The sequence below is a fragment of the Ostrea edulis genome, chromosome 5 (genome assembly GCF_947568905.1).
Source record: "Ostrea edulis chromosome 5, xbOstEdul1.1, whole genome shotgun sequence".
Classification (NCBI taxonomy): domain Eukaryota; kingdom Metazoa; phylum Mollusca; class Bivalvia; order Ostreida; family Ostreidae; genus Ostrea; species Ostrea edulis.
This window is the reverse complement of record NC_079168.1, coordinates 5,167,090-5,239,178: the sequence shown is the minus strand read 5'-3', so window position 1 is coordinate 5,239,178 and position 72,089 is coordinate 5,167,090. Positions and strand designations below refer to the sequence as shown.

Here is a 72,089-nt window from a genome sequence, read left to right as displayed (position 1 = left end):
GCCCAACTATCTATTTTGTGTTGCTTATAGGAGTTATGAGATTGATCACTGTTCGTTATCTTCACCTTGCATAATAGTTTATGTTTGTCATCGTTTTAAGACAGAATATATTTATTTTAAAACGGATGTTCATATTCCTTTATTGAATTGAAGTCAGAAACTACTATGCGGTCCTATCAATAATGGAAATAATTATCTTAACTTTGTCCAATGGCACTTTCATTTCTGTATGTTAATAATCCTCACCAACAGCTAAAAACTCGCATTTTTCAACTTTTGTCATTATGTTTGGACTTTGCCTCGCCAAGAAAAAATATTTACCAAAACCTGATTCTGTAATTTTAAGATTTTTAAGCACGTTCCATAATATAATATGGAGACAACTTTTGGAAATAAGAACAAAAAAGTTCAAGATTCTTTAATGCATGCACACAAAATATTAATCTAAAATATTGGGGTTACACCTGGTGAACTTATATTAAAGCCCTTGCATTGTAATTTGTAAAGCGGGGTTAAAAGCAATAGATTTTAAAACGGAGAAAAAGCATAGAAAATCGGTTACTATCTACAAACAAGAGCAGAAAAGCACACACCACATATAAATATGTCTTATAATTCATCGGAGGTCGATTAATACATGTATATAACGAAACAAACTAGAGTTTAAGTTTTGATTATTTTTATTTGGGTTAGTAAATTCATAGCCTAAATAGGCTTTTGATCAGTGGATATTGAGAAAATTATAATTCGTGGTAAAGAAATTAATTTCGTGGAAACGAATTTAATTAGAGAATTCCTTCCACCTGTCTCCGTAACTTGTCCACTAGTATAAGTATATATTGTCTGGTTCGCAAAATAACCATGTAGTTTTACACACAGGTCTGTGTAATGCTCTCAGGTCCCTACACTTCATACCAACAGTCTGAGTAAGCACATTTTGCTGATTGGATAGCTATATAATTAGTAGACCTCTTCACCAAGTTAATGTCGAGAGCTGCCTGTTCCTAATAATGTTTTGTTAATTGTTTTCCATTTGTATATATATTATTATTAGATATGTCATTACACTTACTAAAAGAGTAAAAAAAATTCCTCCAGTACATTCTTAGATGAATGGCGTACAAACGAACAAAGTGTCCAAGTTATTTTTGAATATCAATATGCTACTGTGGCGTAGGATTGAATAAAATGGAAATGACAGATTCTCCAGAAAACATAGGTTAGTCTTTACATGTAGTAAAAGTCATATTTTTATAATGATCTATCTGTGTGCATGTCGACAATGCAGACAAAACTTTGAATAGCGAATACGGATCCCACCTCTTCAGAATTGCTTCATCCTAAGTCTGAAGTTACGATGACCAGTCGAAGTAAAATTAAAAAACGTGACATTTCCTCTAACAAATCATAAGAAAAACACATGGGAGACCAAACAAAGAATTTAAAACACCACTCCTCGTAGTGTTATATTTCGATGCTCGTTTTAGGTTTATATAACCAATAAAACATTCATAGTCGTTCTCAGTTAATGGCCTGTTCGATGATAAAACAAAAAGCACAATTCGGCTAAATTGGACGTTTTATTGAAATTTAAGTGGAGTGCCTCATTTCGTTTCAACGAGGATTTACCATGAACGCAACATTAATTATAGATGAGTAATTTTCATTTACTTTTTCCTATCCTGCCAACATATTTTCAATAATATAAATAAAACAGAAATAATTAGTGGTAACTTTGTACATCATCATGTGACCTTGTACCTTGTACCCATTCTCAGCGATCATGGTGTCTAGTTTAGAAGACCAGTAGATGCAATTTCATATTCTGAAAATAATGGCTGTTCAGAGTATTTAGTAAACCAATCACAGAAAATGTAAAACAATCGTAGATGTTTCGATATAGAACCAAAACTAGGCTTTGAATGACGAAGACTGTAAAAACGACAGTTTGCCTTAGATCTAGACCGACCTGTGATGATTAATCAGCGTTTTTCTAAGATATGCATTTGATGCAAGATTTGATGTGATGGAAGATTAGCTTTTGTTTAAAACTTGATTCTGAAGTCATGTTTACTCTAATTCTTATTAAATCCAAAGTACTTTAATAGAACATCTGAATGCAAATGTTAACACTTTGACTAAAAACTTACTACTAAACTTCAAACATGAACACGTGAATATAACAGTGATTAATCTCATAACTCCTATAAAGAATACAGACTTAAGTGAAAGGCAAACACAATTCCCTGGATACACCAGAGGTGGGATCAGGTAACAAGGGGGAGAAAACATCTCCAAATCACCGGTCACACCGCAGTAATATCTTGGTCAGTTAAACAGAAAATCGAAATGTCAAAGGTATATGAAACTCGTCAGACAACATTCTACTATGTGTTGGCTTCCATTTGCACATTAGATAATTGTAACTACCACAAAATTTTAAATACTTACATTGAAAGGTGAAGATAACGAACAGTGATCAATCTTATAACTCCTATCAAGAATACAAATTAACAGTTGGGCAAGTACGGAACCCTGGACATATCAGAGGTGGGATCAGGTGCCTAGGAGGATTAAGCATTCCCTGTTGACTGGTCACATATCAATGTGCAAAGAACGGTCTAACAATCGGTATAAAACACTTCAGAATTTGGCCCAATGGTAGGTTGTATTGTCAGACCAGAGCATAAAGATCATAGAATTTGCGAAATGCTGCCTTTAAACAAGACTGTTAAAACTTCTGTAATATCAACTTATTTGCAAGTAGCCTGAATCGATTTGAAAATTAATCATAATCATACACGGAACAGGCTCTCAAATATCATATCTGTTGAGGAAAATGCACACCAACATCAATTTCTAAAACGCCACTGTCTTGTATGATCTTAGTAGGAGTAGAAGTAATACCTTGTGTGTGGTGCTCTTACAGTCATATACTAAGTATGAGTGTTCAGAACAGAATTAAACACAGAGACCAGAATTACAGTAATTTATGGTGAAAATGTTAGAAAGGTTGTCATAATTTGACATAAGATCATGTGATAAAGAAACACGAAGAAACGTGGTTGGTTTCAATGAATCATATCATGAAAAAACGGAAGTGGACTGACTAATAACGCTCCGTAAAACGTCAACTGGTGGAGTTAGTAAGGTTGCCATCCTTCCAATGGGTAGACTGAAGTCAGCTTATCAGTTACTCCATTTTTGATGTTCAAATTACTGGTGGTGCATCCTCCCGTGGCGATCCGGGTTAGAATAGGTCCTCAATACCCCTTACTTATCGTAAGAGGCGACTAAATGGGGCGATCCTTCGGATGAGAACGTCAAAACCAAGGTCTCGTATCACAGAAGGTGTCGCACAAAGTATGTAAGCGCAGGGCACAGAGCTAAATGTCGCAGCTCTATACCGGCAATGGTGACGTCTCCATGTGAGTGAAATATTCACGAGAGGAATGCAATCAACCCAACCGACCAATGGTGCATATTAATTGTCACTGAAATAATTACATAATTTAAAAAGTGAAACGCTAGTCAGAAAAAAGTTTGTAAGCAAATGTACGCTGAATTCTGTAAGACGGACAACTACATACAGCACTTTGCTCTAACGACCTAATATTATAATCGTGACACAAAGATTCTATACTCGTCATAGAAATTATCTTAATTAATATCATTGCGTCGCAAAGATTCTATACTCTCATCGACATTATCTTCTATAATATCATGGTGACACAAGGATTCTATACTCGTCATGAAAATGATCTTATATGATATCATTACCTCCCAAGGATTACTCTTATGAATTATCTTATATAATATCATGGCGACACAGGGATTCCTTACTCGCCATGGAAATCATCATCACTCTGCTATGATGCCTGAGTTTTAACAATACATTTTCTCTCTGTAAGTATCAACTTTGTTTCATAAATGCTTTTCAAAAATTGATAACGATATTTACTTTATGAAATCGAAGTGCAAAGGTACTCGAATCAGAAAATCATTATTCTATTACCGTTCCTGTTTCCCAGAATTTTTGAGGTCATAAAATACCACAATCACATTAAAACAAGCCATAATCGATTTATTTCGCTGTTCACAGAATCTTACAAGTCTTCCTACGGTGTCTCCTGCAAATGAAATAACATATTCTGTTGTTACAGATAACTAACCAATCGCTGATCACCATCATGAGTTTGAATTAAAATCTTAGCTGAATTTATTTTACACGATAAGAAATGTTTTACCAAAAACACGTGTGAAATACTACAAAGTTGTTGACAGTTTATGTTTTGTTTGACTTTAGGATGGATCTGTTGCCCGAAGCCGTAGGCAACAGATCCCTTCAAAGGTCAAACAAAACAGCTGTTATCCGCGGACACAGTCTATAATGTTCTTGTATTACACCTTAACTGTAGCTTGTTTTAACTAGATGCACATGGTTTGTTGACTCTGAACTATAACAAGGCATTACGATTGCGTACATTTATCAACATACATATATGCATCACTAGTTTAAGGGAAAACATATCCAATATCCTAATTAATAATCAATATTTACATTTTTTAGTGTTTCTGCTCTGCATTTTATTCAATAATTCTGTATTTCATCATCAGTCAAATCAGAGAAACATCGTCATAACGTAAACAAAGCAGCAGACAGAGAATCACGTGATTTAATTTCGCAAACTGTTGACCGGTCAATAGACCACGAGTGTGAGAGGTGGTTTAACAGTTAAAATGTTGGTTCTAAGTCGTATTAGTTTTAAATACCAAAATCTAGGTATGTATACAAAACCATAACATAACACTCTAATATTGATATTTATATACAACACCATATATACCACACGTATGAGATGGGCATCTGGTGCATCAAAATTGGTACCGTATAAGTTTTACATTATGACCCCTGGGTCGAGGCCTCTGCTGGTGGACTGTTAGTCCCCGAGGGTCTCTACAGCCCAGTTGCTAAGTACTTCGTTACTAGCTTGAAAATACGGATGTATATTTAATTGCTGTTATAAAATTTAGAAATTCATTTCAAAATTAAGGATTATCTCCCTCATGCATAGCTCTTATCCTTGGAGGAATTTGGCTCCACTTGTTTGGCACGCTGTTTTTGGCTATATTTAGCTCTAAAACTTCATAGTTATTTCGGATTTCAAACATTTCGGTTGAGCATCACTGAAGAAACATTATTTGTCGAAATGCGCATCTGGTGCATTAAAATTGGTACCGTATAAGTTTTACAATATAACACTGTAATATTTATATGTATATACAACACCATATATACCACACATATGAGATATAACACTCTAATATTGATATTTAATATACAACACTATATATACCACACGTATGAGATGCAAGGTGAAGATAACGAACAGTGATTAATCTCATAACTCCTACAAGCAATACAAAATAGATAGATAAAACACAATATATGCAACATATCTTAATCGTATTGTATTTATGTAGCAATATTCCATTAACACCTGTATATGGTGTTTATATCTCTCAATGGATTCAATACGCAAGACCTTATTCTGTGTATGTTCAGCTTTTAAATTGAGACAGGCTACTTAAAAACAAGTTGATGTTACAGGGGTTTCAATAGTCTCGTCTAACGTCAGCATTTCGCAAATTCTATGGCCCTTATAATGATCTAGTTTGTCAATACAACCTACCATTGGGTCAGATGTTGTCTGACATGTTTCACATCAATTGTTAGGCTGTTATTTACATACTGATGACTACGGATAACTCCGTTTACCTGATCAAGATATAGGGCTCACGGCGAATGTGACAGGGAATGCATACTTCTCCTAAGCACCTGATCCCGCGTCTAGTATATCCAGGGGTCCTTATTTGCCCAACACTCTATTTTGTATTCCTTTTAGGAGTTGTGAGATTGCTCACTGTTCGTTATCTTATCTCAACCTTTTCATAGTGTACATTGTCCAATGAACTCAAAACAAAAGACACCACAAAGTCTTCCACATCTGCTTAATCTTTGGATATTTTATTGAACATAGATGTTAACGGCAAACTGTCAACTAAACTTTATGACAAACGGAATTACATCAGCTTCTAAACTGCAAACTTCCCATATCTATCTAGCAATATTCTTTTATCACCCAATTTTTAAATCTCCTCAAGCTACTGGCGAATAAGTTTATCCAATAAGGGTTTAAACATTCTATTTTGAAGTCAGCATCTCGCAAATTCTGTGATCGTTATCATGATCGTATTTGCAAACACAACCTGTCGTTAGGTTAAATACTGTCTTACGTTTTTCATTCCCATTGTTGGACCGTTTTTATAACCGATTTCGACTACCAATTACTCCGTTTACCTGATAAAGGGAGAAGGCTCACAGCGTGTGTGACCGGTCAATAGGAGACGCTCACTCCTCATTTGCATCTGGTCCCACCTCTGCTGCGTCCAGTGATCACTGTTTGCCTTATCCTTCCTTTTGTATTCTTTAAAGGAAATACGAGATTTATTAATATTCGTTATTTTCACTTTTTCTACTTAAACAAAGACCACGAACTGTTATCAACAAAACGTCCATAGGCTATTCTGACAACAGGATATCATTACAATCGAAGGATGTTCAAGTCTTCTGATTCTGGTTGAAATTTGCTTGTTTACTTAACGTCCCTCATGTTGAGATTTCAAATAGATATGAAGGAAGTGCCACTAATTGTGTGGACCCTAAGGTTCACACAGAAAACATACATAAGTGACGTAAAACCAGACGCTATGAGGAAAAGTCAGACTTGGCGGAAAAGAACTAGCAATGTTACAATTGGACGAGAGTTTTCAACCGTAATGACACGGTCATTTATCGTTCGCGGATATGGCCGAGTAGCTACAATTGCGTAGTTTGATGACGTGACCTTTATTCATAGATTCGAATGTAACAGGGTACTAGCACATGGCCGTACAAAATGAGGGTAGATTGCATTTCTAACAGAATCAGCCATACTTCATAAACACATGTCCCGATCCCGAGAACTTACAAAAACTATTCTGTATGGTTTGTGAAAAGTAGATTTTTTCTGTTATTAATAAAAAATCTATTATTATTATTATATGTGGTCTAATTTATTCACTTATACATATTAGATGTCAACATACTCCGCCAAATGAAACACAATGTTTTGTTGTTCATATCTTAAAATGCACATTATTTGTGAAGTTGCATTGAAATATTGAAACGAAAAACGGCATTCCAACTTTTGTTGTCAGATTTCTATCATTAGATTACCTGATAGGAGTTATGAGATTGGTCACTGTTCGTTATCTTCACCTTTATAGGAGTTATGAGATTGGTCACTGTTCGTTATCTTCATCTTTATAGGAGTTATGAGATTGGTCACTGTTCGTTATCGTCACCTTTATAGGAGTTATGAGATCGGTCACTGTTCGTTATCGTCACCTTTATAGGAGTTATGAGATTGGTCACTGTTCGTTATCTTCACCTTTATAGGAGTTATGAGATTGGTCACTGTTCGTTATCTTCACCTTTATAGGAGTTATGAGGTTGGTCACTGTTCGTTATCTTCACCTTTATAGGAGTTATGAGATTGGTCACTGTTCGTTATTGTCACCTTTCATTAAGGTATTTTGTTATCAGATTTATATCATTGACTTAAAGTATGAGACTCGAACGTTATTATCTAGACCAGATTATGTTCCCTGTTAAATTTGAATTCTAGGGTCCAGATCAAATGCAAGGACGACTCTTTAATTCTGATTTTAAGGTAGAAGCTACAATAATTTCATTGATATCCATTAGGCCTATGTATCATCACAGCTCCAGTGATAAGACTTATAATGAAATATTTGCATGTTTCAAGATTTGAGAAAAACTGTTTTAAAACAAAAATTGATTTCAGTCTAAAATGTTCAGTTTCTGTTAGAGACATGTCCAAGTACCACCACATATTGCAGTCCTTTTTGAAGTACAGTGTTCAGGTTATCAAATACATATTTGCCCATATTTTAGCTTGTCTGTAAGTATGTGTCTTTATCTAAGCATTATTTACGATAGTATACGGATAAACGGATTGTTTACAATATATTATAATAATATTACGCCCATCTCTGTTCCATCACAGGCAGCAATCTGGAATTACGCATCGCCATTCCTTTTTTTTCCATTCAGCATACAAAGAGGAAGGTTGGTCAAAGTTTGGGCAGAAAAAAAATTAAATACTCACCCCCATTTTGCAATAAGTTTGTGTTGTTCAGTTTTTCTGCCGCTAGCCTTTTATTTTTTTTCAGGCACAGCATATTTTGATAACATCCATGCATTCCCATACTCACAGTGGTATAAATTTAGTGATCATCAATGAGCGGTGTGAGGGCAAATCGTCACCTTCAACTTGGTTGTGAAAATATCCGTTGAGTTTTCATTATGGTTGAATGTTGATTTGATAGTTTAATTTCATTTTATGTAAATAATTAAGAGTTAAATACATGTGTGTTGTATGTGTCGGTAGCATGATTGAGAGTATCCCAGCATGTTACTTGCCCTTTCGAATGACGCATAAAATGTTGTTGTTGGGGGTAAGCCCTGTTGTTCGGCTACCCCACAGTTGTTTGTTTGTTGTAAGTGTTGGTTGTGACCACTGTGGTCAATATCTTCCAAACAATAAACTCATACATTTACATGTTGTGTTTCTATTCCGAAAAAAGGCAAAGGTGCTGAGACAGACAGTCTTTGATAATTGACGTATTTGAAGGTGTCATCCGACAGACTCTTAATGATTTCGTTAGTCGGAGAAGCAGTCACGAAGTGTTGTTACATTTCAAGTATGATGGAGTCAAGATTCAATCTCACCATGCATGTAACGGTTCAAACCACTGATCGACTGCTGTTCCGATCATTCCTTCTCAAATACTCAGCTGAAGTGCAGGCAAATGTTTCTATTTCAGCTTTTTATTAAAATGATGACCTTGACCTTAGTCAACTATATATTTGTTCGATGTCAATTCGTAAAGTCTTTCATAAGTAAACTATGAGCCAACAGTTCAGGAGTGGAGAATATTTTTGAAACATTGGAGTGAAAATATCTCAGTAAAAGGAACAAACAACATAAATATCGATAGGTCAGGTTTTATTAGCGTCTGTCTGCGTATGAAGTTCGTTGGTTGGTTATATATTGTTTAATATCCCGCTGGGGAATTCATCACTATTATCGATTAAGGGCTGCAAAATTTTGGCCTTTGCTCAGTGGTTACGGCCTTAGAGCAGGGAGGAATCTTTATCGTCCCACACCTGCTGTGAGACAGGGCCTCTGTTTTTTGGGGTCTCATCCGAAGGGCTGTCCCATTTAGTCGCATTTTACTGAGGACCTGTTCTAACACGGATCCCCACTGGATCAAACATGCCGTCAAACGTTCATTAAAGTTTCATGCGACCCAGTAATTCACACGCACACGCGTGCGCGTGTGAATTTTGTCCATTGTGGACCCAATCGCATCGCCATTACCAACGATGGAGACAAGTCAATAACAAGTGATTTTCAGCCATTTTAGAACTTGCAGATCAATAATAACTTGTATGAAAGGTGAAGATAAGGAACAGTGATCAATCTCATAATTCCTTTAAGCAATACATAATAGAAAGTTAGTCAAACACAGACCCCGGGTATACCAGGTGCCAAGGAGGAGTAAGCATACCTTGTCGAATTGTCACACCCGCCGTGGGCCCTACTTCTTGATCAAGTAAACGGAGTTATCCGTAGTCAAAATCAGTGTGCCAAGGATGGTCTAACAACGTCCGACAGTATTTGACCCAGTGAATGTATTTATGTTTTATTAAAAAGTACTAGAAAACAAATAAAATATCTTTATTTTGTTTGTTTGATCTAAAAGTGATAACAATGACGCAAATATTGCAGGAAAAATTGCACAACCCGCGATGCATTTTTTTCTCTGCAACCTTCAATTCCCGTTCAATACATTAAAGATAGCATTTCATCATTTCAATGTTTAGTTAAAGACAATAAATGCAATTAAAAGATGGTTGTGACCAAACGAAATGTATTGCTTTACGTCAAGGTCATTCGGTCTAGGCAACATCTCCATATGAGTGCCTAATTCACGATGGGACGTAAAACAATCAATCAATCGGTCAAGGCGAATAATTTTATCATTTCCACAAATACTTAACGAAAAAAAGGTTAAGCCATATTTATCCTAGTCCACAACTTTATAACGTTAAAACACTAGAAGATAGAATTTGACTTGGAGATTGCTTTTGGCCATGTAGAGTTTAAAAACTTCTATCTGGACAGGTAATTGTGTAATTGGAAATAGAAGGAGAGATAGGTTGCCTATGACGTCGACCATTCCTTCAATTAAAGCTCTACTGACATCGTTTGTCCTATTGTACCTACATGTATGTCAGTGCTGTTATAAATGTACCTCTGTGCACTTCGCACCATATGACGTCACATTGAAAAAATACGTCACAGCGTACATGTTCTGATAGTTGTATCGCGGGGAAATTGTCATAATATTTTGTCGTTATTTACTACTGTTATCAAGTGATAAGCTGTATACGTGAAAATATATCTCGTCAAATGAATATATATATTATTCCTTTATGACATCAAATCATTCTCCATTTTTAAGATATAGTTTGCACGAAGGTGATATTCATATTATATTGTGACTTTGAAATCGCCCCTAATCTGAATGACTGATGCGTTTAAAAAATCCCTCACGTACATAAATTATCTCATACTACAGAAACTGTGGCAAAGTTCAGGTTCATCTGCTATAAAAAAAAAAAAAAAATATGAATTTTTTTTTTCTGTATAATCTAGATATATTAACTTCCCACATTTATGTAACAATATTCCATTATCACCTGCATATGGTGTTTATATGTCTCAACTGATTCGATATACAAGAGCTTGTTCTGGGTATAGTCAGTTTTTAAATCGAGGTAAGCTACTGACAAACAAGTTGATGGTACAGGGATTTCAACAGTCTCGATTGAAGTCAGCATTTCGCAAATTCTATTGTCGTTATAACGATCTACTTCGTCAATACAACCTCGCATTGGGTCAAATGCTGTCTAACGTGTTTCATACCGATTGTTAAGCCGTTCTTGGCACACTGATTTTGACTGCGAATAACTCCGTTTACCTGATCAGGATATGGGGCTCACGGCGGGTGTGACCGGTCAACAGGGGATGCTTACTCCTCCTAGGCACCTAATCCCACCTCTGGTGTGTCCAGGGGTCCGTGAGATTGATCACTGTTCGTTATCTTCACCTTGCATTTATGCGTTTGAAAGTGCGGGGGAAAATTTATGTCTTGTATATTAATGGTATGACATATATATAAGAATGTGGACAACCCCGGTAATTCGCTGATGACTGTTGGTATCGTTCTTAAATTACAGCATGGTTAGTTTGAGTATGCATTTGCTCCCAACACTTTTCATGTTAAGGATTTTTATTTTTTTCTGAGTATATCAATAAAAATTCAGCTGGTTACCCGCATGAATCTGAACTTTTGTTCACAAGTAGGGCCTCTTGCTGTTTTCCAAAAATAAAGTGTTACGTTTATCTAAGTGACGACACGGGAAATTACCATGAGGGGAATTTACGGTAGCTCAGTCACAGTCAACATATGGGTAGTATCGTTTCTGTGTTTAACCGTAACAAGTGTAATGATACCTGTGAATTTGAGGTGCAATTTCATCCCATGCTTATTGTGCATTTGACTATGGAAGCCCTTAACCTAGCTGCTCAGGTAATTGTGTAATTGGAAATAGAAGGAGAGATAGGGTGCCCATGACGTCGGCCATTCCTTCAATTAAAACTCTACTGACACCCTTTGTCCTCTTGCACCCACATGTATGTCAGTAGAGCCTTGATGCTAACTCCACAACAACAAAAATTATTTACCACAGATTGTAACAGGTAATGGAGAGCCCAATATTAAAAACCAATTAGATATAATTTGGGCACCATAAAGCCGGAACCTGTACTTGTAAGCATTAATTTTTCATGGGAATCCTGGAAATGTTTATCGACTCTTTAATGACTGCGAACATCAGAAAATGTGGAAAAAATAACAATACAACGAGCAATTAAAAATTAACTTTGAAAATTGATTACATTAATTGAATTCTGCAAATGATGTTCAATATCAACACATCATGCGCTGTACATGTCAGAACACCAATCAATCAATGTTCTATATTCTTATAAATGCAGCCATACATTTCGAAGAGGAGGTTGGAAAATACAAAATACTGCATAGACGTACAACATGTACTTTGAATGACCGACGGTGAAATCAATCAATCAATGTTTTATTCTCATAAATGCACAGTCATATACAGTTGTATTACAAATAGCAGATTGGAAGATACAAAATACTGCATTTTCTATCTCCTTTATATACTACTATGTATAAAGTGAAGAAAGATTAATTCAACAAATTAACATTACCACGAGACCAGCCTTTCACCTAATGGAATTTATTAAAGCTATACGTAAGGTCCACATTTTCTTTACAACAAATAGAAATCTGCATAAACTTTTAAGCAGTGCAAGATTTGTTGATGTAAATAGTTTGTGGAATTTTATAGTATTTGAATTCTTTGTTAAATTTTCAGACAATAAAGATTTTCTGACAATTCTTATATAATGATGCGTACACTAAACACTGTACCGATACTCGTCTCCTACTTTGTTTTGATTCTATTCGTTGTCTTACTACTCAAACTCCTTATATATTTACAGAATTTCATTTGCTATTTTTTCAATGAATATGTTTTCATGAAACCCCATATCTCGCATCGTTTAGTGATATTGGATGTATTATTTTGTCGCATTAGTGTAACTGACAATCAATGATTTGTGTTCTTTACATCTTGCGATAACGTTAAGCTTTATCAAATCTTTCTCTTATAGTACGTCTATAACTTCCTGAATTTATAAATGTCACACCAATTGAAACTTACGAAACATAATTTTCGGGGGGGGGGGGGGTTGGTGAGGGTTTTTTTGTTTTTGTTTTTTGGGTTTTTTTTTTTTTTTTATCTGTATTGACTTTTAATTTCCAGAGCTCATGATAATATTCAAAGCATTCTGCAACTTTTCAGGTGATTCAGCAAATATTGTATTGTCATCAGCATATGAAAGAACTATTTGTTTTTCTTATGGTGTGCAATCCTTTCAAGAACAAGAAGAAGAATGATTCTGAAATTTGATATATGTGGATGCTATTGAAATAAAAACGCTTAATCTGTCAATATAAAGCAGCTGTATTTAGTTTACCTGATAATGAGATATGTGATACATTTCTGTATAGATTATTCGGGAAAATATTACAGGAGCGGATCAAAGATCTGAATTTAATCAGATTTGATCATTCGGAAGATTCAGCCCTCTGTAAATTACTATACAATTGTCTGAGGTTCGTTTTGAAGCGTCCTTCACATTTACAAGAACGCTGACGTTTATTAAACGCAAGTTGTTTATAATACGGGACTTTCGAGATACGGATCCACTCGACTTTTATCGCGCATTGAACGTCATTTGTAGGGCATGTCACTCCGGATTACAATAACAATTAACTAAACAAGCATGGAACTCTTCAATTGCTATCAAATTCCTGCATTTAAATGCTATCTTTGAAAGAAAGGAATTACTACAACCATTTTATAGGAAAATGCATTTGATTAGAATATGAGAGTTGGTGAGGTAAATAAATCTAGGGAATATCTTGAGGATATCGGTAAAACCTCACGCCTTGTATCCAATGATACGCGTCTAAATGCACCTTTTCCCCTCCATCTAATTTACAGCCAGGTACTAAGTACCAACAGTGACTCGGATCGTCACCGTGGGACTGTGCATAGCGAATCACCATTTGTATCGTTGTCAACTTTGCCCTACAATAGCACATTTTCGAGTTACTGCCGGAACACCGTTTTTACCCGAATTTTACACGCGCCCTCGGATTTGGTTAGCCCTAGGCATTTCCGGTTTTAAAACGTCAAGTTCCAAAATGATAGAGATAACTTTTTAAATCCATTTTTTAATGGAAAGTGACAGATCTTAGGTTCTTTTTTTCGGATCGAGGGGTATCTTGTTTCTTTTGTAGAAAAATTAGTTTAGTTAGTTCAGAGTTGTGCGAGATTGCAGTGGAACTGAGAGGTAATAACACTTGAACATTGTGGTGAATAAAATTATATTAAACAAAGTGTTTTAATTTGTCTATAGAATTTCGGTCTGGTAAAATGTGATTCGGTCGAGTAATATTGAACAGTTAGGAAATATACAGAGTATTGACTGACAGTACACATCCTTCAAACTATATGGACAGCTGATGAGCAAGAAGGGAGTGCATACATCGGATCATGTAGAAAATCAATGTCTGTCTAATTAATTATGAACATCGTAATCTATCATACAAACCACGTGCACAATAAATGGCAAATGACAGGGTAAACCATCGAATTCATTCCATGACACGACTTACCTATTATTCATCAATTGAGAATCGATCATTGTACGAATTAATTTACACTCACATCGACGTAATTGCTCAGAAATATTTGCTTTCTCATAGTCTATAAAGGGACCGACCATCCCTTCCTTATTAAATGTTTCAAGTGTTTATGCATTCAAAACCAAATACAATAAGGTGCATACTCGTATATAAAATTATTGAAAACCAAATACACATACAGCTAGGTGACTGTATATTAGTTCAGGAAGAGGAAACAACACTAAAAATTCATTCAATAAATTTTGTCAAACTACCACATTGTTTGCATTGATTAGTTCATTAAATTTAAATTCTGTAATTGATATTTGTAGATTAGCTATACACGTGTTGCAGGGATGGTGGTTTGTAAATGTAGAAATAACCAACTCCTGGCTCAGGGTTCACAATGCAGTCATTTATTGCATGATAAAACGAATGATGATGATAACGATGATTACAATGTCGATTACAAAATGTCCATTACAAAAAATGGCCCTAAAAGACAAAATAGTAACAATGAATATCACAGCGATTTACAATCAATAGAAAGTACATTTCAACCTTAAGAGTTATCTCCCTTAATTCAAATATAGTAAAATATACTTTACTCAAATATTTACAGTTGCATTACAAATCATGTAACACTATGAAATTACATGATTTAAATATAATAAAAGGTAATATCTTTTAATTACCTATCTATGGGACAAGTCCCAATGCATGCAAACATCAAAATGCTGCCTGGATGCTTCTAATCTATTTATAACAAATATATCATTACAGTACTATATACACTATAATAACTATAGATATAATATAAGCATATACAGAGGTGAAATAACTTTATTTACTGTTCTTCATAATATTTAAACTTTCACTCTTCTCTCAAACAGTGATATTAGTTATATATATACATATTATGGAGATAAATGTTAAAAAATTAGCACTTACTGTCAGGTCTGGATTTGAAGGTCTAATAATGTCTTTGTCAAATTCAAAATGCCAAATCAGCACAAAGATACCAAAACTGCTTAAAAGCAAGCCACAACCAACCTGACCAAAAACTCTCTAGATTTTAACTGAATAAAACTCAGTTCTACAGCCAATGAAATAGCAAGACCTGTGAACCTTTTCACTCACCTATTACACTAAGTAAATAAAGGGGTGGATCTGGGAATTTGACTTAAATCATAAAATGTGCTTTTAATTCCATATGCACTATTCATGTTTATTAAAATATGGTATCATATAATATATACAAGTTAAAACACACTGCTACACACGTATTAACACTTCGCCGAGAGTCACGTCCCTTTGCGGGGTCATCCAAAGGTCAATCGGTGAAAAAACCAAATTTTCCTTCTTTACCTTACCAAATGTAAGACGTTATGACTTTGAATTTTAGCTAATTATGAAGTTTTCATACAAGTTAATGGGTTGTCCCAATCTGGGGCATTATTGTAGTTGACTGCAATTGATGAAAAAATAACAACTGTCAAAGCTACAGATAGGAAAATTACAAAGGCCAACGTAGGGAAATACGATTTTTAACCGGGAGATAGAGGACAAGGGAGGTAACTGTGAAAGTGTTGATACGTGTATTGATAACACTACTCCATTCTTGAACAAATTGGTTTTTAACGCTTCTCTAACACAAAACTTTAGCCAGTTACATGTAAGGCTATGGAATATATGACTTATCCATATATACATTTAAGATAATCCACAAGAATTAAATAGGTCTTGTATGCGTTTTATAGATGGGTGTATAAATGACTCACCCATATAACACCTGTAAAAGTAGTTATAGATTACATTTGTAATTTTGTTCCTTGAACGTGATACTTTGTTGCTAAGTATTTTCATGTCAGTGTATGGTTTTAACGAAAAATGACTCAGCAGTTCATCAGCCCTAGCAAAATGACACTGGAGTGTTGCTAGAATGTACTTTGCTGGAAAAGATATAACCCCTTAAAAACGTAAACTTGAATGCTGCTGGACAGTATTTTTGTGTGTAAAATACCAAACAAACGACATCTTATAAAAAGAACAACCAATGCGTTAATGTTTACGAAACTTATCAATCCAGAAATAATTTTGACATTTTTGGTGAACTTGTAATAATGAAATACATGTATGATGTCACTGATATGCGTTTTCATTTCAATATTTTATATAACTACTGCATATGCTGATGTACACAAGTTTACGCACTGACATGTTTCGCGCCATTGATGAAATGACGCAGAGTTTCGAAATAAGGTACATTGACGGATGGAAACCAACTTTCATTTCTAGGAGTGACCACTTTAAATGACAGTAATAAAACTAACAATGAATACTATTTCCCCGAGTGATATCGTGTGTGTATTTTATGTATATATTTTATATTATGTTATCTATTTTTCTATTCTCTCATTTATCTGTCTGTGAATATGTTTTATACAGGACCACAATGTAAACTAGTCATTCGTACTAATTGTGCTATCCTGTCTAAATAAAAGAATTATTATTATTATACCCTCCTTCGGACCTTGCAGAGAGATTTATCACCAGAGCGTTATCTGTAAATGATATTGTAACGTCTTATATTATGTGCTTTCCATGAGATTTTGTATGAATGATTGATAGAGTTAAATTCCTTCGTTGCAAAAGTGCCACGGCTCTATGCCTACAAGTTTTGATGATTTTAGTTGTTGCAGAATAGTACTTAATACTACCACTGAAATTAATCAGGATGTTTCAGGGAATGACATGAGATTACAGGCCAGCACATACAATTTTTACAAACATTCCCATATTGTGAAAATTGTTACAGGTGTTGCAGGTAACCAACTGCTCTATTTATGATCTGATTCCCCACAGACCACTTCATCTTGTCCATGAGGGTGAGGATTTTAGGGGGGGGGGGTACCATCATACAAACAATCTAACATTAAGTAACCCTTTCCGAAGCGAAGACAACGAGAAGATCACTGGATCATGGCTCTAGGTACTGCATTTCCATATGGATGCAATGATAATGTATATTATGTAGGAAAGTTGACTAGTCCACAAGGTTCTTTTGAATTTCGGAAAAGGTATGGGTGGGTTTGTTAAGTTCCACGATTGTTTGTATTGGAAACACGACTGTTAAGTTGGTATCAGGAACGGGGCTATTCAGTTCTGGAATTGTTTGTATCAGGGACGGGTGTATTCAGTTCTGGGAGTGTTGGTATCGGGAACGGGTCTATTCAGTTCTGTGAGTGTTGGTATTGGGAACGGGTCTATTCAGTTCTGGGAGTGTTGGTATCGGGATCGGGTCTGCTGAGTTTTGGGATTATTTATTTTATTATGGGAGGGTATTTTTACTTTCAGGACTGTCAGTCATTGGCTTTGGTCCGTATGTTTCTCGACCACCTGTCATTTACGATGGAAGGTCTGTCCTCGGTTTGGGAAAAAGTCTTCCTTTTGATAAAATCAAATGTTTCAATCGATGGTAAAACGTTTTGAATGGAATGGAGTAATCTTTAACGGAGCGTGGTGATAGCTATTGCTTTTAGAAACAGCGACCGTGTCAGGAATACCATTTGAAGTCATAGACGTTAAGACGTCACAAGTTGTTCGTGAAGTACCGCAAATTTAGACCTATGTTTAGCGCTTACGGTTGCAACAATAAGGGTTCTTTAGGTGTTGTTTTTTCTCAATCTAAGTGTGTGTTGTGTTTTCCTGTGAACCATTTCAAACATTATAATATACTCAATAAAAGACGTTTGCGGTTCGAGAGCACTAAGTATAGATATAATTGTGGGCGTTTTCGGTTATGTGCGTGGTCCATAGACTGGGGTGCAAATATAGGGTTTACAGTTGAATATTCCATAATTCATAATCTATAAAAGACAATTTTCTACAAAAGCGAAAATATTACGGTCTGCTGACTGTTTGTTTTACGTCTCATCGAGAATTTGTCACTCATAATGAGACGTCACTAGTTGTAGGTTAAGTACCACGAATTTAGACCTTATGGTCCTAGCAATGACAGTTTTTTAACGTTTCGATGCCTGCCACAAAACGGGACCTCCGTTTAAGTTCCTATCTGAAAGATCCGTGATTTTCACTTCTAAATGCCGAGCATTTTGCAAAGGAGCAATCACTACCTATGTTTATGTCTTAGTGTTGGTGCGGCTATTACACAAGCGGGGTGGAACTCACGACCTCCCGGTTACCAAGCGAACGCTCTACCACTGAGCTATTACGGTATCTTGGTATAAATCCGTTTAAAACCACATTGCGTGTCTCTGTGTGTATTCGAGTACCTTATACTCACATGTTGTGTGTGCGTATGTTGTTTTGCGTCCCAGTCGAGAAATATTCATTGATATTAAGATTTTACCAGCTTCGAGTGAAGTGCCACAAACTTTGACCTGTATATGACGCTGAGGACCGTAGTAATTGGGTTTCGTTTTCATGCAATCGCCTCCATTGTTAAGCTCATTTAAGAAATTAAATTTTATTTTTGAAAATGCACTCAAGAAATTTTCAAAAATGACATTTATTCTGTTATATTTGTAAGACTATAAAGTGCGATGGTCACGCCAAAGTGCGATGGTTTGTTAACGTTACGGCCAACTCCAAAGTGCGATGGTCACGCCAAAGTCCGATGGTGCAAGATTCAGTTACATTTGTGACGTCATTCTTAACGTCTTTCAAAATGAAGCCGACGAAATGCAACGTCAGTTTGCCCCAACGAATATTCTTTCTGCTGCAGTGCTTACACTAACTTCTTCCGGTTGGAGGAAGGCACGGGTGATTAAGATTGACATGGACGACAGCAACGGCAAAGTACACTGTTCAGGATTGTGAGAGCGGCAAAGTACATTTGTTGTCGAACGATCTACTTCGCCCAAACATTCTTTAATTCGTGATCATGTATTACTTGTGATGTACACGTATCAACTTCCTGAGGTATGTTATAACGATTTCGCGTTGGAAAATTTTGTGTTTAATATACGACAGCTAAACGGTATTGAAATAAGTTCTTATTCTTATTCTCTGTGCATGGATTTTGCACTGATATTTTGGTGAAACAACAAACGGTTGGTACAGCCTGTACCGAAACACCGTCACAGTGTCGTTTACAAACCAATGGACTTCAGTGTCTCACTCCATCGCACTATGGCGCATTCGTCTCACACCATCGCACTTTGGCGTGTCAGACCATCGCACTTTGGCGCATGAGTGTGAACGATTGCATTTTGGTGTGTCACATCATCGGGGTTTGGCTCAGACCATCGCACTTTGGCGTGACCATCAAACTTTGGAGTCCTACATATTTACATTCCGCTTTTATTGCTATCGGAATCCCCATGTGTTAAAATAGGATTACTGTATTTATTTGTATTCATTCCGCATCATTTACATCTGCATCACATTCGTGAGGAAATGGCTGTCATTACTATATGTACAGATATCAAAGCAAATGCACTGGAAATGTAAACATCCAAAGCACCCGCGATCGACTCTGTCGTCTAACAACTACTGCTTACGATAAACGTATCAGACTGGACACTATCCACGAAATAAAGATCGAACATCTTACTGTTAAACTTCCGCGCGCCTTCTGTTGTATATTCATGAAATAATCATACTCCCCTACTGCTCTATATTCAGTTAATGTATACTCCCCTACTGTTGTATATTCAGATAATGAATACTCCCCTTCTGTTGTATATTTAGATAATGTATAATCCCCTACTGTCGTACTTTCAGATAATGAATATTCCCCATTGTTGTATATTCAAATATTGTATACTCCCCTACTATTGTATATTAACTACTGTTGTATATATTCAGATAATGTATACCCCCCTAATGTTGTATATTCAGATAATGAATACTCCCCTACTGTTGTATATCCAGATAATGGACACTCCCCTGCTGTTGTATATTCAGATAATGGACACTCCCCTGCTGTTGTATATTCAGGTAATGAATACTCCCTTACTGTTGTATATATTCAGATATTCAGGTTATGAACCCCCCCAACCCCCAAACCTCCAACCCCCAAACGTACTCGCACTAGCATAGTGGTTAGAGCGTTCGTTTCGCAGTCAGGTTGCAGGTTGAATTGGCGGTTCCGTCTCCGCGTCAAATTCAAGACGCATAACAAAGACAATGGCTCTTCTTTCCGCAACAGCTTCGAAAATTATGGGTCTTTCCGATATAACGTATTAGCACTTCGTGAAAAGTATGCGGGCGTGAAACCTTGCAGTTCATACTCTCTTGTATGTTCTAAAATGAAATTTATTTATGGTATTTACATGATACTGAAGTGATTTATTTCTATCGGAATTTGCAGTAAAACAATAGACCTACTAGTCATGTAAATCAATGCGACATTTAGATGTAACGACAACGTTTTATCTATTAATAATAATAATTTTTATTCATATGTTGATTCGATACCATAGAGCGTTGGGTTTTTTCTGCGTGTCTATATTTTGGCGATTTGCTGACACAAAGGTATGCTAATAGTTTTAGCGGAATACATTTTGGTGGACGATGAAGCGTTGGACCTGTCGACAGGGGATGCTTACTCAACTTAGGCCCCTGATCCCATCTTTGGTATATCCAGGGCCCGTGTTTGCTCAACTCTCTATTTTGTATTGTCCATTGAAGTTATGGGATTGACCACTGTTCGTTATCTTCACATTTCATATATGCGCACATTGTTCATAACTGGGGCGTATTCATGAGGAAATCGCCTTCAATACAGATCGTAAAAGACAGCAAAAACATTGGAAACGTAAATACTACAAAATTTACATGACAGTCAATAGTAAATTTATTTACATTGCTAGAAAGCGGTACGTCAACAAAATATACATGAAATACAAGCATAAATAAGAAAAGGTAATGTCAATAGAATTAACACGTTTAAATTATCTACAGGTAAAAGGCAATTGATGTCAAAAGAATTAACACGTTTAATCTATCTGCAGGTAAAAGCTAATTGCTGTCGAAAGAATCAACACGTTTAATTAATCTACAGGTACAAGGTAGTAGCTGTCAAAAGAATTAACACGTTTAATTTATCTACAGATAAAAGGTTGATATCAAGACTCATCACGTGAGAAATGGTGATTCAGATGTTTAAAAAATCATGAATTTTTTTCTATATTTGGAAGTCGTGGCACACTGAAATATTCATATTTTTCTCTGTAATATTGGCCGTGGGTCAGGACCAGATTAAACCTTAGATTATAATGAATTATGTCTCAGAGTATTTGCTTGTATTTAAATTATAGCTTAGAGACAATGCTTTTCTCTCAATGACTGAGAACTTTTAACTTCCAAGAGGCAAAAATAAAAGCATATTCTCAGCTACCTAATTAGCACTTTGATCACAATTAAGACAAATAGTTTTTTCTTCTTTAAACCTATCACACAGATAATTTAGGTAATGTTCTTGCCCCCGTACACGTGAATTTTAGTTAACGTTGACATCAATGGTATTTTAAATGACCTTGACATTGATCTTTTCTAAATAACATTGACCCTATGTTGATGACGCTAGGTCAGCTATAACGCATTCTGAATATGTGCACCTGATTTCTATCTACAGATCAATCCGAAAACATGAATTACCTTTACTTGATCCGGAACGTAGTGCGCTTAAGTAATGTAGTTTAAGACTTCCGGGTAGTATATTCGAGAAGCGTCATACAGCCACTTCGGGTAAAGTATTTGGAGTTTTACTCATATTATTTTGTAAATTTGTGGCGAAAGGGGGATACCCTCTAAATCTGTCATTACAATTTCTGTTATGATACGACACGTGTCTACATAATCAAACATCTCAAGGGGGCTAAAACAAATAAAAGAGGAAAAGAGGGAAGATACAGAGACGTCAAAAGCATTCTATTGGGGGTTCAAACTTACTTATTCCCCAAATAGTACATCTAAGAGTGGCAAGTACCCCCCCCCCCCCCCCCCCGACCACACCTATGAAAAATAATTTTTATCAATCGAGCAATATTTAACAAATGAAAATTGATTTTGATTTAATTACCTATTTTACTGCATTTTAAATATACCGGTTGAGATAAACAATCTCAGCTGAGATAAACAATCCCAGCTGCATGCTACAAATGTACAACTGATTTGTACACAGAGTGGACACGTCCAGTTACTTTGGAGAGAGTTACCCAAACATTGTAATCTGCTTTATTTTTAAAAGTGTCGGCCGGTAGCAGTGGAAGAATTTTAGCCCTGATATAACAGTTAGAGCGTTGATTTCCTACTATAATTTTGGCGTGGGGGGGGGGGGGGGGCATGGTAGGCAAGATCCATACACGTGTCGATCCTCGTGAAAACCCGATCTTTGAGCTAATGAGTTGCCATCATCTTTTGAGAATCAGTAGTTCTGTTCAGATTTCGTACAAAATAATCATGCCAGTCGTTATTGGAGAAATTTGTAGAACAGTGGATGTCTCATTTTGAAATTATTTATTTATCCCCCCCCCCGAAAAATCACACCCCTGACTCGATTAAGAAATTCTCTTTTGTTTCCATTAACATTTCCTTAGAAATTATTTCAACTGTTTTTACTACCAGGAAGTTGTCATATTTACACTAAATGTTAGAATACAAAGAGAGATAACTCACGTTTTCAAACAGACCCATTATAGAGTTATGACCTTCACATGAATTCTATGATTTTTCACTTTTCCTTGATTAAGATATATATCATGTCCAAAGTCAGCGGGTTGTGTACATTACAGTAAATCTTGATTTTGTATTCATCTGCATGTTTGGTTTGTAGATAATTCACCTGATAGAACATTCAATCTAGAATAAGATTAGTAATGAACTTAAATTACATGTAATTAGAAACGAAATCAATATTGTGTAATTTTCTCACGATGATAAAATACGAACAAAGAAGAATGTTTTGCAATATTACAATAAAATACGGATATGGTTTGAAACTATCATAACCCCGGAAAATTACAAATTGCTCTGAAAATTTAAACCAAACCATACCTTTCCTTAATATTGGCCTAAAATCAGAATTTGACAAAGAAACATGTATTACACTGTATAGGTACACCGTGATAGAACATATTCATAAAGTTAACCAAATGGATAAATGTTTTTCAAAAGTTAAATTGTAACATCTACATAGTTAGCAGAAATGAGCATCCAAACCTACATCTCTGGTGAGATAAAATTGGTACTTAGATTAGGGCTATATTTGAATGCAACTATGATATTATTTTTTCCCATTGTATTCCCTCGCTTTGTAATCGACTACCAAAAACTGCAGCTAAAAGCTAAAAGAAACTAGTACTTATTGTAACGGGGACCGTTACAGATGTTCCCCAAACATTCCCCCATTTAGAAAATGGTGTCATTTGTTTCAGTACAAGTTGTTTTGACCATATCAATCAGTCGATTTCACGCTAAAACAAATCAGTTATAGATATCTGAAAATTCTGCGCACGTGCACGCACGTGTGTGCACGTGTTGATGAGTAATGTTATCATGTTGATACATTACAAGTCTAAATATATGACTATAAGAGAAGTTTCACAACAGTTCAATGAAAAACGAGAAATGAATAGCAACTCAAAACTATGACGACCAAAATCAATGCACGTGCATGCGCGTGAGTATCACACAGCATTTTCGTTGATGCTATTTAATAGGCATTTGAACGATATACTTACTATATGAATTTGGTATCGATTGCTTCCCTTATAAGAAAGTTATGGCGATTTCGAAATCGTCCAATCAGAAATAAGCGCACGTGCATGCGCGTGCAGAAGTGATTTTGACACCATCAATTAATGGACAGGCCCAAAACATATCGGTAACCTAAATTTCAAACCTATTCATTGCAATCTTAAAATGTTATAAATAAACCAATACTTGAATTTAGATGTCAAAAATTACAATGCACGCTCATTCACGCGCACGCGATTTTGATAATACTATTTTTGTTGACACCATTTAATAGGCATTCATATCATAGATCTACAGGATAAATTTGAATTCATTTCAGTTTTTAATTCAATAGTTATGGCGATTTTAGTACCCGAAAAATGAAAGAAAAGCTATGCACGTACATACACGCGCATGTGAGTATGACTGAGCATCAATGTTGATGTCATTCAATAGACATTTGATATATATACTTAAATTGTAAATTTCATATTGTTTCCATCCTTTATAAGAAAGTTATGGCGATTTGAAAATCGTCCAATCAGAATTTAGCACACGTGCATGCTCGTGTTGGAGAGTAATTACTATTATACAAGTCTGTTAAGAATCCCAAGATACTTATACAACCCAAGTTTCAAATGATTTTGACAAAAAACAAAAAAGTTATGGTCATTGAAAGAATTGAACCTTCAAAAGACAATGCACGTGTGTGCGCATGCGCGTTTGCAATTTTTATTACATCGATCTGTAGATATTTGGTATGTCTACCTATCCTGGAAATATCATTAGATTTCCGTAAGTGATATGAAAGTTAGAGGCGTTTTTGTATTATCCAATCAAATTAAAGCACACGTGCATGCATGTGCAAAATTGAAATTTTAACTCTGCCAAACAGTTTAGGGTCTCAAGCTATACCTACGATATAAATATCAAACGATTTCATTGAAAAATAAAAAGGTTAGACAGATTCCAAAGTTTGTAAACAAAAAATCCAATGCACATGCATGCTATTTCAGACAAAATGACATTCGTTCCGCACATCTACATATGCTATACTATCATCCTAAAAAGGTTTCATCTTGGTCCCTTGAGTAGTTTCTGAGAACACTCGTGGACAAAAAAGTCACAAGAAGAAAGAATAATAACGAGCTATAACTGTGTTGGGATGCCAACACAAATGTCTCCGAACACCTCCCCATGTCAGAAATGGTTTTTGATACCGGATATGCAATCAGGATCCTCTAAAAACCCTAGAAACTAAATTTGGTTGAAATCCGACGGACTTGTAATTTGGCCGCCATTTTCTTCAATGGCGGCCATTTTGAAACATTTGAAAACAGATTGGAAGGAAATACTGATGCTAGTAATGAATTGTGGACCCTCAATTTACCCCAGAACCCAAATGTTGTAAAGATTTCAACTTTTTGAAATATTTCGGTATATGGCGGCCATTTTGAAAATGGCGGCTCAAAAAAAAAATTTGATGGTGGAAATGGACTCGGGGTCACTAAAGTACCCTAGAAATTGAATTTGGTTGAAACCCGACAACCTTGAGTTTTTGACGTTTTTTGGCCGCCATCTTGAAACGGCGGCCATTTTGAAAATTTGAAAAGTTGAATGCAGCCCTCCTAGTGACCCCCTATCAGCTCACAAAGTTTGAAGTGGATCTGTCGAAGCACTTTCACAAAATCGGTCGGACAAATTTCTCACTAAAGAAGAGGAATAATAAGAATAAGAAGAAGAAAATAATAATAATAATAAGAAACGGAGCAAAAACAATATGTCTCCGACACTTTGTGTTCGGAGACATAATAATGATAAGAAACAGAGTAAAACCAATATGTTCCCAAACTTCGTTTGTGGAACATAATTACATGGGGAAGACACCCCTTATTAAAAGTATTCTCGCATGAATTGCATCACGTACATAATCTTTGTGTTTCATTCATGTATATCCCATACAATATATTCTGTTGTAATCAGTTAAACAGTATATAGATAGAACTATAGATTCAGTCAAAAGTCTCACAGGAATGAAACATGAACTTTGTCTGTTTGTTTATGGCTGGGAGCGAACACACATTTCTCCAAAATGTTCTTGCGTTTTGCATCTCCTTTGGATCCGTTTTCTTTAATTTCGTACAAGTCATAATCTGTTGCATCCACTTGGTATTTTGTCATTTTGTCCTATAGGAAAAAATACAATTATGTGTTTATCATGATTGAGAGAGAGAGAGAGAAGAGAGAGAGAGTGAAAGAGAGGCACAATAATATTATATACCTCACTTCCCAGGATGTTATGAAAAGTTCTGCTCAGTAGACGCAAATAAGTATACGCGTCAGCACCATCTGTCAAAGGCGCCTGGTAAGTAGCTGTTGTGATGATAAAAAGGTAACACATTATACATTGTACTTTAATGATACAAATTATGTGAGAAAAATTACACATGTACAAAATGCAGTTTGTTGCAAAGTCCTTTAACTAAAAACTTAATTTTTCAATGTCAACATGATGATGCATTTGTAATGTTAGTTATAGACGTGGTTTTTATCTATTTCTATTTTCAATGTCTAGAACTATTGTTCAAACCTCGTATTTTGACAATGTATTACTAGATATTGATAATGTATATCGAACATATCCAACACTTTACGTCTATATGAATTTAGAATGATACCGAAGCAGAGCAACACTTATTTATATCCTCTGTCTGTCTCATGTAAATGTATGAGTTGAGACTTTGATATATATATATATATATTAGGGAAGTCGTTGTGGCCGAGTGGACTTACGCACTGGTTTGACAATCTTGCTAGGCGGTGGGTGCCATACGTCGCTGGTTCGACCCCGGGCTGGGGCGAAAATTTTCAGTACCTAGTTGTGATTATTTAGTGCTTTATATATTAATTAATTGATTTTCACATGTATCGTTTAGATCCTAGGGGTAAACGTAAGGTTGGGTGTTATAATTGTTTGTTTGTGCTTTATATATATATATATATATATATATATATATATATAGCATTTTTGTAACTAAAAAGAGTGATGAGGATTATTTATTAACATACACTATGATTAATGATTCCATTGCAGATTACATGTATGCTTCGTGGAAGAAATTAATTTCTTCAAGTACATACACTAGCAAATATGCTTTAAACAGTAGGATAATTTCGATCTGAATTATTCAGAAATTGATGTTACAGGGGCTCTAGTGGCATCGTTTGGAGTCATTAATTTGCTTGCTAATTATACGGTCATTATAACGATATAATTTGTAAATATAATCTGTCATTAGCTCAAATGCTCTCAGACATGTTTCATACCCATTGTTAGGACGTTCTTTAGTACTAATTTTGAGTGCGGATTGTTCCGTTTGACTAATCAGGATGGATATAGGACTCATGGCGGATGTGACCGGTCAACAGGGGATGCGTATTTCCTCTAGGTACCTGATCACACCCCTGACGTGTCCATCAGTCTGTTTTACCCTACTCTTCATTGTTTGTTTTATAGAAATCATGGGATTGTTCGGTATTTTCACTTTTTCATTATAGAATATGTATCTGTCTATTTACCGGTACTTTCCTCTATTTCAGTAATTCCGTTATAAGAGGACTAAACTTAATCTAAGATGTTCGTAGGAATACTGATCTGCCGTTAGAGGTACATGTACATATACCACTTCGTTCAATCGGACCTCTGATCCTAATGTTCTAGAGAGAAAAAACAATTAAAGGACACCTTATAGCTCTACCTTGTTTTGTGACCTGTCTGCGATCTGCATTTCCTCGAAAGACAGTCCCAAATATGTCTTTGATGACGGAGTTTACGTAGTGTATAATTCCAAGTTTTTCGTACTCAACATCAAGTGTTTCTTTGACTTCGTCGATGCTTTTATTCAAAATGGCGGCAAAAATTGTTATCAAGGCCATGATTGCACAAAACATGTACGAAAAGTAAAAGAATTCGGCAAGAGTTGGAACTGCAGTGACCATCGACTTCACATTATTTTTTCCAATGAAACTGTTTGCTAGAGTACCGCAAGTTGTGAAAAAGTCCCGATACTCTTTTAACTGCACACTGAAAAGCAGCGTTCCCAACATGGCGAAAGTAATGTAGATTAGAACGAAGATGAAACCAAACCCTCCTATGTCTACTCCTGCGTTGACGATCACCGATATAATCTGAGTGAATCTTTTGTTGTATCCCAAAATCTTCAGAAGCTGGATGGTCGAGAGGAATACAATTACAGCAAATACGGAATTAAAAACATTGTCCCATATCACAATGTGGTTGAAATTTATGAATATATCTTTTTGCGATAACTTGTTATCATAGAATAGCTGCATTGCCTTCTTGGAAAATGATACTCTAGTAATGTAGACTGCAACACAGACATATCCGAGAAACAGATTCAACACATTAACCCAGTTCCACGGCTGCTTCGCAAACTCTAAGCAGCCAAATCTTTTCACTTTGAAGAATACTTGTACTGTCGTTATCATAAAGTATATGATAAAAATTAAATAGCAGAGAGTAGTGAAGGTCCCCACCATATTGGCAGATACTATAGGTCGGAATGCTTGTGTTTCTGTCCACTTTATTATTCCACCGGTCTCTATAAATTCTACCAAATATAACGTATAGACAAATAGATTGCAATACGGATTGTACAATGTGAATTCCAAGAAAACGGCGCGAGTATTCCGATCGATCCAATTCGTTCTTACAAGTTCGTTAACTAAAGCTTGACCTTGTTCACGTGTCTTTGTATAGAGCACAATGTATCCCCCACCGTCATAAGTACCATATTCACCGGTTTTAGGTACTCCCCATATATTTTCACCGTCTGTGTATTTCCAGGAATCGGCAGTGAAGGATTTGTCGGTTGACTGTTTTGCACATGTCGGATGGTACGGTTTCCATTCCTCACAATGCTGAGTCGTATCAGCATATTTATTTGAATATTCGTGAATGCATGGATAGGGCCAAGTTAGTTTCATCACTAGGCATAATGCTGTAATTAATGCTCCTTTGATAAACATGCACACATTCTTTTAAAAACAGGTTAGTTTATCCAAAGTTTCTATTATCTAACGCCTGTCCTACTCTGTAAAATATGTCTTTCAAAACAAAGCATAGATATTTCTTTAAAAATATTTGAAAGTCCATACCGTAAATTAAAAAGTTGATAGCGTAAAATTTCATCCAAAAACAAAGAAAAAAATATATATGTAGGAAATATGTGCAAACTTCGATTTATATTATACCTTCTTTGGTCCTTAGTTGACGGAGTCGAGCGGGTCCTACACGGATGCTTGCTCTGTCCCCGAACCATTCCTTGTCTCGCACATCCAATTCTGTACCCGCATAATTGGTTTCTGGATAAAATGTCGGTAGAAATGTTTTTCTCAGCCATGCTATGAAATCCGCTGTACGGTTTATCTGCAATTGCAACAAGTCTACTTGTTGTTCAGTAGTAAATATTTCTTTTAAAAAAAAATAGAAAATACAACTAACTCTGAATCATTGTTCCACTGAAGAAAAATTACATACGGAAGAAAATCCCAGTTGTCCATTGTTGCTCGAATATAAGTAGTTGTCTATGTTGGATTTGTAATGGAACGAATTGGTGTCCCTCTCCAGGAAACTTATGGAGTAAATGCCAAATAGATATACGGCAAACACAATTAATTTGGTTACTGCCTTTTTTGCTCTCTTTTCCTCCTGCCTCCTGGCCTTGAGTCTTTCTATTTCATCTTGTGTCAGTTCGGATTCTCTCAAAAAGCTATTGGCAAATGCTTCAAATAGAACGTCATTGTGTCAGTCAGACTACACTGAGTCTCCAGAGTTAATGAAGGGAACCCTGCATCAGCGGATATGCTCTTGGGTCGGAAAGTACAAGGTGTTGGATTGCAAAGTGTATGTAGATTTGACAAAGGATATTTGGAAATAAGACAAGGATCGTAATTCACAGTGAAACGGAAGACACAGACTTAGTGGTTGGACAGTTAGCTTTCACATCGGGGAATCATGGGTTCAAGTTCAAGTTCAACTCCTAACTAAGGCGCGTCAACACAAAAAGACGTAAACATTGACAGTGACTGTTCATGAGAACTTTAAAACCAAGGTCCCGTGTCACGGCATGATAAAGAACCTTATTACTATAGCATGAGTTCAAATATCTAAATATGTAGCGCTTCTCCTACACCTGGCGTACAGCAAACAAGTTCTGAATTAGACAGGTTTAATTGTATCATAATAGATGACCGTACAATTCACAGTTCATTGATCTGTGATGATTTGAATTCTTTCAATTTTTATAATGAACACCACATAACATACATATTCTCTTCAGTTGTGAAGACTTTTTAGTTTGCAATGAGCTATGACGTCACTGAAGGGTTTGATGAAATTAAATCAACTAGTACTGTAGGCCTGAGGTCAATTACATATCAATGTAATGCATTACATTACCATTACTTAGAAAAGACATTACCATTACACCTATTTTGAAATATACTTCATTACATTACACATTACTTGAGAGTGCATTATCATTCACTTTGATAGAAAGAAACATATCGGAAAACTGTGAGTTCACAACAGTCTACTTTGAAACCTTACAAATAATCCTAGGGAAACATTCAATATATATTTGAAGTATTGACTTACTATACCTTATGTATTAGAACTTAAAAGTTGTTCATCAAATACTGTTAACTCTTAAATACAATATACATGAAGTTAATCTTTTGTTCATAAGGTCTAGAAGTCAATCACTAGTAAAATGAATTAATCTAAACCTCCGAAATATAATCCAATATTTGAAGTAATGCAAGTGTAATGGAATGTAATGTGCATTGCAGTATATCTTATACAAGTATTGCATTACATTATATTTACATATAATGTAAAAGTAGTCCAATACACATTACACACCCATTACGTTGGAATATGCTGTCATTACATTAGCATTACCATTACACATTACCCCAGGCCTGTAGTACTGACATTAATATGTTATGTTGTAAAAACAAGTTACCTGCAAACTGGTGCTTCTCTGACTTTTTGAAAAGAGCAGAAAACTTTTTCAGTTGGCCAATGTGTATCTTTACTTCTCTCTCGTGTAGTATAGTTTTGAATGCGGTAGCACATACTAGAGCCACGACTAAGACCTGTAAATATAATAAATTATCTAACATTCAAACACTCACCATCTCTATAACTTTAAAGAATATGGTACACATTTAAAAGATGTTTCTTATCTATATTACTTCTGTTTGAAAAGAACGTTTACTCGTATATATCATGATATAAGAGATTTACCGTGTTTGAAAACCTTTTCACCATACCTTAATGGGATCAACAAGCATGACCGACTCAAAAAACGAGAAGACAAAGGATACCAGCCATTGTTCAGATTTCGCCTTTCCCCATTCCATGCTGTAAAGCAAAAGAAAAAACGCAGAAACAGCTATGGTTGTTACCAGAAACACCCAGGCGACGTATAAGACCCAATGAGGCAACGGTTTTTCGTCTTCGTTGATACATTCCACAGGAATATTAAAACCCGTATCTTCAGATTCATCTTGTTTTTGACTAGCTATAGTTGTAGAGTTTTTGGACACTCTTCTGAGTCGTCTATGTCGGAAAAGAATAGTTAGAAATATTATTGGTATCGTGGTGATGATAATTCCAATCAAGGAAACAAACATTGTCGAAACTGAAAATCTAAAAACTCCGATATGTACATCGTTGTGCATGACTTCATCTTCAGCTGATCTGTAGTACATGGCATTTGAAATCATGCTTAGGAAAAGCAGTGCTAACAAGCAAGATAACCTTTGTACCCGTGTGAATGTACTTTTTCTCGGTCGTAGGAGAAGCGACAACCAAATATGGTGTTCTGTGATATTCAATTGTGTTTGATGTGCAATGAGCGTTTTGAATGCTGTCAGGTTTTCGGTGGTTGACACAGGAAGAACTCGTTCAATAAGTTCATCTTCTTGATACAACGAGAGCCAGTTGTCACACAAGAAAACATCTCTGGAAAAAAAATATAGCCCAATACATGTCCAGAAAAAAATGCATGGTTAATCGTTTCAGTTCTTCATGATGGTTTGTAATAAACATAGTTTACATATTCACAATACAATTTGTTAAATTTTTGTAAATTTAATATCAGTATGAAATCGTGAAGCTAACGCACAGTGATCAATCTCATAAATCCCATAAAAATACAAAATTAATTGTGGAACAAACACGGACACCTGGACGCACCAGAGGCGAAATCGGGCATCTGGATATATTCAGTCAACTATTGTCAAATTCCTTGCAGTTAAGATCATGCATGATAACCATCTCACTTAGAAAAGCTTCCCATTTACACATGATATGTACATTCAACAAAGAAATATCGCCTATGGAAAATAAATGCTGAGTGTGTAGAAGATTCCAGTTTAGAATCCCCTTAAACCCATCTCACTCATATCCAGACAACATCAGATGTAAGTCTACAAGCAGGAGTCCCTTAAACCCATTTCACTCATATCCAGACAACATCAGATGTAAGACTACACACAGGAGTCCCTTAAACCCATCTCACTCATATCCAGACAACATCAGATGTAAGACTACACACAGGAGCCCCTTAAACCCATCTCACTCATACCCAGACAACATCAGATGTAAGACTACAAGCAGGAGTCCCTTAAACCCATTTCACTCATATCCAGACAATATCAGATGTAAGTCTACAAGCAGGAGTGGATGCAGGATTCGAAGTAAAAGAGAGAGGTGAAGGAAGTAGGTACAGGAAGGGAGAAACCTCCAATGGAAATCTCCCCTAAACTGTTTTGTCTATAAAGACCCAAAATAGTGCTTTCTGAGAACCATTGTTTAATTTACGTATAAATATATTTAAAGAGTTAATGTTAGAACGTATATTATATTTAGAAATATTACCATGTCCACAGACCATGGCCAGTGATTCAGACTACTCTAATTAATGCAGTGCATGGGGTCTATCAAAAATCAAGTACGAGGGAATTCTAATTAATGCAGTTCATGGGGTCTATCAAAAATCAAGTACGAGGGAATTCTAATTAATGCAGTGCATGGGGTCTATCAAAAATCAAGTACGAGGGAATTCTAATTAATGCAGTTCATGGGGTCTATCAAATACCAAGTACGAGGGAATTCTAATTAATGCAGATCATGGGGTCTATCAAAAATCAAGTACGAGGGAATTCTAATTAATGCAGATCATGGGGTCTATCAAAAATCAAGTACGAGGGAATTCTAATTAATGCAGATCATGGGGTCTATCAAAAATCAAGTACGAGGGAATTCTAATTAATGCAGATCATGGGGTCTATCAAAAATCAAGTACGAGGGAATTCTAATTAATGCAGTTCATGGGGTCTATCAAAAATCAAGTACGAGGGAATTCTAATTAATGCAGATCATGGTATATAGAAACTGAAATGGTAATTCAATGATAATAGTTACAGTAACAAAATCATGTCATAATTCAATGATAATAGTTACAGTAACAAAATCATGTCATAATTCAATGATAATAGCTACAGTAACAAAATCATGTCATAATTCAATGATAATAGCTACAGTATAAAAATCATGTCATAATTCAATGATAATAGTTACAGTAACAAAATCATGTCATAATTCAATGATAATAGTTACAGTAACAAAATCATGTCATAATTCAATGATAATAGCTACAGTAACAAAATCATGTCATAATTCAATGATAATAGTTACGGTAACAAAATCATGTCATGATTCAATGATAATAGTTACGGTAACAAAATCATGTCATAATTCAATGATAATAGTTACAGTAACAAAATCATGTCATAATTCAATGATAATAGTTACAGTAACAAAATCATGTCATAATTCAATGATAATAGCTACAGTAACAAAATCATGTCATAATTCAATGATAATAGCTACAGTAACAAAATCATGTCATAATTCAATGATAATAGTTACAGTAACAAAATCATGTCATAATTCAATGATAATAGCTACAGTAACAAAATCATGTCATAATTCAATGATAATAGCTACAGTAACAAAATCATGTCATAATTCAATGATAATAGTTACAGTAACAAAATCATGTCATAATTCAATGATAATAGCTACAGTAACAAAATCATGTCATAATTCAATGATAATAGTTACAGTAACAAAATCATGTCATAATTCAATGATAATAGCTACAGTAACAAAATCATGTCATAATTCAATGATAATAGCTACAGTAACAAAATCATGTCATAATTCAATGATAATAGTTACAGTAACAAAATCATGTCATAATTCAATGATAATAGCTACAGTAACAAAATCATGTCATAATTCAATGATAATAGTTACAGTAACAAAATCATGTCATAATTCAATGATAATAGCTACAGTAACAAAATCATGTCATAATTCAATGATAATAGTTACAGTAACAAAATCATGTCATAATTCAATGATAATAGTTACAGTAACAAAATCATGTCATAATTCAATGATAATAGTTACAGTAACAAAATCATGTTGATTGTTGGATCCTCCATTATTAAGAGGGCAGCAGGGGATGCTTACTACTCCTAGGCACCTGATCCCACCTCTGGTGTGTCCAGGGGTCCGTGTTTGCTCAACTATCTATTTTGTATTGCTTGTAAGAGTTATGAGATTGATCACTGTTCGTTATCTTCACCTTGCATAAAAGCAAAGCGCCGAAGGAATAGAGTGCAAAGCAGAACTTGCCCTCTTCTGTTCCTGAGGGTTCTAAACAATTATAATATTGAAATACATTTCCTGTAATCTGTAGGGTCTTCTGAGTAGAAAATAGCATATTTTAAAATCGAAAAAGTGAGCTAGGTTTTACATATTTATCTTGAAATTGACTAAATTCAAACCGGTTAATCTACTTTCTATAACTTAATTATTCTGTGTTCAATTGGAAATTTGTAATTCCTACTCCTATTTATAAGTAAAAGTTAGATTTTCATATTGTTGTACTTAATCTTTGAGCAAAATAACATCTTCGATTTCTTATTTGCATGTGCTACTAATAATACGTGTGAACATTACTAACATTAAAAATATTTGCCTATATGTGAAAAACATTTAAACGATACTCTTCCTGTGAAAAAGAACGTCAAGAAGGTTAAAAGGGGATTAAAATCCTTGCTCTGGATCCGCGAACGAGTAAAATGAATTCACGGAAAAATAAAAGAATATAAGAATAATGCGGGTTTTTTTTTAAAAAATAAATAAGAAATCATGAAAAGAAACAAACAAAATGCCTCGATATGTTTGAAGGAAGATTGCGAAATGATACCGACATTCAGGGTTATACCGTTCATTTGTTTGGAGATCTTCTACTTCTACTTTATTTAAGAACCAGTCCTGAAGATGTCCGGGACCCGAACAGTCATGCCATATTCGCAAGTACTCTAAGTCACCCAAACAGTGCTTAGTGCCGAAAACAAACGTCGCAATGCTTCCAGCAGTAAATCCCTGAAAATTAATTCAACAAAGCAGAATTATTTTCTCAATCAGTATAAATGCAATGAATTTTATTACAGTAATTTAATATGAGTTTATCTCCGTATTTTCATTGTGGAATTTTCTCTATCTTTATGCATTTTACCTTTCGTTCTCCATTACTTAGAAAACGTATTTCACTGTCATCTTCGGATCCTCTGAGCACAAAGTAAATGTTCGAGGTCGTCCCTGCCCGTCGTCTTAATCCTGTATACACGGTCATCAGATAAAGGTAATGATCTTCTGCAGTGTGGTCACAGAGGAAAGACACCGCCCACTACAACATCGAGATCAGTACAGACACAGGAATAGTAAATCATATTATTAATGATAGCCTCATAATTCTTGTGTAAAAAAAAACAACAGATTACTTTATCTGATTATCACGTTTTTGCAAGAAGTCCAACATCACATAAAGCTATCGATAGTTAGAGGAGGAATTGCATTTATCAACATTGGAAAGGCCTTCAAAAGTAATATTTGATGATATTAATGAAGAGATGAACGAGTGCAAAAAGGAAACAGGCGTAATGTTTGCCATTTTCATCGTTAAAGTTGAGACACCTTACGGTGGATTGGGGTGGACTGGATGACGGAGCACAAAACGTCAAATATCTCAAAATTTCTTTTTCTGACATAATTGAAAAACTATCAAATGTATTCATGATAATTCTTGGGATATTAATATTTTGTTGTTTTTTTTTTGTTTTTTTTTTTTGTTTTTTGTTTTTGTCTCATGAGAAAAAATGTCACTCATGTAGGGATGTCACCACGGAAAGCGGATGTTTCCTTCCTCGTCCGGACGTTGGTAGTTTGAACCCCGCTAAAACTTTGAACGTAAAGGTAAATAGTGACTGCTCCTGATCCAAACGCTTGGCATTTAGATGCAAGCGACATGGGTCTTTCGGATATAAACGTGAACATTGATCAATCTTTTAGATCCCAGAATCAATACAAACTGGGGAGAGAAGAGCAAACACGGGCATCTGGAAACACCATATATAAGAGCAGGTGTCTAGGAGGAGTAAGTAGCTAATGTCGATAAGTCATATCTACCGTGAGCCCTATATCTTCATCAGGTAAATGGAGTAATCCATAGTCAAAAGTAGTATGTAAATAAAAAGTGAAGATAACGAATGGTGGCCAATCTCATAACGGCTTAACAATTGGTATCGCATTTAGAATGAGTTATGAGACATTAACACAACATGTAGGGGATAATTGAATAGTGCTACATAAATGTAAAACTTATACGGTACCAACTTTGATGTACCAGATGCGCATTTCGACAAATAAGTTCTCTTCAGTGATGCTCAACCGAAATGTAAGAAGTTGACGTAATCCTGTTTGCCAAGCCATGGCTTCCCAAGAGCTTAAATCAGGGAACAACAAGGTATTAACATTAAATTAAACGTCTTACCCGTTCTCTATCTCTTCTGTCTTCTCGTCTTAACACAACAACCAACACCATATAGATAGCTAACAGTGCACTAATAACTCCATACACAGCGGCATTCTCAGGGTCGAATTTTCCCCACACTTTATACAAGTCTATCATGTTAGGGGGCACATGGAATGTTGATGAAAAGGTGTGTCCGGTACAGCGGCATATAGTTTCTTCTATTGTCGTCATGGGAAGAACCTGCTCAAATTTAGCAAGACATTAATAAATAGATACCTGTGTAGAATAATTGCCATTCAAGAAATTATAACTTTGTTTGCTTACTATTCTAGGTCCCATCCTAGAAAGTTTCACCAATGTAGAAACCTTCCTGCTTTATGTAATAATATAAGTAATCCTAATGTACAAGTACACACATATATATTCAAAGATATTGGATCAAAGAATGATGAGATATAAAATCTTAACTGAAATAGCATAGAGGTGGTGGATTCAAAATACCATCAAATTTGGTCATATGGCATTTACTCTTTTTTTAACATTTATATTGACATTCAACAGTTCAACTCATACAAAAATATACCGGGTATTTATGCATTTCGGAACAGAGTAATGATATAACAACAATATGTATATAATCTTAATTATCTATAAATGTGTCAGCATGGCTTCACCAAGCATTTAACGTTCATCACATCATATTTAGAAGGGAATCTTCTGGAAAACTACACAAACTGAATTTTTGTCTTTTATGACATTAAAGTCTAAATATACTACCTAAACCGTCAAAATTGACTGCATGATATTGCACAGAAAACAGGCACCAAGGAGAAGTAAGCATCCGCTGTGAATTGTTAAAACCCGCCGAAGGTCCTTTATCTTGATCAGGTGACCATAGTAATCCATAGTCAAAGTCAGTATATAAAGAATAGTTTAACAACTAGAATGAAGCATCAAATAGCATTCGACCGAATGATAGGTTTATTTGCAAATAAGATCATTATAAAGATCACACTATTTTCGAAATGGTTACTTTAAACAAGACTTTTTAAAACCCTAAAACGTATTCCTTAGTACACTGTCTCGGGTTTAAAACATTATCATGCGCAGTACATGTGTGACAGGGTGATATTTTTCTGAAGTATAAATATATTATTTCATCATTTAGATTATGAAGATCAGTACATGACAAAAGTTGTCTTTACTTTTAATTTATTTTATGTACAACTTAATAGTATATGCAAATATCTCTAAAGTTATTTATAGATTATGAGATCATAATGGTCAGTAATAACACCATGTAAATATTTATAGAATATAGAACTCTCCAATTTCATTGGTTGTCTAAGTTCCCTATCTTTGCTCTGTTGTTCACATTTTGAATTGTCTTCTAAGAGTATAGAAGTGTTTTCCAGAAGATTTTCCTGGTACAATTTGACTGTAAGTAAATATGACTTTCTTTTGAGTTTTTATGATCATATATAATTCAAAGTACATGTGCTTACTTTGAATTAATGCATTTGCTGAATAGTTAGATTTTATGCATTTTTTATGATGGTAATTGAGTAAGAGTGATCATATGCATTTCTACATTATCTTTAAGTTATCCATTACAACTAAAGAGTAAAATGTATATCAGTATGAATGCATATTAAAACTATAAATAATGATTGAATCAAATGTAGTAGTTTAAATATATTATGTGTGAATGTCAGTGTTCGAATAGTATTCAGCTATTTTTACTTTTTATGATTTCCTTGTGTGAATAAGTAATGTAACATTAGTTTCACACAAGTATTTGATATTTCATTATTTCTATATAGATTTATTACAAGCATATAGAATATTCTGGACCTGACCAGAAATTTGGCTCTGTGTCACACATAGTTATGACATTGCATTTTTTGTATATTCTTTGCATTATGATAAGTTCTGAATATTCTTATCAAGTTGATTATTTAGTCTATGATTACTTAAGTGCAATAGTCGAGTAAGATAAATCTATTTATTATTTATACCATATAGTAATCAATAGTCAAATATATCTTTATAAGCACTATTAAGGGGAATAACTCTTGGTTGTAAACTGTGCTGAGCAAATGAGTTTTCTTTGTTGATATTTTGATACTATATGTTTTAATTCATGATATATATTATATGTGATATTCTTGTTATATAATTCAGAGTTAAACTCTTATTGAACCCTATCATTGGTGTTGTGTTGTTTATCCACACTATTACACATGCTCTTGCATATCAAAATTAGACATAAACACCATCTGCATATGATAATGCAATTCTGTTGGACTTATGAGATTGATCACTGTTCGTTATCTTCACCTTTCATATGAGAGGAGTTAATGAATTAGAATGCAAAGTCATCCCGTTTGTCGTAAAGATATCTCTTTACTTTGTCGTTCACGCCTATGTTGCGGACAACATCCAAATATAAAACCGTCCAGGCATTTGATATCACCTCTGGTGTTTACAGGTGTGTTTACACTGCTCTCAAGTTTATATCCTTCATTGGATTTATGAAATTGATAAGTCTTCGTAATCTACATCTTTTCATAAGAGGTGAAGATAACGAACAGTGATAAATCTCATAACTCCTATAAGCAATACAAAATAGAGAGTTGGGTAAACACGGATCCCTGGATATAATAAAGGTCGTATCAGGTGTCGACAAGAAGTAAACATCCCCTGTCGACCGGTCATGGGAAAGACCCTGTGGTGTCTTTTATTTCGAGGTTAATAAAATTACACAATTTCATAATTTTATCTACATTGATCAGGCATCTGGTACTATCCCTACTGATGAGGAATTTGTGTATGAGACAGATGTAGACTGTTATAGGTAATTTACCATACAATGGTCGGATTCCCATACGTTCAAATCTTTATTCCACGCTCGACATGCTGTAGTAATGACTTGTAAAGTAAAGTTAGCATCTGAAAGGTCAGACGTCGAATTGACGGAAATTGAATGGCTCTTTAACGAATCCGGATCCGCATCTCTCCTCCTTCGGGAAGTAATTCTTCGTATTGCTGATTCTTCATCTGAGATAATGAAAATTCAAGAGAAATGAAAAGTAAATTTAAAGACATTGTACAAATTAATATAAAAAGCGTGCATACTATCATCAAAAACAGCGAAGAAAAACAACATTACTACTTACAATTATCAATTTAAAAAATATGATTACCTTTTACCGGTTTTATGCCCAAATAGCAGACTCCTTTAAGACAAACATGTGCAGGAACAAAAACTTTGTATCCGTGTTCATTGTCCCAATTTCTTATGGAGGTGTTAAACATGTGCTCTTTTCTGACGGTGGCAGCAGTAGGAAAAGGTTTCGGTGATACGTACAATGTATACAATGCCCTGCTCGGGAAATAATCTATTTGAAAATTGTGTGGTTTGAGGTATATCAAAATTGCGTCATCATTGTTCATTACGTCAAAGTAAAAATGTGTTATCTTCTCGTTCAAACTTTGGCTGTACAGGGGGCTGTAAAGATAAGGTTGGGGTTTTCCTCGGTTTTTCAATTTCACATCCACAACAGTTTCCTCTCCAAAGTTGAACGCAAATACATCCGATGTCAAACTGCTTGCGTTCTCGCCGAATATTATTGGATTTTTCCCATAGATAATAATCTAAGGAAATAAAAAATAATCACACTGTACGCATCGTATTCATGGATATCGGGATATATGTCCACCCGAAGTTGTTGCACGGTAAAGCAAACCGAGCTTGCAAAGTCTGCTTTCGTGCAACGACCGCGATGAATAGGATTACCGTATTTTTCTGTGAATAATTGTGGGTTTTTCTTCACTCTGCGTCTATTAATGTATTGCATTATTACAATAAAAAATTACAACAACTATTCTTAGGAATAATAAATTTGTTTCATCTTGATCTTGACACGCAATATCGAGTTAATAATATTTTGATTCAATGTGACACAAAAATGAAATTGAATGAGATAAATCTGCTCAAACATTTCCCAATTTACAGGGTATTTTCGGGACTGTTTTCGGTAGTTAAACATACCTTGACGTCAACGATGGAGTTAAGATAATTCGTGTCATTTATATTCTGTATGCCGATGAAATATTGCCGAAGATTCGTGTTGTTGGCATTCTCTCTGTCAAATTCCCTGAAAGTCGTTTTCTGTACTATAAGTTTTAGATAGCGTTCATGGAACTCCATCTTTTCCCCTACCACTAACGTAGTAAGTAAGGCAGATTGGACGCTCATCAACGTGTCTTGTATCCGTCTGTAAAAGGCCTCTGCCTGTTTATGGCAAAACAAGAACATCAAACAGTACACTTCATTGTTACGAACCATTGTTGGAAAGCATTTTTCAAATCATTTTTAAATTTGTACTAAAGTAGAAAATCTTTATTGTATTGCATATAGTCGAAAATAAATTTTCTTAAAAGTACGTTTTTGATTGCGCATGTTTTGAATGGTGATGGAGAGAGAAAACCTTACTATTTTACTCTGGTTGTATTGTGTGGCCCTCTCATGACTTCGTAATTTCATCAGAAGCCTACTTTTTGCTGTAATTTCATTGAGCTCTTGTTCTGTTAGATTTCTACTGATAAGTTCATATTGCTTCGTAGATCGAAGTTTTTTTATCATCAGTTCATGTGCTATATTTTCCTCGTTTATGTCCTCGTTGAAATCTTGTAATTGTTGTGGTAGCATTACATCCACAATTACGTTGAAAATTCTTACAATGTCTGCATGAAAAAGTGAAAATAACGAACAGTGATAAATCTCATAATTCATTTAAGGAATACAAAATTAAGATCTGGGCAACAAAGAACCCCGGAGAAACAAGCGGTGGCATCATGTGCCTAGGAGGAGTAAGCATCCCCTGTCGATCAGTCACAATCGCCGTGAGCCCTATATCTTGATCAGTAAATGGAGTAATCCGTAGTCAAAACTAGAATGTAAACAGCAGCTTACAATTGGTATGAAACACAACAGACAACATTCGACCTAATGTTATACTTATAAATCAGATCGTTATAAAACATCACGTAGATAATAGAATATATGAATAGATTTATATGATATGAGGGGTTATTCACACTGATTTGATTTAACCTGAATTAAATCAAACTGGATTGATTTAATTTACAAGAGTTAACCCGCAACGCCATTAGTCCGCAGTGCTTATGTGGGATAGCTTAACCCTCCTCGAAAAAAATCAGCATAAATAAAACACCTACAAAAATTTGTAAGTATTATAATGTTGTACTTTTGAGTATATACAAAGAAGTATTGTCTTAACAGAGATGGAATCCCGAAGGTAGGGAAAATCCGGAATATAAAACTTGGTAAGCGTTACTTCCCTTTGATTGTGAAAAACGTATGACATTATTTTGCAATCAACAAGACGCTTCAGAGTATTGATGCGGTGTTTATTATTGCGCGCTATTAAAATAGTTGACTCATTTTGGCACTATCCTGTATATTACCAGCCTACTGACCTAATTTGAAACAAAGCCTTCCATTCGAAATACTGTGATCGTGTCATTCCTCTTGAATCTTAATTTAAACTTACTAAAAGCGGTTATGACCGCTTCAAACCTCGACCTTCCGCATGCGGGGCGAATGTTCTACCTCTATACCACGGCGGCGGTCACTGTGATTTGATATCAAATTAATAATCCAAATGTTAGTCTATCTTTCAAAGTCATTCGACCACGATATCATGACCCTCCCCCATATCGTATTTTAACAGCAAGGTCAGTTTTTTTTAATCTCACATTCTGTAATTATTTTACAATCGACTGATGTCATATTACAATAATAATTTAGTTGAGAAAAGACGCAATTTATCTCAAACAAAAATCAATGTATCATTTTACGTTTCAAAATATCTTCAATGGTTTCTATGTAGTGGTTTGGTAGAGGGTTTTGAGTTTTTCTAATGCGGATAGTAAAACATTCTGCCATATCCTCTACAAATGGGATCAGTTTTTCCTGAAAATAAAGAACTCAATCATCAATTCTCTTTTCTTGACCACTAATTATTCTAAAGACAAGAAACTAAAGAAAAATTTAAAAATATGGTATTCACACTACACATTAAACCTATCAACTTACGAGCACTTCTAATTTGAGGCATGATGGATTTCTAACAACAGCGTCAATAGTACTAAATATGAGCTGATTGTCTGTTAAGCTAAATCGTTTGTAGTTAGAATCTGTACAGGTTCTCCCTTCTTCGGATAATATACTTATCATATTCGATGTTATCTACAAAACATTCAATATGGTTCATTTAGAATGGAACCTCCACAACTTCATGCAATATACAAATAGTTAACATCACACTCAGGATCTAATAATAGTAACATAAAACACCAGTTTTGACAAACTATATAAATATTTCAGGATAAGGAAATTACTTTTTGATTTTTGATACCGTTGATGTGGACAGAATGTCATTCTACATGTGATTTTGAAATTGGACCGTCAGTCACGTCACAAAAATATCGAAATATGAGACTAGAATATATGATGATCTGATCGGTCAAAGACAAAGTCTGAGTTATTTCTCAAAACCTACACGAATCCGGAATTTTTCGACACCAATAAAACAAGCAAAATAGAAAGAATATACTTTCAAAAATGCAAATTATATAAAAGAGAAAAAAAACAATACTTGCTTTTTTATATTTTTCAACGATGACGGAGTCTTCCTGAAATCTGACAGAGGTTTCTCCATTTAAAATGTCTTTTTCTGTTGTAACAGATATGTTCTATAAAAGCACAAAAATGTCATCATAACACACATTTTCTATTCATAGCATTTTTCTTCGTAAAGGTTCGTTTTATGTTTTATGTTAAACTTAAGAAAGGGGAAAATATCGTTTAATGAATATGAAACATTTCATACCTGTTTATACGGCTTAAACATAGATGCTATTGATCCAACATATCTGAAGACCCGGATGGGATCACCCCCTCGCCTGATGGATCCCACAGTACTGTTAAATTCGTCGTATAGTCTGGAGATGGGGCCTATGTCGCTGCTACTGTTTGATGAGTATTTCTTGGGTATTGGTACATACTATTTGAATTAGAATTTATAAAATCAGTGTTCACTAGAAAATACTTCTAAGACAGACACATTGTCATTTAGAATTATTTCCCTCTCCTCCTTTTTCCAGTATCACCTTCTCCTGATGAATATTTCACCTCCAAAGATCGAGGAAGTGTAATTTCTTAGAAATGTTGTAATAGCAAAGTTTTTCCTGAAGCTGTTTTACTCTTGAGAATTAAATTAACAATGCTTTTGTAACATGTTACAGTCTGTTCTATATATTAAACTATGTTCTTTAAGAAATAAATTTCGGGTCTTTTAATACTTGAGAGTATGATCTGCATCGGTTCACGACGGCCTACTTTTCTAGTATGCTGGCGTACCCATGCACTCCTGTATTTTCAAAATTGAAATTTATTTCTTATATTTACATTTTACTTTAATTTCCGTCTAAATTCCCAGCTGTTGAAATAGATGTACTATACTTATCAAGATTCATATTGACATGGTTCACAGCTGTTCTGTATGAACGAGGAAATGACTATCATCACAACTGATGAAGATACTAAGGGCAAAAACATTAGAAATGTAAATATGTTGAAGTAAAAATATATCCTCAGGAACTGTCTATGGTTTAACATTGATTATGCTTCATTTTGGACATAAAGAACAATTCAGGTCAGTACCCTGATTTTCAATAAATCCGGAGTAAACTATTTTAACAACGGAAGTTGCCTCTTTTAACTCATGACAAGATAAAGAAAATCGCAAGATCTCTCTGTAAAGTCTCTCGGTTCTTCCTGGATTCAGCTGTTTAACAATTATGAAGATTTTTTAAAGCAATTCAAGACAGAGGCATTAATCAGCAATATGTACATTTGTTCTCTTCTATTCTCTGGAGCGCATGCGCCATCCCATTATAATTACAATAGAAGAGTAATTACAGCTTTTAACAATCAACAATAGAGCCTCAAAAATATAAATGTGTGACCGGTCAACAGGGGATGCTTACTCCTCCTAGGCACCTGATCCCACCTCTGGTGTGTCCAGGGGTCCGTGTTTGCCCAACTATCTATTTTGTATTGGTTGTAGGAGTTATGAGATTGATCACTGTTCGTTATCTTCACCTTGCATCAGACACCTAAGACTTTATGAATTATCTTACTAAAAGCTCTAACTTACTACCGTTCTAAATGCAAGTACAAGTAAAGTTTTACTGGTTACAGACTCACGGGAAGGACTTCTTCATGGACGTCATACTCTTCTGTCTCATTGTAAACCCGTATGCGGAATATAACACTGTTATTGAACTCATCATCGCCAACCTGTATAGGCATTTCAAATATTGAACCTTCATCTACAAAAAGTACCATGAAATCATCAATTATGATTCTTACAACTCAAGTAAATGTGCTATGAAATACTGTAAACGTATTATATTTGGCGTGTACGATATTTGGCGGAAATCGTTCTTTCAACAAGTTAGCGTAGATTTGATTTAGCGCATTCCTGAATTACTTTAAACATCTAGATTTACGGATTGCATTTAGCGATGTACTTGATTTAGCGGAAGCTGCGTTCCGCCAAAGGCGCTAAATAGAATACACAGACAAAAATGTAATACATTTACAGTAATCGGTTATAATGATCAGTTTTTAAAAACCTAGGCAGGCTACTAAGAAATAAGCTGATGTGACAGGGGTTTCAACAGTTTTGTTTAACGTCAACATTTCGCAAATACTATGGTCGTTAACGATGAAATTTACAAATACAACCTGCCTTCAGATCAAATGCTGTATGGGGTGTTTCATATAAATTGTTAGGCTATTCTTAACACACTAATTTTCACAATGGGTCACTCCGTTTACCTGATCAAGATGTATGGTTCACGACAGGTGACCAGTCAATAGAGGAGAGCTACTGCTCCTGGACGCTTGATCTTGCCTTTGGCATGTTTGTCATGCTCATATTGTTTTATTCTTTGTACGAATTATAGGATTGATCATTGTTCGTTATCTTCACTTTTTATATCAATTTCAAAATAAACTGGCAGTTACATCGCGATCAATATCTATCACCAGTACAATGTAATCTATGTATATCAATTTATCAGACTTACATCCTTGATAGAGGTAGTTCACCACTTCGTCTACGTCTCCGTACGTGGATCGCCGTCTGGTAATTGTTTCGAAGAGATAACGCAATATCGCCTCATTCCCATCAGTCAATTTCCAATCCGTACAGTTTGCACTTATTGCGACTTTTCCTATAAATAAAAGTGACCATAATGACTTTGTACAAAGTATAAATCATATTGATACTAGGAACCATACGAAAAGGGGATTTTATTCTTATGGTTATTACGTTATCGAAAATAAACGTAATCATTTTACATCTATGAAACAAAATTTACATCAAATGAAATCATTTTTCATTTAATTTCTAATGTCAATTTCCTAATAACGATCTCAGTGGTAGTTAGATATGGTATACATGTACTTTGAAAGTGAAACTGAGATGAGATCAAATTTAGAACTCTACCGGATACAAAACTGAGATGATAAAAGACCTAAGAATTTACCGGATATAAAACTGGTATTACAGGTGTTGCTTATTCCAGCTCCGCCTTTACTTGTCCTAAAAGCCATCGTTAAGGTGCTGTTACTGGTTCCATTAGCTTCAACTGCTGTTAAAACGATGTTGTATCTTTTGTCTGGCGTCAACTTATTTTTCTTTATTGAAAATGCCGGACCTTCAGTACCTATTATGAAAGACATGCGTATTGATTTTGATCAATATTTGGTAAATTGAAATGGTAAAGAGCATTATATATAAAGCGTAGGTTTGTAAGTGGGAGGTCTCAGACAAGACTCACAGCTGATGAAAGTGTAATGCAGATATGACACATTCTCCTTCGTAAACGATTGACATATATTTATCTAAAATCCAGTGTTACAATAAACGTTGACATATTATCGTTATCTCACGTGGGTCCAATGCATTGATCTAATTGCATGGGTGATAAGTTTATTAAACTCTGCATTTAAACAAAAGGGTAGTATGCTCTTCCTGTTTTCTATCAGAAAAGACGTTTGGGCTTGTTTGTTAACTCTACATTTGATTCAAACAATAACGAAAGGAAAATGTTCTATTATTACTGAACAATCTGCCGTCATGCACAGCAGACTACTGAACAATCTGACGTCATGCACAGCAGACTACTGAACACTCTGACGTCATGTACAGCAGGCTACTGAACAATCTGACGTCATGCACAGGAAACTACTGAGCAATCTGACGTCATGCACAGCAGACTACTGAACAATCTGACGTCATACACAGCGGACTGCTGAACAATCTGAAGTCATACACAGCGGACTGCTGAACAATCTGACGTCATACACAGCGGACTGTTGAACACTCTGGAGTCATACACAGCGGACTGCTGAACAATCTGACGTCATACACAGCGGACTGCTGAACAATCTGACGTCATACACAGCGGACTGCTGAACAATGAAATATGAAGATAACGAACAGTGATCAATCTCATAACTCCTATTAGCGATACAAAATAGATAGGTGGGCAAACACGGACCCCTGTATATGCCAGAGGTGGGATCAGGTGCCTAGGAGTACGCATCCCCTGTCAAACGGTCACACCCGCCGTGAGCCCTATATCTTGATAAGGTAAATGGAGTTATCCGTAGTCAAAATCAGTGTGCCAAGAACGGCCTAACAATCGGTATGAAACACGTGAGACAGCATATTTGACCCAATGATAGGTTGTATTGGCAAACTAGATCGTTATAACGTTCATGTGTTGTTGGTTTGTTTTTTTATAAAATAGAAGTAGTGTTCATTTTTATTGGTGACATCAGTTGTTTGCCGTAAGCAATATCCATGGTGAATATACTTTGTGGTATACTTAGTTTGGACATAGTGGAATTCTTCTATGGTGTTATGATCATTGAAAAAGAAAATTAATCAGGTTTGTATCTTCCATCTATGGAACTAAATGGTATTAATCCAATATATGTTTCTATAGATGGCCAGCATACTAAGGACTGATTATAACCAAACATACGAGTGTATAAAACAGATCAAAATAAAGTTTCCTGATAATTCATTTATAAATAGTCATACCGGGGCCTACGTGGCCAAGTGGTTAGAGCATTGCGCTCAAAATCACACGGCCTCTCACCTCTGTCGGCGCGGGTTCCAATCCCGCTCGCGCCGGTAAGTGAGAAAGTTTCCTAGTTTACTTTCGGAAGGTCGGTAGTCTCTTCCCAGGTACATTGTATCTGGTTCTCTCTTCCACCAATAAAAACTGGGCGCCACCATATAACTGAAAAATTGTTGAGTGTGGCAAAAAACATCGAAACAAACAAACAAACAAACATACCGGTAGTTGTCAAGTTGTCCAGATTTATCCAGACGTTCTCCTCAAAAAGCGACCAGTTATAGCGGAGGGAGATGTTTGTATGGAGACATGTTTGACACTCGCTTGAGACAGCAAATTTTGTTTGTGTAGACACTGCTGACGCCATCATACAGTTTACGTTGCATCTGAGAATATTGAAAGGAGTCATTTGTTGAGTTATGCACCGTACGAAACGTTCAACAAACATGAATTATTGTAAAATCACACACGCTCGTATGGTGAAGTATTTGTGCACTGAGAAAAGGAAACATCCGTAGGTTCGTGACTTGTTATTGACCATTATGTAAATTCTTATGTTCTGATATTTAATCATATCGCTAACAAAAAAGTACTTAAGTTAACTCCCACGAAAACGAATGATTTATAAGTACGCATATTTTGGTATTTCCACGGGTGAAACACGTACCTGATGCTTGATATAGTGATGTCAGAAGTCTTTGGTTGTACCTGGACAATCTGGGTAAACCTGCTGTCCTCCGTTTGATTGGACTTTCTTACCTCTAAAGTAACACTAAAAGTACCTATGTCTTTAAATTCGTGTGAAATAGTTTTCCCCTGCTTTCCAAATTGTGTACTGAAAATGAATTGTAGAGTACGTTATTGCCAGAATAACATAGTTTTTTCATTACATTAAGTTCTATATACATGTACTTCTTTTGGATAAAACAATATACAGTTCACTTCTTTTGTAATGTACTCGGTCATGAAGTATCTCCCAATGTAACACAGTCATTTCTTATCCACGGCAAAGTTGCTATGTATTTCATTGGAACGATTAGAACGAATTCTTATATAATGTAGTATACCCTATAAAGTACCACTTAATTGGTCCCGTTACATAATTACGCCTCTTATAATGTATTCCTGACGCTTTGTTTCAAATATTCCCGTGGGGATCCGCGTTAGGATAGGTCCTCAGTACCCCTTGCTTGTTGTAAGAGGTGACAAAATGGAGCGGTCCTTCGGATAGACCGCGAAAACCGAGACCCCGTGTCACAGTAGGTGTGGCACGATAAAGATCCATCCCTGCTCAAAGGCTGTAAGCGATGAGCATAGGCCTAAATTTTGCAGCCCTTTATCGGCTATGGTGACGTCTCCATAATTATGAATGAAAAATTTAATAAGGACGTTGATCAATATCTTTAAAAAGTACTTTCACAACTCTTTCTCAGCCTGGCGTTCGCCGATTAGTTGCCGTTTATTTGACTTCATACTATCTGACTTTTGTAATGATTGCTTTCTTTTAACACAGTGACAATTGATCAGAGAATACATGTACCACGTTCACGTTTCCAGCAGAAATGTTCAAAATAAGTTAAATTGTTTGAAAAAAAAATCATCTTCGGGTTTGTTTCATCAATTCGAATTGACGATTCCAATAAAGTTGCATATATGTGTTTATTCTAATATTAGCTTCTAGTAACTGTATCATTATTACGGTATTTTATGAATAAAATGAAACGAAGGCTTATTTTACATATGTAATTTTAAAAACTAGGTTGTAGAGATAGAAATGAATCACAACCTTGTCTTTTTAAACACTTTTTTTCGATAAGAGCCTACCACGGGACTGTCGTATTAGCTTACTACGTACTACTTTTCCAGTAATTCTTCCATCTGTGCATATCTAACTACCCTTCATTATTTTACACATGATATAACATTACCGATATGCCCTTATTCCTACACATATATTTACAGTCGATAAACTCGATTTCAAAAGTTATACCGATACCATTATTTTATTTCTGACCACGTGTAAAGAAGACGCACGGAATGCATAAAATGTTACAAAAAACCTTAGATCTCTGAGAGTTAAATTAGTCAAAAATAAAGTTAAAAGTTTTATATATTCCTTTCATCAGGAGCCTGTTCAGCAGAGCGAGCGCTCGCGAGTGCTCGCCTCTAGCGCCAAAGGATTATATTGGAAATGTTCGCGGGCGCCAGCTCTTCTGAACGGGTACCTGTAAAGTGCGAAACGAAATCTACCGAAACGGAACGAAATCTACCGAAACGAAACGAAACCCATCCAAACGAAACGAAACCTACCGAAACGAAAAAAACCAGATTGTATTAACGAACTCTTTTAATGATAATAATTAAAAATGGTATCTTAGAACCCTGTGAAAGTTACCACATACAAATAAAATTTGCCTTCCCTTTGATGTAGGCTTCCAGCTTGACTGATACAGTTTTAAAAGTTGGAAGGGGGTGAATAAGCACAAACTATCCGAAGTTGATTAAATACCATGTGCAATTAGTTTCGGATCCATAAATTTCAGAACGGAGGGTTACAGTTTCACAGGTCAGAGGTCTGGGGAAACACACTAAACGAGTAGTGGGGTCGCCGGCGTTGGATCCGCCTTTGGGCATAAATACATGTTTCAGTATTTTTTGCTCTAAAGACAAATCTATGTATACATGTGGATATTGTGTGTTTGTATGTAGTATATCAAACGGTGGATTCTGAGTATGTCCTCCCGTTCTCTTTGTAATTTCTGCTTCCCTTGTTCATAAGCCTTTTGATTTTACAAAATGCTGACCTCCTCCTGATATTATTGGATTTAAAAAATCCGTTTTCCGTCCCGTTTTTAAATCCCCGTCTTAGCAACATCCCAAATGTATAGAGTTATCTTTAGACTCACTACATATCAATAATAATTTTTAATAACACATGTATATATATCTTACCGAATTGCATTCATATAATATGGTATACTGTTTAATTTTTTCCATTATTGAAAGTACTCGCACCTCAGCAGTTAGAGAGAAAATAAGAGGTTAAGAACTCTTTCTGCTTTCAACTTTCGCATACCCCAGCTTCTTCAAACAATGTATCTATGCCCAAAGGCGGATCCAACGCCGGTAACCCCATCCCTCATTTAGGGTGTTTCCCCCAGACCTCTGAGATTGTAACCATTCGTTCTGAAATTTATGGATCCGAAACTAATACGTCAGTTTCGAGATACGAACTCTTCTGTATAGGAGGTGCATTTAGTGGATCTTTGAATACCTAAGTGGGACAGAGTGGATATACAGCCAACGAGGAAGACGATGAAATGTATTAAAAGCGGCTTCTCTTTAAATATGTAAATGTGGGAAATACTAAATACTATCGAAAGAAATGTTTTACCGAAGTGGAAACATACAAAAAATGTCATATTTGCAAGAAATATCTTGGATATGGTACTTATGACCAGCAAAATAACGTGATATGATAAGAATTCTATGTATTTAATTACTTCCTAAATACTTATCACTTAGTTTGTGTATCAGTTGAATTCGTGTTATTAAACAGCGTATGAGAAACTTACTGAGTACATTCACTTACGCTGTGATGAATATCTGCCCCACTCCCGCGTGTAAACAAATTCTTTCGCGCCTTACTATGTACGAGAGTTCTACAAAGGGAAATAAATCGGACGTATCTCGAAACCGGCGTATTGCACATGTTCTCATATTTTCTGCTTACTCACCCACCCACACCCCCTCTTTCCAACTTTAGTCAAGCCGAAAGCCTACATCAAAGGGGAGGCGAATTTAATTTTTATGTGGTAACTTTCACAGGGGCCTAAGATACCATTTTTAATCATTATAATTAAAAGAGTTCGGTTATACAATCTGTTTCGTTTCGTTTCGGTAGGTTTCGTTTCGTTTCGTTTCGATTTCGTTTTGCACTTTACAGGTACCCCTTCTGAACAGGCTTCTGGTATAACATTAAATGGTTCATGTTGCAAAAGTTATCATATATCGCCATTATGCGTTATTAACCATAAAAGGTGAGGATAAGGAACATTGATCAATCTCATAACTCTTATAAGGAATACAAAAAAGAGCTGGACAAATGCGGACACCTGGACACACCAGAAGTGGGATCAAGTGCATATGAGGAGTAAGCAGTTCCTGTCGACCGGTCACACCCGCCGTGAGCCCTATATCTTAATCAGGTAAACAGAGTAACCCGCGGTCAAAGTCAGTAAGCCAACGGCCTAATAATCGGTATGAAACACGTCAGACAGCATTTTACCCAATGATAGGTTGTATTGGCAAACTAGATCGTTATAACGACAACACAATTTGCGAAATGCTGATTTTAAACCAATTGTTGAAACCCCTGTAACATCACCTTGATTGTCGTAACTAGTATTACGTGTGTATTGGGTTTAGTACAGATGAATAGAGTACTTCTGGTTACAACTTGTATCTGTTATAGCGGCTGTAAAAGTGACTACATGTATTTACGCTGGGGGCTAAATACGCGTTTTTCCACTTCCAACATTACACGTGGGGGGAAATACGCGATAACTGAATGTATTATATGCATGTATTATATCACATATCTATAACTATATGTGGGGGGGGATCATGCGCTTAGTATGTGACCGTGGAATTTGTGTATATTTCCCCCGTGCAAAAATAAACAGTTTTACAGAATATATTTTACAGTCCGATAAGATTCGTCTGTAACTTAAGCACTCTGGATTAAAGGCAGTGGAAAACAAAAAAAAAATGTTTTCATACGTTTTATTGTTGTTAAAACACGCATTTGTATTTTATTTTTTCGTCTACCCAATCCATACTATTGACTTGTATATCATTTGAAATCCAATACAATATTGTGATAAAGATTGAACCCTGTTATACTTCCATAAAGGTTTAGGTGAAACTGGTATATTTTGTAAGTTTACCATGGATTCACGTTTTGAAAAATACAACCCAATGATATGCATATCCACAAACCATAATCGGCTAAATGATAAATTCATATAATACTTAAATGTGTTACCTGTTTGAGTGCCAAAAGTACGCAGAATTATGATTGTTCCGCTCTAATAGATTTTCCGCAGAGAAAGAGATGATTTCATTTACATAAATTTTCCTCAAGTTGCCACCAGAAATATACGCAAAGGGAGCAGACGGAAGGATTGTAAGGAACATCGGTTCAATTAAGTATGTCCTCAAACTTGGAATGGAAACATTTAGAACTATTTTGTATTGTCCTTGTTTGAGAGTAGCATCTCTGTTAAATAAGCATACTCCTTTTCTCATGTCTAGTGATGAACAGTTCTCCCAGGAGAAGGTTATGTCTTTACTGTCACAAAGTACACTCATTCTGTTTCCAATATATACATCGCTTAAATCAAGAACTTTCATGGATTTCCTTGGCATAGAAAATTGTCGATCAAATATCCCTTCGTCTCCATAACAAACGTTTATTACCTCAGTAACATCTAGAAGAGTAACGCGGGAGACGAAATTTTCACATGTGACACCGATTGTTTGATTTCCAAGATCGTAATACTTGTGACGGAAAACTAAGGGACTATCTCTAGTAATGTTGTGACGATCATTGTAGATATAGCGATTTACTGCATCACCAGTACTCAAGGAGCAGTTTACTAATGGTCGCGTGTTGTTTACATTTAAAGACAGCTGAATGGATATATTTATGTTTCCAGGAGGCAGTGGTACTATTCCATTGTTTATCTCTGCACTTGTATGGAGCTCTATCTCATTCTCAAGATCAAAATCAAAAATGAGGGGAACATCAAGGTAAACCTCTTCTGTAACCTCATCATTGTGGCCAATAAATTTGGGCATGTAATATCCGTATTTTGTGTAATTTATGTAAACAGATTCCATAGTAATAACTCTTTGATCAATAGAAATTATCGTTTTTGTCTCTAATTTAGAAACATTTCCTGAATCGGGGCAATAATCTATCGTGGCGTTGCCATCCATTTCCACTGTACAATTAAATGGACTTTTGCGTAAATCAGCAGTAGTACTGCTACAAGATACCATCATTGCCCCTGTAGATACATTATTAATGTACGTGAAAGCTTGTCCTGCAAAACTGAACGTAACACGTAGCTCAAAAGTACCTCGAGTTTTATACGTATGATTCCGTTTGAAATCCGTTCTATTTTGTATTTTATAGGTTTTTGTACTCTGGTCACCAAAGTTCCAAGTTTCTGTCATATTGTATGGCAATCGGGAGCAATTCTTCAAAAAGATTTTAAATTCAACATTGGTCGGAACTGCAATAGACGTAAATGGCTGTGTAGCATTCCTCGTCTTATTCATTGGTGATGGATCTTGAAATATCAAATAAATGTCGCTCAAACTGAAATGCATAGCATTGATTTTCGAAATCAAACGGGATGAGCTCACTGAATTGCTGATATCAAATGTGACCATTTTAAACCCACTGCTGTTAAATATATAACGAAAAGAAATATTGGAGGTCTTATCGAAAACAGCGTACATGTTTTCTGAATCATTATCGTCGAAATGCACCCTGCATATTACGTTAGAGGGAAGTGGCTGTTTTTCATAACTCAAGGTAAACTCAACAAGGCCATCTGGAACTGGTAAATTGTACTGTTCAGGAGAAAGTCTTAGGGCGGAATCAATCAAAGGGTACTCCACTAAGATATTTATTCTCGATATTCTTAAATATTTCTCATTCCATGCAAAAAAATCGATTGTGTAATTTCCGGGTGAACTGTAGTTTTTGATGTACTCTGCCGGCGAGAATTGAACTGTATATTCATTCGACGAATGTCCATCTGTATGTCCATCTCCAAAGGATATGTTATGCTTAAAGTATGACGGGGGATAGTTTTCTAATGTGATATTAATATTTTCGTCAACCTTGGCATGCTTTTTTGAAGCTTGTATCCGTAGATAATTTAGTTCATCCCAGATATCCACCGTAGTTGAAAGGTTAATCGATGCAATCTTTGATGTTAGCAGTGCATGTACGACATGATGTCCTTGCTTTGTGAAGTTGCAAGCAAGTATAAAGTTGGTAACGTTCTCATCTGAGATAGATGCACTTGTAGCCGGGCAAAAATTTCCATCCGTTTTTATAGATTCCAATCCCAATGGAAAATTGACTGCAGATGTATTCACGCTGAATTTGACAGTTTCTGTTGTATTGTAAAGGGATTGCTCCGGACAAAAGATAAAGTTTTCCATAGGATACAGAGATGTTACCATACAAGAGTTTGTTGAATTTGAAACTGAATTCGAAACAAATACGGATAGTTTGATTTCTCTAGTCTTGGAAATGTTAAACACTTGTACGTTTTTCGTTACATTGGATTCTGAATATGTGGTTTTGTTGATGTTTAGAGCGTCTATAACCCATGTCCAAGAGAGTCCAACACGCCCCCCTTGAATTACAGAGGCAGCGAAATTCTCTGAAGTCCCGACATACATATATGGTAGACAGATGATCTGAATACAAATAATATGATGGTATACATGGTTTAGAAATTATTGAATTACGATTCGTATATTCATAGATACAGTTGACAGTCTCGTAAATACGAATGACATGTACATGCGTATAAAGTAATAAAGAATTGTGACCAAACTTAAATTCTGTAAGGAATGCAAAATCAAAAGTATGCAATGTATCCCTGGACACAACAGTGGTGGAATCAAGTGCTAGGATAAGTAAGCATGTATGCTTCACAAATGATATCGATACGATTGACATATATGAATATCACCTACGATATACTTTATGATTTTTGCATACTTTAGAAACATTTACTAAACTTAACGTAGTTTAATTTATATGTACATGGACGGTGAAGATAACGAACAGTGATCAATTTCATAACTCCTATAAGCAATACAAAACAAAGAATTTGGCAAACACGGACCCATGGATATACCAGAGGTGGGATCAAGTGTCTAAGAGGAGTAGGCATCCCCGGTTGACCGGTCATAACTGCCGTGATCACTGGTTTTGACCAGGTACACGGCGTTTCCGTAGTCAAAATCAAGAACGGTCTAACATTCGGTATGACACATGTCAGACAACATTTGACCAAATGATAGGTTGTTTTAGCAACCTACATCGTTATAACGACCGTAGAATGTGCGAAATGCTGACTTTCAACGAGACTGTTGAAACCCTTGCTCCATCAACTTGTTTGTTAGAAGCCTGTTTCGATTTTAAAACTGACCATACGCAGAACAAACTCATCTCTATAGAATCAGTTGAGGAATATTGATCACCATATGCAGGTGATAATGGAATATTGTTACTTCAGCATGGAAAGTTGACGATGGAGAAGCTGAAACAATCCTGTCTACCATACAGTTGAGTTGTTTGCCGTTAATATCTATTTTCAATAAAATATCTAAGTATAAAGCAGACGTGGATGACCCTGGGGTTTCTTTAATTGCGAGTTCACATGGATATAACGAATCAACATATGAATAAACATTATTATTTTTAATAGATAAAATATCGCCGATATATTAAAATGTTGTATTGAAGACCAAAGCAAGAGATTGTTTCTTTTCACACAGAAGTTTTTTAATAAACTCTGTTTCATAAAAATATTAAAACAGGTCAGCTAACGACATCTAACAACTGATTAGGACTTTTCAGACTGATTCATATGATAAAGATTAATTCTAGTTTGAAATAAAGGTCTACGTACCTCAACATTAGGTATAATCTCATCGTATAATACAGACAAAGCAATCCTGATATCGTCTGTAAGCGTTGAATTGACCAAACCCGCCACCAAATTAACGTCATAATGACCAAAATCAGAAAAATGATCATGTTGCACAAGGAAATCTAGATCAATAGAACCATTGGAAGTAACTAAATCTTCTCCTTCGACCGTGTGATATATCGTTTTCAAAACCCGGGATTCGTTATTAGATGTAACATCAACCAGCGATATTTCGATATTTGTCGATGTGTTCCCATACAATTCTAATGACAGTCCGATTGTGATGCTATTTGGATACACCAGTTTTATCCATCGATTATTCTCATCCATCAGTGAAAAGGCAAGAATGATACCTGAAAATGTTCATGGCAAATCATTCACTGGTATATTGCCTGAAATTTACCATTGATAGTTGTATTTTAGCAGAGTTTCTTAATATAGAAATTCAAAGCACATGTTCATACGTTGCGGCGGACTGGGGTCAATTGTCGAAGATTCTGTTGCCTCTACAGTAGTTTCAGAACCATACTCATCTTGAGAAAAACATATAATCATATTAACTCAAATACTGTATAGCAGAGTTTTTCCGCAGTTATAAATTTTGGATATCTTATAGCTGATAGTATACAATTTATTTTAGCTGATTATATTTTTGCCAGTCATTGAGTTCCACCACATTAAAAATTAATAAGCACAGTAGCGTTCCTTATCTGTAAACCATCTTCCAAGCTGGGGAGTGTCACAAGTTCATCATAAAACACAGCTTTAGGATTGCAAATTTAGCAGATATAGCGGTAAGCATTTGGCAAACCATAGCAGAGAGTTAACCCAAGTTTAGATACAAAAATCAAATATGCTACTTAATATGTACCAGCTAAAGTGGTTGTTTCGGTTGTGACGTTACCATCTTGAAACGACGATTCTGAAAATAAAAGATGTCCATATCTAGATTCTAAATACCCCTATTCATAACAACTACCTGAAAGGTGAAAATAACGAACAGTGGTCAATCTGATACAATAGAACAGGAGCTGAAGAGTTCAAATAATGATATCAAAAAGTATTACCCCATTCATACAAATTACCTGAAAAGGTGAAGAAATCGAACACTTATTAATCTTATACAAGAAACATGAGCTGACAAGCTCTTGCATCGACTGTAAAGTACCTCAGATATTAGGCATAAAACGTATATAACATACTAAAAGCCTATCTTTACACATAAACAAAACAAATAATGCAGAAAACATATATTGACATTCAATAGTCCGCTACTAACACTGACCTGTTTCAAGAAGTGATGTTGTTCCTTCAAGGGATTCATCTGAAATGAAGATATATAAATTCAGTCTTTAAAATCCAGAAAACACAATATTCTTAGCCAAATGTAATGTTCCCTTTTGAAAACTTACTTGAACAGATACATGTATGAATACAACCTGCCTTTGGGTCAGGTGCTGTATGACATGGTTCATACCGATTATTAGGCCGTTCTTTGCACACTGATTTTGACTACGGATAGCTCCGTTTACCTGATTAAGATATAGGGATCACTGCGGGTGTGACCGGTCGACAGGGGATGTTTACTCCTCCTAGGCAACTGATCCCACCTCTGGTGTGAGATTGATCACTATTCGTTATCTTCACATTACATAAAACACACAAAACCTACAATTGCAAACTTTTACTCCTCCTAGGCATCTGATCCCACATCTGGTGTGTCCAGGGGTCCGTGTTTGCCTAACTATCTATTTTGTATTGATTATAGGAGTTATTAGATTGATCACTGTTCGTTATCTTCACCTTTCATGTAGAACAAATGAAATATATTTGTTAAGTAGAAATATCAACAAGTGTTGGTTTAAGAACATGAAAAACGTGAGCAGAGTTTCATTATAGACATATGATTAATGAAATATTCCCTTATTCAGCATCAGTTAAGCTTTAATTTTGTCAATTTGATGTTACAAAAATAGATTTCTTTGAGTCTGAATTTCTCGATTAAAATGCAAAACTTTTTAAAGTTTTATTTTTCAAAAACATGGGTCCTTCATATCTACAGTATAACAAAATATGAAAATTTGAACAACTCTGCATTCTTTAATCAGAGTTTGACGATAGGTCCCAGACAGTTACACAACACTAAGTTAAATAAGATAAAACAGAACCAAATTGATGACGATTCAAATGTTGTGTATTATTATGGGGAAATACCCATGATACAATTATTTTGTTAACATTTAACCTCTTTATATATACCAATAGATTACTCATAACTCGGTGTCACGTATTGTTCAACCGTCGACAGAAATAGCAACAGACATTTGACGAATCAACCTGAATTTTGTATTGCTTATTAGAGTTACGAGATTGATCACTGTTCGTTATTTTCGTTATCTCCGAAGGACCGCTCCATTTAGTCGTCTCTTACGGCAAGCAAAGTGTACTGAGGACCTATTCTAACCCGGACCCCTACGGGACTTGAAGGGAAATGGGGCACAATTAACCAAAACATTTCACACTAGAGTTAAGTCAAATGATATACAAAAAGTAGACATGCTGATTGATATGTACCAGCTAAAGGGGTTGATTTGGTTGTGATGTTACCAAGTTGATGTGACGATTCTGAAAATAAGAAATATTCATGTGCAAAATGCAATTACCCCCATTCATAGTAATTACCTGAAAAAGAGAGAAAATAACGAATAAAGATCAATATGATACCGGAAACCGAATCTGACAAGCTCTTAAACGGAAGGAAAAGTACCGCAAACATTAGGCGTAAAACACATTTCTGGTGTGTCCTGGAATCCGTGTTTACCCAACTCTTTATTTTGTATTCCTTATAGGAGTTATGATAAGATAGGTGCAACGCAATATGCTCCGCTTCTTTGAAGCGGGGTGGTTGGGTCTATATTGTTTAACGACCTTCTAGAGAATTTTTCACTTATATGGAGACGTCTCCATTGCCGATGAAGGGCTGCAAATTGTAGGTTGTACTGATGACCTATTCTAATCCAAATCCCCACGGGACTTGAAGGGGGCATAAATAATGAAACCATAGCACATCACAGTGAACCCAAATGTTGATATAGTAAATATACAACAAGACTACCGCCAACGGTACATAATATGCCCGTGAAAAGCTAATATAGGGTGTTTTTCGTACACCACGATTTGAACAACTTGGTTTTAGGTAGTATCAGCAATCATTCAGGTGTGAGATACTTCCTTTAATTTGCATCATAAAAACCGACAAATCTTATACCGTCTGTGTATTACTTTCACTTGTCTTAAGGTGTATATGTACCAAGTTTGATGGTCATAGCAACAACGGTTCTCTCTGTATGCTGTTATTATGACCTTGACCTTTAACCTTGAGAAATAATAGCTGTCCTCCTCTTGGCTTAAGGTGTATATGCACCAAGATTGACGTTCCTAACCCAAACATGTTTTCCTACTAAGTAATATTACGACCTTGACCTTTGACTTCTGACTTTGAAAAACAATAGACATCTTCCTCTTATTATGGTGATCAAATGTGCCAAGTTGACAAATCCTGGAATTTATGGATCGGTATGTATCCTGCCCACAAGGTTCGGGCAGATGGAAGTACGGACGGACAGACAGATAAAGCTATACCATAATATGTCCCGTCATCGATGGGCGTATCAAGAGTAAACATGCTGCTTAATATGTACTAGCTAAAGTGGTTGTTTTGGTTGTGATGTTACCATTTTGATGTGACGATTAATAAGAAATGTTCATAGGTAAAATACAATTACTCCTATTCATAGTAATAACCTTAATGAACAGTGATCAATATGATACAAGAAACAAGAGCTGACAAGCTCTTACACGGAAAAGTACCTCAGACATTAGGTGTAAAGCGCACCTCTGGTGTGTCCAGGGGTCCGTGTTTGTCCAACTCCTTATTTTGTATTCATTATAGGAGGTATGAGATTGATCATTGTTCGTTATCTTCACATTACATAAAACACACAAAACCTAGAATTGCAACATTTTACTCCTCCTAGGCATCTGATCCCATATCTGGTGTGTCCAGGGGTCCGTGTTTGTCCAGCTATCTATTTTGTATTGCTTATAGGAGTTATGAGATTGATCACTGTTCGTTATTTTCACCTTTCATACATATCTAAATAATGCACAAACCAATATTACAATACTAAAATTGACCTGTTTTGAGAAGTGATGTTTGTCCTTCTGTAGATCCATCTGAAATAGAGATATGTAAATTCTATCTTTAAAGTCCAGACAACAAAATATTCTTAACCAAACGCACTGATCTCTTTTGAAAACTTCCTTGAATAGATACATGTAGAACAAATTAAGTAGAAAGACCAAATGTTGTTGGTTTAAGAACGTGTAAAACGTGAGTAAGTTGTCATTATAGACATATTATTAATAAAATATACCTATAATCAGCATATTGATAAGGCAATAATATTGACAATATGTAAGAAACTGGATTCCTCTAAAACTTTTATTGAAATACAATTTACTTTTCCAATTGAGTTCATTCAAAAAGATGGGTCTTTCATTTATTCTTCATCTTTCCATTATACCAAATGTAGAAAATTTGGGCAATTCTGTATCCGTTTATCGGTTTTTGACTGTTTGTCATAGGCAGTTATCCAAAAATCGGTCAAATCATATAAAATGGACCAAATTGATGGTGATTCAAATGTTGTCTATCATGAATTGGGAAACACAGATTTACAGGTACTGATTCTTTTGTTAACATTAAACATTTAAACACTTTGTATATACCAATAAATTAGCCATAAATCAATGTCACGTGGTATTCAAACATGGACAAAATATGTTTCATCCCTAATTATTTTCTTCGGATTGCAGACACGTTTGGATGCATTTAGCCGATATAACAAACGGGTATTTCGCGAATGCACATCAAAGGCAAATTTAGACAAAAAGTAAACATCCGGAAAATTATCTACCAGCTACAGTAGTGGTTTCGCTTGTGATGTTGCCATCTTCATGTGACGATTCTGAAAATAAACGATATACATATATAAAATTAGGTTACCCCTATTTCACAGCAGCGACCTGACAAAGTGAACATAGCGAACAGCGATCAATCTATTACAAGAAACAACAGATGACAAGCTCTTGAACCGATGGTAAAGTACCTAAGACATCAGGAATCAAACGCATAATATTCAAAATCTACATTTACACTTAAACAGAATAAATAATGCACAGCACATATATTGATAGCATTAGTGGCGTCCAAAATCCCGCTATTAAATTGACATTCAAAAAGTGATATTGTTCCAGCAGCTGATCTAACTAGTTTACTGCCTTCAAAATCCAGATTATAAATAATATTCTTAAACAAACGCTCTGTTCTCTTTTAATAATTATCTCGAACAGATAAGGGGTAGATTTGCACGTAGAACACATAGTGATCTAGTGATATTTTGTGATCATCATCAAAATCCAATAGTTTCTTTATCTCTTAATAAATATTCCTGTATTCAGCATTGGTTGTGCTATAATGTTGTCAATTTCATATAACGAAGCTATGTTCCACTAAATTTTCGATTGAAATGCAATTACTTTTCAAATTTATTCCTTTCAAAAGCATGTTGTTGTTTTTTATTTATTCTGTATATTTACAGTATAACAAAATATGAATATTTGGACAATTCTAAATTATTTTATGGGATTTTAGGGTAGGTATCAGAGAGTTCTACAACGCTCGGTGAACCATATAAAAAGGACAAACTTGAGTGTGATTCAAATGTGTATCATCTGGAAGTTTCACTGATAAGATGGTTTTGTTAACATTTAACTGTTTTATATATACCAATAGATTAGTCATAAATCAATGTCGTGTGATGATCAATAGTTGAGAATGTACTCCATCCGTATATGTATTTTGTTCTTGTTTGATAAATATTGAAACCAAAGACAGGACAGTGTGGTGATCTGGTGATATTTTGTCATCGCCATCAAAATTCAATAGTTTGTTTATCCCCGAAGCTGTCCAACGAGTGTCACATCTTCAACATACAACACGGTGTTGGGATTGCAGATACAATTGCATGCAAATTTAGCAGATATATCAACGGACATTTGACGAATTAACCCGAATTTAGATACCATAGATATACAAAATGTAAACATGCTGCTTAATATGTACCAGATAAAGTGGCTGTATCACTTGTTGTGGTACCATCTTGATGTGAGGATTCTGAAAATAAAAGTTGTTCATCTGTAAGTTTTAATTCCCCCAAATAATAGCAACTAAATGAAATAGTGAAAGTAATGAACAGTGATTAATCTGAGACAAGTGAAAGTAATGAACAGTGATTAATCTGAGACAAGTGAAAGTAATGAACAGTGATTAATCTGAGACAAGTGAAAGTAATGAACAGTGATTAATCTGAGACAAGTGAAAGTAATGAACAGTGATTAATCTGAGACAAGTGAAAGTAATGAACAGTGATTAATCTGAGACAAGTGAAAGTAATGAACAGTGATTAATCTGAGACAAGAAACAGGAGATGACGAGTTTTTGAACGGATGGTAAAGTACCTTACATTAGGAATAAAACACATATAACACACTTAAAACCTACATCTACACAGAAACAGAATAAATAAGACACAGAAACAGAATAAATAAGACACAAAACATATATTGACATCAAATTTTGCTTCAACTAAGACTAACCTGTTTCAAGAACTGGTGTTGTTCCTTCAGTAGATGCATCTAAAATAAACGAAAATGTAAATACTGTCTTTAAAATCCAGAAAACATACTAACCAAATGCTCTGTTCTCTTTATGAAAAATCCTTGAACAGATACGAGGGGATACTTTCACTTAGAACAAGTGAGGTGTGTTTATTCAGTAGAAGGTGCATTTGGGTGTTGTTTTTAGTATTTAGTCCAAGAATATTTATCATAATAATTGAAATAAATTTATTTTAGCTTTATCAAATAAATGTGATACATAAAATATACCTATAATTAGTATTTGTCGGGGTGTAGTGTTTTCAGTTTGAATCTTGCAATCCAAGCCTTGGTCAAGTCATATTTCAAAAAATAACACATTAATCTCAATATATCAACAAAATCAGCAAATTGATGGTAATTCAGATGTTGTCTATTATGAATGGGGAAATGTAAAGTTCTGGTTTACGATTATTTTGTTAACATTTAAATACTTTGTAGATCAATCATAAATCAATATCTTGTGGTGCTCAGAGTTGAGAAAATGTGCTTCATCCCTTTATGTATTTTGATCTACTTTCATATAAGATTATGTAATAAACAAGACTTGTTTCTAAAACATATATTCCCCCTTGGTGCAAAATTGAAAAGGGTTATACAAAGTCATCATCTAATTGATAGTCGTGTCAAAAGAATTCACGATTTTTTAGCGGACAATATCTACCTATGTGCAGAGTGGATTGACCTTTGATCATATGAACCAAAAGACAACAGGGGTCATCTACTCTTTATGATGTATCAGGGTACCAAGGTTAGTGTCATTCAAGCAAATGATTTTAACAATATATGATACAATATTTTACACTTTCCTGTTTGATCCTCATCCTTTCACGATTGGAACCCAAAATCAATAAGGGTCATTACGTCCTCATGATGTACCAATTGACCAAGTTTGATGTGTGTCGAGAAAAGAGTTCTTAAAGTATTAAACCGATATATCTTTTTTTGTCAAAAGTGGGTTGACCTTTGCCCATTTCACCTTAAATTCAATATGCGTTATTTGAGATATACCAGTGTACCAAATTTTATTTCTGCCAAGTTAACGGTTCTTGATATATTGACTTTTAAGTATGAGACCACCAAATCAATACAGATCAACTGTGTCTTAGGATGTACCAGTTTACGTAGTTTGAGGTTTGTCAAGGAATGGGTTTTCAAGATATTGAACAAGCAATATCAATTTATGTCCAGAGCGGATTGACCCTTGACCTTGATGACAACATGTGATCTATCGACCGACAAACTGACCATCCAAAAGGTACAATGCAATATGCCCCTCTTCTTTAAAGGGGGTTGTTGGTTGTATATTGTTGAACATCCATTTCGAGAATTTTTCAATCATATGGAAAGTCTCCATTGCCGATGAAGGGCTACAAAATTTAGGCTAATGCTCGGTGCTTAAGCAAGGAGGAACCTTTATCATGCCACACCTCTTCTGACGCGGGGTCTCGGTTTTTTGAAGTCTCATCGGAGGGACCGCTCCATTTTATAGCATTTTACGACAAACAAGAGGTTCAGAGGATATTGTAGATAAACAAGAAGTATACATGATGCTTAATATGTACCAGATAAAGTCGTTGTATCATTTGTGATGGTACCATCTTGATGTGAGGATTCTGAAAATAAAAGTTGTTCATCTGTAAACTTTAATTCCCCCAAATAATAGCAACTAAATGAAATAGTGAAAGTAATGAACAGTGATTAATCTGAGACAAGTGAAAGTAATGAACAGTGATTAATCTGAGACAAGTGAAAGTAATGAACAGTGATTAATCTGAGACAAGAAACAGGAGATGACGAGTTTTTGAACGGATGGTAAAGTACCTTACATTAGGAATAAAACACATATAACACACTTAAAACCTACATCTACACAGAAACAGAATAAATAAGACACAGAAACAGAATAAATAAGACACAAAACATATATTGACATCAAATTTTGCTTCAACTAAGACTAACCTGTTTCAAGAACTGGTGTTGTTCCTTCAGTAGATGCATCTAAAATAAACGAAAATGTAAATACTGTCTTTAAAATCCAGAAAACATACTAACCAAATGCTCTGTTCTCTTTATGAAAAATCCTTGAACAGATACGAGGGGATACTTTCACTTAGAACAAGTGAGGTGTGTTTATTCAGTAAAAGGTGCATTTTGTGTTGTTTATAGTATTTAGTCCAAGAATATTTATCATAATACAGACCCTGAAACGTGCTACTACACCTTAAAAACGAACCGAACCGTTCCGTGCAAGAAACGAACCGTACCGTTCAAGAAACGTACCGTACCGTGCAAAAAACGAACCGTACCGTTCAAGAAGCGTACCGTAGCGTGCAAGAAACGAACCGTACCGTTCAAGAAACGAACCGTACCGTTCAGAAAGCGTGCAGGATAATATTATGCAAACCCCGCCCCCAAAAGCCCGAAAGCGTACTGTACCGTGCAGAAAGCGTGCAATTTATGTCACGTGACCCACTTTTTCAGCCACAGTATATTATTTTCACAATGGCGCCCGATGGGAAAGGAGGTCGTAGACTATCGTTGGCTATTCGAAGCATTATCCTCAAACATCACGAAGCTGGGTTATCAACTGTGAAAATCACCGAGATGCTTAAAACATCTTTGATATTCTTTTTTTTTTTAAATTACTTTCCGTAAATGTCACATTGTTTCAGTGCATATATGTGTATGTATGTTATCAACAAGTACCCAAGTTTTGACTGAATTATGCATAAAAATTCGTTTTAGACTGTGAACTGTTAACAGAAATAGACGTCAGATCACTGCACGGATTTTGCATGCATGCTTCTGCAGCCAGTCATGTGTACTGTGGATGTATATTTCACTTGCAGACTTTTAAAGAGTGAACCAAGGGGCATTTCGTTGTTTTAACGGAATTTCTGTTTCAATCAATTCTTTTAAATTCAAGGGTGAAGTTAACTACAATACTGTAATAGTACTTACAAGTAGCCTATTTAATTTCTTCATATAATCAGGGACGTCGACGTCCCTGATAATGCTACTACATGTATGGCACAGGGCTAGCCTTAAAAAGATGAAATTGATATTTGTAGCGTTAATGTATTCAATATGTACTTTCCTACGTACAGTGTCTGAATCATATGAGAAATTTCTAGACCGATTAGAAAAATTGTCACGTTCTACACTGTAATATTTTCATTACTTTATTAGCAATAATTTTGACATATCTTTTTCTCTTCTACATTGATAACGACCCATATAGATAGATGTAGATTGGCGGATTTATTATATACACTAATAAACAATTTTTAATTACATCGACAGAGAAATAAATAGATACATACATGTGTAAAAGAATGTAAACAAGTTAAATTGATGCAAAGCATCAAATCGGCCGCAAAAAATTATTCATTTCAGCATTTTCAAGTATTTCAACAATATATAGAAAAGGTATATGAAACATTTTTATTGCAAACTATACACTTGCCTTACTTTTCTGTTAATTTTTTTTAATTCAATTTTCAGTGATCAAAAATAAAGTCAGGGAAATGAAAATCGGACTTCGCGTGATAAAGGATAGGAATATATATGTATTATCATCATTTTATTTGATTCAAAGACAAATGCAACAGATATCTAACATTATTAATTATGAATGACTGAATGCTGACAAAAAAGGACGTACAAACTTCACGTGCAGATATCCTGGATCTTTCATAATGCCGATGATAAATCACAATAAATGTGAAGTGCAGAAAATAATCATTGTGTCATTTGCGACTTTAGTGTATTCAAAACAAAATTCACTTCTTCTTAAAAACTTTTCTAATTTAGGCACTGTAATTTATATCCGGAAACTTAATACGCTTTGTTTTTACACTAACGCACGCCCATGTCGGGGAGCAGTTCATGTAACAACTTTTTATAAAATCGTAAATTAATACATGTCTGATGAGAAATGAAAAACAAATTGAAACGTAATAACAACCATTAAGACTTAGACTTAAGCAAATTCTAAAACCTTTTATTCATAACTTTTATGTACGTTATCAATATGGAATTATTCCATCGAAGCAATCAAAAATAACGTCTCATTTCCCCGTGTGTACATTCTAACACAACCACAAATCCTGCAGCCGATAATCAAAGAGCCGAATAAGACCGATCGAGTGAAAACAAACTATCGAAACGTACAATTTATACGAAGTCAAAGCGTTCAGGCCACGCCCACCTCATTAATAAAACGTGCAAACCGTTCACAAAGCGTGCAGCTATTTTTAGCAAACCGTACCGTGCAAGAAGCGAACCGTACCGTTCAAGAAGCGTACCGTACCGTGCAAGAAACGAACCGTACCGTTCAAGAAACGAACCGTACCGTTCAGAAAACGAACCGTACCGTTCATAAAGCGTACCGAACCGTACCGTGCAACTGGTGTAGTAGCACGTTTCAGGGTCTGTAATTGAAATAAAATTTTATTTTAGTTTATCAAATAAATGTTATTCATAAAACATACCTATTAGTAGGATTTGTTGGGTGTAGTGTTTTCAGTTTGAATCTTCAAATTATTTTCTATGCACACGATATTTCAAGATATGAATATTTGGACAATCCTGCATTTTGTTTTTGGATTTTTGACAATTGGTCCTAGACTGTTACCCAAGCCTCGGTCAAGTCATTTTTTATAAAATAACGCATTATTCTAAATATATATCACCAAATTGATGGTAATTCAGATGTTGTCTATTATGAATGGGGAAATGTTAAGTTCTGGTTTACGATTATTTTGTTAACATTTAAACACTTTGTATGTCAATATCTATAGATCAATCATCAATCAATATATTGTGGTGCTCAGAGTTGAGAAAATGTGCGTCATCCTTTTATGTATTTTGATCACTTTCAAAAAAGATTATGTAATAAACAAGACTTGTTTCTAAAACAGATTTGCCCCATTGGTGCAAAATTGAAAAGGTTTATACACATGCATCATCTAATTGATAGTTGTGTCAAAACAATTCAAAATTTTTAGCGGACAATATCTACCTATTTGTAGAGTGGATTGACCTTTGATCATATGAACCAAAAGCCAACAGGGGTCATCTACCCTTTATGATGTATCAGGGTACCAACATTGGTGTCAAGCTGTCGAAATGCGCATCTGCTGCATCAAAATTAGGACGACATCAGTTTTTCATTAATATAAAATTATGTAATAAAGAAGACTTATTTGTAAACCATATATGCCCTCGTGGTGCAATATTGAAAAGGGTTATCACATGTGACCAAGAAACCAACAGGGATCATCTACTCCTTAGGATCTATCAAGGTACCAAGGTTGGTGTCAATCAAGCAAATGATTCTAAGGATGTATGATACAATTTATTACTCCATTCTCTTTCACACTTGAACTTTGACGATTTTATCTCAAAATTGATTGGGGTCATTTCCTCTCTATGATGTAACAATTTACTAAGTTTGATGTCTGTCTAGAAAAGGATTCTTAATGCATTGAATGGAAATATCTTCCTTTGTGGATTGACCCTTGACCTTTGTCCATCTGACCTTAAAATATATGTACGTTATCTACAATTCAAGATGTACCAGTGTACAAAGTTTAATGTCTGCCAAGCTAATGCTCCTTAATATATTGACTTTTAAGCTGGAGCGTGTCACATTTTCAAAATGAAACACTTCATTCGGATTACAGATACATTTTGATGTAAATGTAGCAGATATATCAACGGACATTTGACGAATTGGCCTCAATTTAGATATCATAGATATACAAAAGGTAAACATGCTGCTTTTAAATATGTACCAGATAAAGTGGCTGTATCACTTGTTGTGGTACCATCTTGATGTGAGGATTCTGAAAATAAAAGTTGTTCATCTGTAAACTTTAATTCCCCCAAATAATAGCAACTAAATGAAATAGTGAAAGTAATGAACAGTGATTAATCTGAGACAAGTGAAAGTAATGAACAGTGATTAATCTGAGACAAGAATAGTGAAAGTAATGAACAGTGATTAATCTGAGAAAAGAATAGTGAAAGTAATGAACAGTGATTAATCTGAGACAAGAATAGTGAAAGTAATGAACAGTGATTAATCTGAGACAAGAATAGTGAAAGTAATGAACAGTGATTAATCTGAGACAAGTGAAAGTAATGAACAGTGATTAATCTGAGACAAGTGAAAGTAATGAACAGTGATTAATCTGAGACAAGAAACAGGAGATGACGAGTTTTTGAACGGATGGTAAAGTACCTTACATTAGGAATAAAACACATATAACACACTTAAAACCTACATCTACACAGAAACAGAATAAATAAGACACAAAACATATGTTGACATCAAATTTTGCTTCAACTAAGACTAACCTGTTTCAAGAACTGGTGTTGTTCCTTCAGTAGATGCATCTAAAATAAACGAAAATGTAAATACTGTCTTTAAAATCCAGAAAACATACTAACCAAATGCTCTGTTCTCTTTATGAAAAATCCTTGAACAGATACGAGGGGATACTTTCACTTTGAACAAGTGAGGTGTGTTTATTCAGTAGAAGGTGCATTTTGTGTTGTTTATAGCATTTAGTCCAAGAATATTTATTATAATAATTGAAATAAAATTTTATTTTAGTTTATCAAATAAATGTTATTCATAAAACATACCTATTAGTAGTATTTGTTGGGTGTAGTTTCAAGATATGAATATTTGGACAATCTTGCATTTTGTTTTTGGATTTTTGACAATTGGTCCTAGACTGTTACCCAAGCCTCGGTCAAGTCATATTTTATAAAATAGCGCATTAATCTCAATATATCACCAAATTCATGGTAATTCAGATGTTGTCTATTATGAATGGGGAAATGTTAAGTTCTGGTTTACGATTATATTGTTGACAATTAAATACTTTGTAGATCAATCATAAATCAATATCTTTTGGTGCTCAGAGTTGAGAAAATGTGCTTCATCCCTTTATGTATTTTGATCTACTTTCATATAAGATTATGTAATAAACAAGACTTGTTTCTAAAACATAAATTCCCCCTTGGTGCAAAATTGAAAAGGGTTATACACATGCATCATCTAATTGATAGTCGTGTCAAAAGAATTCAAGATTTTGAGCGGCCAATATCTACCTATGTGCAGAGTGGATTGACCTTTGATCATGTGAACCAAAAGCCAAGGTTGTTTGGATCTGGGTTAGAATAGGTCCTCGGTACCCCCTTGCTTGTTGTAAGAGGCGACTAAATGGGGCGGTCCTTTTGATGAGACCGCAAAAAGCGATGTCCCATGTTGCGCAGGTGTGGAACGATATAGATCCCCCTTGCTCAATTGTCATAAGGACCGAGCATATGCCTAAATTTTGCAGTGGTGACGTCTCCATATGAGTGAAATATTCTCGAGAGGGACGTAAAACAATCTTCAATCAATCAATCAACCAAGGTTGGTGTCAATCAAACAAATGATTCTAACAATATATGATACAATATTTTACACTTTCCTGTTTGATCCTCAACCTTTAACGATTGGAACCCAAAATCAATAAGGGTCATTACGTCCTTATGATGTACCAATTGACCAAGTTTGATGTGTGTCGAGAAAAGAGTTCTTAAAGTATCAAACGGAAATATCTTCCTTTGTCAAAAGTGGGTTGACCTTTGCGCATTTGACCTTAAATTCAATATGAGTTATTTAAAAAAACTAGTGTACCAAATTTGATGTCTGCCAAGTTAACGGTTCTTGACATATTGACTTTTAAGTATGAGACCACCAAATCAATACAGATCAACTGTGTCTTAGGATGTACCAGTTTACGGAGTTTGAAGTCTGTCAAGAAAAGGATTCTCAAGATATTGAACAAGCAATATCTATCTATTGCCAGAGCCGATTGACCCTTGACCTTGATGACAACATGTGATCTATCGACCGACAAACCGAGCATTCGAAAGGTGCAATGCAATATGTCCCTCTTCTTTAAAGGGGGTTGTTGATTGTATATTGCTGAACATCCATCTCGAGAATTTTTTAATCATTGTCGGCGAAGGCTAAAAAAAATAGGCTTATACTCGGCGCTTAAGCAAGGAGGGACGT

The 72,089-nt window shown here is 35.2% G+C and overlaps 1 protein-coding gene across 1 annotated transcript; it reads right to left on the bottom strand.

Annotated features, from left to right (window-relative positions):
- Window positions 1–21,343: 21,343 nt before the first annotated feature.
- Window positions 21,344–71,551, bottom strand: LOC125651371 (uncharacterized). Its single transcript, XM_048879931.2, has 31 exons — window positions 71,494–71,551; window positions 70,373–70,411; window positions 65,969–66,007; window positions 63,947–63,985; window positions 62,206–62,256; window positions 58,512–58,550; window positions 57,691–57,759; window positions 57,206–57,579; window positions 53,524–55,982; window positions 48,699–48,862; window positions 46,875–47,054; window positions 46,413–46,559; window positions 45,526–45,650; window positions 44,147–44,320; window positions 43,917–44,009; window positions 43,351–43,503; window positions 43,113–43,227; window positions 41,725–41,975; window positions 41,281–41,523; window positions 40,433–40,883; window positions 40,093–40,286; window positions 37,245–37,466; window positions 35,931–36,101; window positions 35,637–35,797; window positions 31,603–32,296; window positions 31,293–31,425; window positions 29,804–30,048; window positions 29,518–29,692; window positions 28,002–29,264; window positions 26,525–26,616; window positions 21,344–26,430 (listed from the first exon to the last, which is right to left on the bottom strand). Exons 1-31 carry the CDS (start codon window positions 71,549–71,551, stop codon window positions 26,269–26,271), a joined length of 8,775 nt encoding a protein of 2,924 aa, XP_048735888.2. The 3' UTR covers window positions 21,344–26,268.
- Between the last annotated feature and the right edge of the window lie 538 nt (window positions 71,552–72,089).

Bases quoted from the DNA above. Each gene is read 5' to 3' on its own strand.
- LOC125651371 (XM_048879931.2), bottom strand. From the start codon at position 71,551: ATGACCCTTATTGATTTTGGGTTCCAATCGTTAAAGGTTGAGGATCAA. The intron at 62,257-63,946 runs GTTAGTCTTAGT...GTTTATTTTCAG, and splicing joins AACACCAGTTCTTGAAACAG to AATCGTCACATGAAGATGGC. The intron at 31,426-31,602 runs GTATGGTGAAAA...TTATATTTACAG, and splicing joins TGCTTGTTGATCCCATTAAG to GTCTTAGTCGTGGCTCTAGT.